The sequence below is a fragment of the Mirounga leonina genome, unplaced genomic scaffold (genome assembly GCF_011800145.1).
Source record: "Mirounga leonina isolate KUSES-001 unplaced genomic scaffold, KU_Mleo_1.0 Mir_174, whole genome shotgun sequence".
Lineage (NCBI taxonomy): Eukaryota > Metazoa > Chordata > Mammalia > Carnivora > Phocidae > Mirounga > Mirounga leonina.
The window spans coordinates 26,481,630-26,553,718 of record NW_023270451.1 but is presented as its reverse complement, the minus strand read 5'-3'; positions in this window follow the sequence as shown (position 1 = coordinate 26,553,718).

Sequence of the window (72,089 nt, the reverse complement as noted above, 5' to 3'; positions counted from 1 at the left end):
TTCTGGACAATGACACAGACTTTTAAGTATCTTAGTAAGAACCCTCCTTCCACAGACCTAAGAGAAAGCCTATTCTACAGTCAATGGTAAAAAGAATCATTTGGGATTTAGCTTTAAATATGATTTATAGGAAGGTTAATCCTGTGGGATGCTACCTTCGTTTCTACTAAATAATCTAATCCTCAACCAAAGTAAAGCATTATAATGATGATAATAGTAATACGAACAGTGGCAAAAACAGCAAATTAAAATAACTCTCCTTCAAGAATTAATACACAACACACACAAACCTGGACAATGCACACATTTCTGTCTTTGTTAATTGTCACAATTATTTTTCCCATTTTATAGACAAGAAAACTGAGGCTCCAGGAGATTAAAGAACTTGCAATTTAGCAAGTAAGAGACAGTTAAGGTTCAGTCTCTGTGAAGCCCAAATCCATGATCTTATCTGCTTCTCTGAGCATTCCTGGCTACAAAAGAAATGGACATCTTTACATGCCTAACTTAGTAACAGGGAGTAAGGCAGTAATATCACTAGGGAGATTCAGCCTCATTAACTTCTATCCCCTCTCTCCCCTCCTTCACCCATGCTGCCTGAGTGACTGGTTTCTCTACATTGTCAGACAAGGCAGTAACAAGCAGTCTGTCATGGAACTCCCTTCTTGAGTGAAAAGTAACCAAAACTGTGAGAACTTTCCTTTTCACTTCATTTTAAAGTGCACATTCATTTTAAGCTGTTGAACTTTTTTCCCTCACTAGCAATACTGGAAAAATACTAAGTAGCCCAGGAGTACCCAGATGAAAAGAATAATCCCCATCCTATTTTATTGCTTTATTTTATCCTCTTCTTTGATTTGTAATGCATTGCAATTTCATCTGCAATTTGCACTCTCGTTTTTACAGCAGATCAATTAAAGATAACTGGACAAATGCTTGATTATATTCTGAAAGCCAATTTTAATATTACCTCCTGATGAGACTAATCTTATCAAAGATACAATCTCTTTCATTTTCCTTTTACTTATTGGGATTTCCAAGTGTTGTAAATCAACCAAGTGGTATTTATAATATACACAGAATTCTGTTTATCAGTACTCTATCATGAAAACTAAATAAATAATAAAATAATAAAAAACAAAACTGGAAAAAATGAGTCACAGAACTAAAATTCTAGTAACTCCCTGACATTAAATCAAATCCGAATTTAATATTAGGCAAAAGCAAGCACATTAACCAAATGAATTTGGATAACTTAAACATCAAAGGAAAAAAAACGTCTTTCAAAGTTTCCAGAAATATCTCAAAAGCAGGAAGAATATCAGCTAGTTTAATTAAGAAAAATTTGGCACCATTTTATACACTTGTACTGATAACTCAAGACTTAACTGTTGTCTTGAGAAATAAGAGATTAGGACAGGGAAGTTAGGATAGTTGTATATAACTAAGATAGGCTTTGAAATGCTACTTACACATCATCAAGACCCCAAGTACATTTAGAAGTATGTACAAATTGATATATCTATCCTGAAAGACAATTTTGCAACATATTTTAAAACTCAATCTGTGCACACCTTTTATCTAGAATTCCACATTTAGGGGTTTCTTCTGAGGAAATTTGCAGCCTCACATAGCTAAAATTCCAGGATGATCATCTTTTTTTTACTCAAAATACATTGATGCTAAATGATAGGAGACTGGTTAAATAAATTATGATACATCCTTATAATAGAAAACAACTAGATTAAAATGATATTGCACATATATTAATAATATAAAATATATTAATATTATGCATTGCAAGTATTAACTTGTTGCTTACCACTTAGGTGCAGGAACCTTACATGGTTTTGTTTTTCTAAATCATGCAGGTGCAGATAGCATGCAATTCAGTAATTCTATCCTTAGTCATACTTACCAATGAGATAAAAACCTTACTTTAATCATTTGGTGGTGGGGCATCTCACTCCCTAACAATGTCTCCAAGAGCTTACAAGGTTGAAACCCCTGTTTCTCTTTCTGCTATACCTGGCTGCCCTAGGGTCTGCTCTTTGCAGCCTGTGAACCCTTGAGAACCTGGTAGTCTGAGAGGCCAAGCAGAGCAAACCCAGAATCAGCCTCTACTCTGCCCCTGAGGTGTGGATTCAGAGTAACCATGGCAACCTGAAGCCATCCCAGTCTCCACTCACCAACCTTTGGGCAAATAGGCCAGTCTCTGAAATCTCCACAGGAACCAACCTTCTCCTTTGCCCACTTACAGGGAAGATCTCTGGGCCATATACCATAAGGTTCCCCCCATTTCTCTCTCATTGTTCTCCAATGAACTTCTCTGCGCCTGAGGATTTTTTTTTTTTTCCTGGAACCAGAAAGAGCCTTTCTCCCAAATAACAGTCTGAACATTCCAGGAAATTAATGCTGTCCTCCCACTAGAACAGGCTTCATTCAGCTCACTGGAGGTGGTATGTAAATACTCCAGCTCCCTCACCCTCTGCAGAGGGTGATGAGATGACTTTGAGTCAGGTGTTTTGTACCATTTCATAGTTTCCTTACAGGGTTGAGCTCCAAGTGCCCTGTAGGAGTAGGCTGAGTAATGAACCTTGTATTGGTCTCCTTCCCTTCCCCTAATCACATCTCCTCTGTCTTATTGTTATTTTCTGCACTTCCCAAATGAATCTCTGGTACTCAATTCCTTTTCTCAGTGTCTGCTTCTAGGATAACCTAAACTACCACAATTTTCTTTTCCTTCCAGATCTAGGCACTTCAACCACTTCAACTCGAAGAACTACCTTTCTCAAAGGATGAATACAAAGCAAATTCTCCTTGTGATCACAAAATACCAAGGTCCCCAAAGATCATTGGATGCAAGAGAGCCTGCATTCAGGACACAAAAGGCTCAGCTACTTTTTTGGAATGGGAAAGGAAATATACTTCTCTTTTTACTTATTTTTCTGGTTTTCTCTAGCCACAGAGAAAATAACAAAAACAAACATCTTGCCCCATATGGGAAAAATATTATTCTATATTATTCTTCCACAGGAGTAATATGATCCTATTTTCACTGTGTTTATATTTATATAAATATTTATATATGACATAGACATGAGTGGGTATGTTAGTGAAACAAATCACTCCACACTTTGGTGGCCTGAAACCACATTTATTAATTCTCACAATTCTTCTGGTCTGGGTTAATTTGTGTGATAACTGCACTCAGATATCAGACAGATAATGAGAGGACCCATGGGTTGGACCCATTCATGTGTTGGTGGTTGGCAAGTTGTTTTTGAAATATTTTCTCTAGAAGTATGACTAAGGATAGAATTACTGAATTGCATGCTATCTGCACCCTCAATTATATTAGGTGTTGCTGAAGTGCTTTCTAATGAGGTTGTACCAATCTATATCTATAATGTGTAGGAGAGCTACTATTTCTTTGTTTTTAAAAAGGTAATTTATTTATTTTTTATTTAAATTCAATTAACCAAGGTATAGTACATCACTGGTTTTTGATATAATGTTCAATGATTCATTAGTTCAGTATAACACCCAGTGCTCATCATATCACGTGCCCTCTTCAATGCCCATCACCCAGTTACCCCAACCCCCCACCCACCTCCCTTTCTGCAACCCTCAGTTTGTTTCCCAGAGTCAAGAGTCTCATATGGCTTGTCTCCCTCTCTGATTTCTTCCCCTTCATAGCTATTATTTTTTCATATGCTCATCAACATTTGAAACTGTCAGACTTTTTTGCTGGAGCTGAAATAGTATCTCACTGATATCTTATTTTCATTTTCCTGTTTTTTATTGAGAATACATATATTTTCATGTTTATTGGACATATAGGTTTCCTTTTCTTTAGATTGTCTCTTTATATCTTTTGCCCATTTTTCTCTGGGCTTGATTCTTGCTGAATGCAAGAATCTTTATATATTCTGGGTCTTGCCATTTTGGGGGTCCCAAGCATTACACATTTCTTTTCCAGCCTCTGATTTATCCTTTAAATATGTGTACATGCCCTTTTTCTTGGGGCAGGGAGAGGGGAATGCTTAAATGTAAATTATTCAATTGGTAATAAATTACCAATTTTTCTTTTTGTTTATTTTTTGTTTCTTTGTTGCTTTGTATTTACTGAGGTTGGATAATCTGAGGCATTAATTCTCCAAATGTGGGCATAGAGTTTGAGTCATGCTAGCATCAAAAAGGTACTTAAAAATCATTCCACAATGTAACAAACACAAGAAAATAATCATTTTTTTTCAATTCTGTAATATAATTGTATATCTGTTTTATTTTTCTTTCTGTATATTATATAATCTTTGAAAATCACTTTTTTTCTGGGACAAGAGAGGATTTGGTTACACTAATGACAAGCTAATTTTAAATCAGGGAACTAAGTCAGAGAAAGAAAAATACCATGTGATTTCACTCATATGTGGAATTTAAGAAACAAAATAAATGAACAAAAAAAAGAAAGAGAAAGAGAGAAACAAAAAAATCAGACTCAAATACAGAGAAGAAACTAGAGGTTGCCAGAGGGGAGGTGAAATAGATAAAGGGGATTAAGAGTACACCTATCTTGAGCACTGAGCAATGTTGAATTGTTAAATCATTATATTGTACACACGAAACTAATATAACACTGTATGTTAATTATAGTTCAGTAAATAAATCATGAAAATACATTAAGAAATAAAAAAGGGACTTCTTCATTTTTCTATAGAATCTAATAAATCAGACCTGTGTATTGACTCAACTCTAGAAGTTATAGAGTCAACTACCAAAGCTGGTTCTAAAGAGAGATAAATAATTTCTTGCTAAATAACATTTGTAATTACAGACCTAAGATAATAATCAAATATCATGTGTCAAGATCTGTGCTGATTAGCAGCAACATCATAATTTAATTCCCTGTCTCACAGTACCCTGCTACCTGAGCTCAGTAGTGGAAAGGGAAAGTTTCCCCCTCTCAAAACACCTAGCATTACTCCCAAAAGCAGCAAACAAGGAGAAATAAATTTTTAAAAGGGCAAAGAAAATGTGAGTAAATGAAAAATTCTTTTTATTCCCCTACTCCAAATCATATATCTTTAACATATCAAAATCTAAGTGAAAATAATGAATGTGTAACAGCCTTAAAATGTTCATGCACTTATTTCTACCAGAAAGGTATTCCATGAGAAAAATATGGGTAATAACTTTGGTATAAACTTTTACATATAATAAATAATAGTTAAATTATCAAGTGATAATTTATATGTACTCTTAAAATGGCTACATGTATAGCTTAACTCTGGTTCTGGGCTTGAGATAACTCATACAGATCTCAGACTTCACACCCACATTTGAAGGTCAGTCCTTTTCTTTTCCATGTTGAGAGCATCCCATTTCACTCTGTGATTTTTCTGGTGCAAATGAACAAATGACACATATGAAAATAGTCCAAGAACCCAAAGGAAAACTAGCAACTGAGCAACTAGTGACAAAAACCAAACTGAAGAAAAAAAAATATGTAACCTATTTATTATGGGATGTTGGTTCTTATGATAATGGGAGGCAATAGTTAGAAATTATACAATATGGAAAAGGCCTTTTTCAGGGTGCACTTCCTTAATTATTTCTCAAAATTTTATTAAATGCCTACCACAAGGTAGACACTGCTCTCATACTCACGGTTCTTAAAGTCTGTTTGGGATATGGACAGCAAACATAAAAAAAAACAAAAAACAGAAAACTATGTAATAAGACACTAAAATGTGTTACGAGGGGAAGGAAGCCGAATAAGAGGGGTGGTTAGTGCTGAAATAAGGTGAAAGTTGGGAGGGTGTCTTAAATAGGAAAAGGATTTCTACTCAAATAAAATTTGAGCAGAGATATTTAAAATATGTTTAAGATGCTGAATATACTTAAGAGACTGATGACAGTTGGTAAAATATCCCAAGATTCTGTGAGCAAAGATATGACTACCATGGGTAGGCCCTGTTATCAGTGTCAGTTTGCAAAGTTTAACTTTAAGGGTTTTTTTTTTTAAATGTGTCACTATATTAGCAAACCAAAATAAAACTTAAATGGCATATCCTATAGCCATCAACTCTCTCCCATAACAGGTTGAAGGCCACTCCCAGTTTTATTAATTCTGCATTTTTGGTGTCCACTGAAGAGGTAAGAAGGAGAGAGGTGAATGGGGTATTGATCTATCCTTCTCCCGCTCTTCATTATAAATTCTCTGAAGGTTCTGTTTGTAAACATAGTAGAAATAGGGAATTAGGAAATTGATACGAAGAATGGGTTCAAAAATATACATCATTTTACAGATTTCTTTTTTTTTTTTTAAAGACTTATTTATTTTGAGAGAGAGAGAGAGAACACACACACAATGGGGAGAGGGGAGGGAGAGAGAAACTTAAGCAGACTCCATGCTGAGTACAGAGTTCAAAGTGGGGCTCCATCTCATGACCCTGAGATCAAGACTTGAGCCAAAACTGAGAGTTGGACCCTTAACCAACTGTGCCACCCAGGCGCCCCTTTATAAATTTCTTAAGATGAAGTTTATGCTTATGACAAACTTTGACATCTTGCCCTCCTACTGAGAAAAAAAATGTTTCCATTTGATCCTTGAATGATAAGCAGAAATTTACTAAGTGAGGTAGGAAGCAGAGAAAGTTTGGGGACAAGCATTTAAGCAGAGCAAAGTGAATACACAGAGGCAAGCCTCTATGAACATCAGGAAATGTTTGAAGAGTAGCCAATTGTCCTGCATTGCCAGAGCACTGGATGCCATGGGGAAGGTGGTGTGAAGAAGTAGCCAGGAAACATGTCCCATAGGCTTTCTTAGACCATTCTAAGGTATTAGCACTATTCTAAAGGTAATGGGAGACCACTAAAAGATGTAAGTCAGAATTTAAGCATATTGAAATACTAGAAATGATGATGGTTTTCATGGACAATAACAAAGAGAATAGATTAATATATTTGAAAGATAACAGGAAACAGAAAAGTGAGGAAGAAGACAAATTTTAGAAGAAAAAAAAACAAATATGTGCTTTCTAACATTGGATGAATAAAAGCACTTGGCAGAAGTGGTCAGGATGGAAATATCTTCTCTGGTCTGCAATAGACAATTCCTTATAGCTTATGTTACATATTATGGTATTTTATACACTAAATGTTTTAAATTATTATTTCTTTATTTAACTAAATTGAGGTATGTAATTCAATTATAAAATTGAAGGCAGGAGTGGGAAGGGGAATGAAATATTCATTAGGGAGTATTTCCCATCAACCACTTGTTCGTGGTTAGATCAAACAGATCTAATAATTTCTTGTTAAATTCATCAGTTTTCATTAGAAGAGTAATTGTAGCTGGTAAAAGGTAATGGTTACAGCGTGTTACACAATTAACACAGTGTGAAATGAACTAAAATATGTTCTCTTATAGCTGATTTTCTGAAAACACTAGATACTGGGTTTAGGATATATAAAGGTAAGATTTTTCCAAACACTATCATTTTGTTAAATCAAATCAAGTCTTATTTATATTTCAAATGAAAACTAATTCTGGCATTTAGACATTATAAAAATTGGTAATGTTTTCACAGATAACTCAGGGCTAAGGGAACAAAATCTAATTTTTGTAAATGATCATGATGTATACATAAAAGACCAGAGGAAATAGCTTAGATCCCTGTTGGTAAATCTGCCTAAGAAGTCAAAACCTAAAGTGTATATTTCAACCCTGGAAACTCAGGTCTTTGCTTTCTTTTTAATGTTATTTTTTGTTTATAAAGTCAATGTGAGCTCATTTGAAAAATATGTAAAATAATAATACTGAGAGGAAAACATAGTAATTATTATTGAAATATGGCTTTAAAGCTTTCTGGTATATTTTGCCATCTGCTGTATTATATTATGTGGTATTAAAAATGTTATATTGTCCATATAAGTACATGTATATATATACATATATATACATGTATGTTACATCAAGAGTATAATATCTTTATATTTTATTGTAACTTTTTGCATTCTAATATATTTTATTGCTATATAATTTAGATACAATATAATACACTGATTTTAAATGTACAATTTGATTATTTGGGCAATATATACACTAGTCTAAACACCACCACAATCAAGTTATAGATTTTCAACACTTCAAAACTTTATCCCAGTCATTACTCCCACCCAAACTCCAAGTTCTTGGCAACCTGATCTGCATTCAGTCACCAGAGATTCATTTATGCTAGATTTTCATATAAATGAAATCATGCAGCACAGACTTTGAGCCTGACTTCTTTTGCACACAATAATACTTGATATTCAGGGGCGCCTTGGTGGCTCAGTCGTTAAGTGTCTGACTTCGGCTCAGGTCATAATCCAGGGGTCCTGGGATCTAACCTCCCTTCAGGGTCCCTACTCAGCAGGAAGCCTGCTTCTCCCTCTCCTCCTCCCCCTGACTGTATTCCCTCTTTCGCTGTCTGTTGAATAAATAAATAAAATCTTTTAAAAAAATAATACTTGATATTCATCCATCTTGTTGTATATATCAATGGTCTTTTCCTTTGAGGAAAGGAAAATCCTCTTTCCTAAAGAGAATTTTATTGTATGGGTAGAAACAAATTTGTATATTCATTCATCTGTTGAAACTTCGGGGTTGTTTCCGAAGTTGTTGTTCCGAAGATATGTTGACATGTCTTTAATATTCTGGGTAAATAATCAGAAGTAGAATTGCCCCAGTTTTATATGTTCATGTTTAACTGTTTTTAACCATGCTAAATTAGTTTTCAAAGAGACTGAACTATTGTATATTCCTAAAAGCAATGTGTAAGAGTTATAGACACTACATGATCACCAAAATTTGGTGTTCTCTTTTACATTTTAGCCATTCTAATACGTATAGAGTGGGATTATGTACTGGCTTTAATTTGCATATGACTACTGGTGTTGAACATCTTTAATGTCATAAGTCTTCATATATTTGCTCGGGCAAAGTGTCTGTTCAAGTGTCTGTTTTTTATTGACATGTTTCTTGTCTTCAAGTTATAAGAGGTCTTTATATATTCTGGATAGAAGTCCTTTATCAAATAAATATATTAAAAATATTTTCTCTCAGGGGCACCTGGGTGCACAGTTAAGCGTCTGCCTTCGGCTCAGGTCATGATCCCGGGGTCCTGGGATCGAGCCCTGGAGGGAATCTACTTCTCCCTCTCCCTCTGCCCCTCCCCCAACTTGTGTGCTCGCTTTCTCTCTTTCTCCCAAATAAATGAAAAAAATAAAAGTTAAAAATAAAAATAAAAAATAAAAATATTGGAGGAGGAGCAAGATGGCGGAAGAGGAGATGTAAATTTCATCTGGTCCCAGGAATTCAGCTAGTTATCAAACCATTCAGAACACCTACAAACTCAATAGGAGAGCAAAGAAAAGAAGAGCGGCAACTCTGAACAGAAAAGCGACCACTTCCTGGAAGGTAGGACATGTGGAGAAGTAAATCCAAGGCAATATACAGGAAGAGAGACTGCAGGGGGAGGGAGCCTCCTCAGCCGGCTACCGGCAAGAGATAGAGAGGCGGAGCACAAAATCAGAACTTTTAGAAGTTGGCTCCGATGAGGGACGTCACTCCAGTGGCTAAGCAGGGGTAGAACCCTTACTGAGACAGTGTGGTCTCAGGACCCTCAGGGTCACAGGAAGACCGGGGGACTGAGTGAGGCAGAGCTCCCAGGTATCGGAGTGGGGAAGCCGGCTGCAAAGACGGAGTTGAGGAGCGGGCTCTCAGCTCGGGGTTGCCATAAACCGTGATCCGCGGCACAGTCAGGCCACTGCTCTTCCAGCAGGGACCCAACAAGCGGCAGATCCAGGGAGACTCCCTTTCCTTGCCCGGGGAGAGTGGCGCAGGAGCTCACCACAGGGATCTGCTGGGTTTGGAGACTCCAAACGGGGTCATGTGCCAGAGATAGAAATGCTCAGTCACAGGCCCAGTGAGCACGGAGTGTGGCCAGAGACCAGGGAGACAGGAGTGATTGACTGCTTTTCTCTGGGGGTGCACTGAGGACTGGGGCCCCAAGTTCTCAGCTCCTCCAGGGCAGAGATTGGGAGGCTGCCATTTTCACTCTTGTCCTCCAAAGCTGTACAGAAAGCTTGCAAGAAACAAAAGCTACTGAGAGCAAACCCAAGCAAATTATTTAGCCTGCCCCCCAGCAAGGATGGGGCAATTCCACCTTTGGCAAAGACATTTGAGAACCACTGCAACAGGCCCCTCCTCCAGAAGATCAGCAAGAACAGCCAGCCAAGACCAAGTTTGCCGATCAATGAGAACGGCAGAACTCCAGCACTAGGGGAATACAGCATATAGAATTCATGGCTTTTTTTCCCCTGATTTTTAGTCTTTCAAAGTTAATTTTTTTAATTTTCTTTTTCTATTTTTTTTTATTTTTCTTTTTCCCTTTTTCAACCAATATCTTATCAATCCCTTTTTTCAAAAATCTTTTTATTTTTCATTTTTAGAGTCATATTCTATCCCTTCATTGTAGTTAACCTTATTTTTAGTATATATATAAGTTGTTCTCTCTTTAAAATTTTGGGATACAGTTTCTTCTAACAAAATATACCCTAAATATCTAGTGTATGGCTTTGTTCTACTCTCCTGCCTGATCACATTCTCTCCCTTTTTATTTATTTATTTTTAATTTCTCTTCTTTCTTTTTCAACCAAATTTTATCTTATCAATTCCTTTTATAAAATCTTCTATAGGGGCACCTGGGTGGCTCAGTCATTAAGCGTCTGCCTCCGGCTCAGGTCATATTCCCAGGGTCCTGGGATCGAGCCCTGCATCGGGCTCCCTGCTCTGTGGGAAGCCTGATTCTCCCTCTCCCACTCCCCCTGCTTATGTTTCCTCTCTCACTGTGTCTCTCTCTGTCAAATAAATAAATAAAATCTTTTAAAAAAATCTTTTATAATTTTCATCTTTATAGCCATATTCCATCCCTTCATCGTATTAACCCTTATTTTTGTACATATATAAGTTTTTCTCTCCTTAAAACTTTGGGAAACACTTTCTTCTAACAGACCAAAATACACCCAAAATCTAGTGTGTGGCACTGATCTATGCACCAGCTTGATCACATTTGATCATATTCTGTTTTTTTGGTTGTTTGTTTTTAACTTTTTCTTTTTCCTTTCTTTCCCTTTCTTTTCCCCCAGTTTCAGGTCTTTTCTGATTTGTTTAGCATATGTTTTCTGGGGATGTTGTTACCCTGTTACTGTTTTGTTCTCTCATTCATCTATTATCCTCTGGACAAAATGACAAGACGGAAAAAATCACCTCAACAAAAAAGAACAAGAGGCAGTACCGACTGCCAGGGACCTAATCAATATGGACATTAGTAAGATGTCAGAACTAGAGTTCAGAATGATGATTTCAAAGATACTAGCTGGGCTTGAAAAAAGCATGGAAGTTATTAGAGAAACCCTTTCTGGAGAAATAAAAGACCTAAAATCTAACCAAGTCAAAATCAAAAAGGCTATTAATGAGGTGGAATAAAAAATGGAGGCCCTAACTGCTAGGATAAATGAGGCAGAAGAGAGAATCAGCGATATACAAGACCAAGTGATGGAAAATAAAGAAGCTGAGAAAAAGAGAGATGAACAACTACTGGATCATGAGGGCAGAATTCGAGAGATAAGCGATACCATAAGATGAAACAACATTAGAATAATTGGGATCCCAGAAGAAGAAAGAGAGAGAGGGGCACAAGGTATATTGGAGCAAATTATAGCAGAGAACTTCCCCAATTTGGGGAAGGAAACAGGCATCAAAATCCAGGAGGCACAGAGAACCCCTCTCAAAATCAATAAAAATAGGTCAACACCCCGACATCTAATAGTAAAACTTACGAGTCTCAGAGACAAAGAGAAAATCCTGAAAGCAGCTTGGGAGAAGAGATCTATAACCTACAATGGTAGAAACATTAGATTGGCAACAGACCTATCCACAGAGACCTGGCAGGCCAGAAAGGACTGGCATGATATATTCAGAGCATTAAATGACAAAAATATGCAGCCAAGAATACTATGTCCAGATAGGCTGTCATTGAAAATAGGAGAGATAAAAATCTTCCAGGAAAAACAAAAACTAAAGGAATCTGTGAACACCAAACTACATAGATAACATCCTGGGTCACAAATCAGGTCTCCACTGATACCAAAAGACTGGGATCATTCCCTGCATATTTTCGGACCACAATGCTTTGAAACTAGAACTCAATCGCAAGAGGAAAGTCAGAATGAACTCAAATACATGGAGGCTAAAGAGCAGCCAACTAAAGAATGAATGGGTCAACCAGGAAATTAAAGAAGAATTTTTAAAAATTCATGGAAACCAATGAAAATGAAAACACAACTATTCAAAATCTTTGGGATGCAGCAAAGGCAGTCCTAAGAGGAAAGTATATAGCAATACAAGCCTTTCTCAAGAAACAAGAAAGGTCTCAAGTACACAACGTAACCCTACACCTAAAGGAGCTGGAGAAAGAACAGCAAATAAAGCCTAAACCCAGCAGGAGAAGAGAAATAATAAAGATCAGAGCAGAAATCAATGAAATAGAAACCAAAAGAACAATAGAACAGACCAATGAAACTAGGAGCTCATTCTTTGAAAGAATTAACAAGATTGATAAACCCTTGGCCAGATTTATCAAAAAGAAGAGAAATGACCCAAATCAACAAAATCATGAATGCAAGAGGAGCGATCACAACCATCACCAAAGAAATACAATTATGAGAACGTACTATGAGCAACTATATGCCAGCAAATTAGATAATCTGGAAGAAAGGGATTCAGTCCTAGAGATGTATCAACTACCAAAACGGAAACAGGAAGAAATAGAAAACCTGAACAGACCCATAACCACTAAGGAAATTGAAGCAGTCATCAAAAAACTCCCCAAAAACAAAAGCCCAGGGCCAGATGGCTTCCCAGGGGAATTCTACCAAACATTTAAAGAAGAATTAATACCTACTCTTCTGAAGCTGTTTCAAAGAATAGAAATGGAAGGAAAACCTCCAAACTCATTTTATCAGGCCAGTATTACCTTGATCCCAAAACCAGACAAAGACCCTACAAAAAGGAGAACTACAGACCAATATCCCTGATGAACATGGATGCAAAAATTCTCACCAAAATACTAGCCAATAGGATCCAATAGTACATTAAAGGATTATTCACCACGACCAAGTGGGATTTATTCCTGGGCTGCAAGTTTGGTTCAACATCTGCAAATCAATCAGTGTGATACGATACACTGATAGAAAGAACAAGAACCATATGATCCTCTCATTAGATGCAGAAAAAGCATTTGACAAAGAACAGCATCTTTCTTGATTAAAACTCTTCACAGTGTAGGGATAGAGAGTACATACCTCAATATCATAAAAGCCATCTATGAAAAACCCACAGCAAATATCCTACTCAATGGGGAAAAAAAAAGAGTTCTTCCCATAAGGTCAGGAACAAGGCAGGGATGTCCACTATCACCACAGCTGTTCAACATAGTACTAGAAGTCCTAGCCTCAGCAATCAGACAACAAAAAGAAATAAAAGGCATCCAAATTGACAAAGAAGAAGTGAAACTCTCATTTTTTGCAGATAATATGATACTTTATGTGGAAAATCCAAAAGACTCTACCCCAAAACTGCTAGAACTCATGCAGGAATTCAGTAAAGTGGCAGGATATAAAATCAATGCACGGAAATCAGTTGCATTTCTATAGACCAATAAGATAGAATAAAGAGAAATTAAGGAGTTGATCCCATTTTTAATTGCACCCAAAACCATAAGATACCTAGGAATAAATCTAACCAAAGAGGCAAAGGATCTATACTCAGAAAATTATAGAATACTCATGAAAGAAATTGAGGAAGACACAAAGAAATGGAAAAACATTCCACGTTCATGACTGGAAGAATAAATATTGTGAAATGTCAATGCTACCTAGAGCAATCTACACATTTAATGCAATCCCTACCAAAATACCATCCACTTTTTTCAAAGAAATGGAACAAATAATCCTAAAATTTGTATGGAACCAGAAAAGACCCCGAATAGCCAGAGGAATGTTCAAAAAGATAAGCTAAGGTGGTGGTATCACAATTCCGGACTTCAAGCTCTATTACAAAGCTGTCATCATCAAGACAGTATGGTACTGGCACAAAAACAGACACATAGATCAATGGAACAGAATAGAGAGCCCAGAAATGGACCCTCAACCCTATGGTCAACTAATCTTCGATAAAGCAGGAAAGAATGTCCAATGGAAAAAAGACAGTCTCTTCAACAAATGGTGTTGGGAAAACTGGACAGACACGTGCAGAAGAATGAAACTGGACCATTTCCTTACACCACACACAAAAATAGACTCCAAATGGTTGAAAGACCTCAATGTGAGACAGGAGTCCATCAAAATGCTAGAGGAGAACACAGGCAGCAACCTCTTCGACACCACCCGCAGCAACTTCTTCCTAGAAACATCACCAAAGGCAAGGGAAGCAAGGGCTAAAATGAACTATTGGGACTTCATCAAGATAAAATGCTTTTCCACAGCTAAGGAAACAGTCAACAAAACCAAAAGACAACTGAGAGAATGGAAGAAGATATTTGCAAATGTCTTATCAGATAAAGGGCTAGTATCCAAAATCTATAAAGAACTCATCAAACTCAATACCCAAAGAACAAATAACCCAATCAAGAAATGGGCAGAAAACATGAACAGACATTTTCCCAAAGAAGACATCCAAATGGCCAACAGACACATGAAAAAGTGCTCAACATCGCTCAGCATCAGGGAAATACAAATCAAAATCTCAATGAGATACCACCTCACACCAGTCAGAATGGCTAAAATTAACAAGTCAGGAAATGACAGATGTTGGCGAGGATGCAGAGAAAGGGGAACCCTCCTACACTGTTGGTGGGAATGCAAGCTGGTGCAACCATTCTGGAAAACAGTATGGAGGTTCCTCAAAAAGTTGAACATAGCACTACCCTACAACCCAGGAATTGCACTGCTGGGTATTTACCCCAAGGATACAAATGTAGTGATCTGAAGGGGTATGTGCACCCCAATGTTTACAGCAGCATTGTCCACAATAGCCAAACTATGGAAAGAGCCAAAATGTCCATCAACAGATGAATGGATAAAGAAGGTGTGGTGTGTGTGTGTGTGTGTGTGTGTGTATACATACACACATATACAATGGAATATTATGCAGCCATCCAAAGGAACGAAATATTGCCATTTGCAACGACATGTATGGAAATAGAGGGTATTATGGTATTAGGGTATATTGGGTATATAATATTAGGGTATTATGCTAAGCGAAATAAGTCAATCAGAGAAACACAAGTATATAATCTCACTGATATGAGGAATTCTTAATCTCAGGAAACAAACTGAGGGTTGCTGGAGTGGTGAGGGGGTGGGAGGGATGGGGTGGTTGGGTGATAGACATTGGGGAGGGTATGTGCTATGGTGAGTGCTGTGAATTGTGTAAGACTGATGAATCACAGACCTGTACCTCTGAAACAAATAATATATTATATGTTTAAAAAAAAAAAGAAGAAGATAGCAGGAGGGGAAGAATGAAGGGGGGGAAAATCGGAGGGGGAGACGAACCATGAAAGACTATGGACTCTGAGAAACAAACTGAGGGTTCTAGAGGGGAGGGGGTTGGGGGGATGGGCTAGCCTAGTGATGGGTATTAAAGAGGACATGTATTGAATGGAGCAGTGGGTATTATATGCAAACAATGAATCATGGAACACTACATCAAAAACTAATGATGTTAATGTATGGTGATTAATATAATAAAATAAAATTTAAAAATTAATAAATAAATAAAAATATTTCCTCACAGTATGTTGCTTCTATTTCACTTTTTTTAATACTATCTATCAGTAATTAGGTGTTTTTTATTTTAATGGGGTACAATTTTACAATGTTCTTCTATTAAGATTGTGCTTGTGCCCTGCCTAAGAAACTGTTGCCTTCATTTTTTTCCTGTGTATTCTTCTGTAAGTTTTATAGTTACAGATTTAAAATTTAGTTCTATAATCCATTTTGAGTTAACATTTGTGTGGAGGGTTAAAGTTTTGATATCTCCTCAAATAAATATAAACTTGTTTCAGGGCCACTTTTAAAAATTAAAAAAAAATACTTCTAAATAGTAAGTGGTCAAAGAAAAAAGAAGGAAGAAGAAATGAGCTATCAAGCCATGAAAAGATATGAAGGAGTCTTAAATGCATATTGCTAAGTGAAAGATGCCAATCTGATAAAGTAATATGCTAAATGCTTTCCACTATATGCTATTGTGGAAAAAGAAAAACTACGGAGACATAAAAAGATCAGTGTCTTTTTTTTTTTTACAGATTTTATTTATTTGACAGAGAGAGACACAGCGAGAGAGGGAACACAAGCAGGGGGAGTGGCAGAGGGAGAAGCAGGCTTCCCGCGGAGCAGGAAGCCCGATGCGGGGCTCGATCCCAGGATCCTGGGATCATGACCTGAGCCGAAGGCAGCCGCCCAACTGACTGAGCCACCCAGACGCCCCAAAAAGATCAGTGTCTTAATGTTCACTGGTCTTTTATTCTGTAGTGTGTAATCTGCTATTAATCCAATTTAGTGAAATTTTAATTTTGGAGTGAAATTTTAATTTTGGACACTATTTTTCATCTCTAAGAAGTTCCATTTACTTCTTTTTTATATCTTCCTTTTTTAAATTTTTATACATCCTATGCATAACACCTTTTTAATATTTTTGTCTGACAAATTCCATCATCTTAGTAATTTCTTTAACTGCTTCTATTGATTTTTTCTTGATGATTTTGCATTATATTTCTTTCTTTATATATCTATTTTTAATTGGACAACTCCTTCTCTCCTTAAATCAGCAAGATTCGTAAAATCGGCATGGATTCTCCTTTCTTATGCTGCCACCCAGAAATTTCCCCCAGACAGTAAGCCTGGTCAAAAGGAAGGCCGAACATATTTCTCTTCTCTCAGGGAATCTCAGTTCTGTGCTACCCGGTGTTTGAAAACAGTGGTTTGGTTTGGTGTCCATTTTTTTTCTACATTTTTCTGTGGAGAGGGTAATTGCATACTAGTTATTCCCTTAGGGCCAGAAGCAAAAGTACACATTTCTTTCTTTATTCAATTCAACATTATAAATATTTTTTTCTATTATATGAGTTAGAATTGAACTTGGCTACAAGTAACAGAAAACCTAAGCTACAATGGTTTAACCATGAAAGGATTCTTTTTTAATAGGCAGAAGACACGAATAGACATTTTTACAAAGAAGACATACATATGATCAACAGACACATGAAAAGATGCTCAATGTTACTCATTATCAGGGAAATGCAAATCAAAACTACACTGAGATATCACCTAAAATCAAAAACACAAGAAACAAGTGTTGGTGAGGATGTGATGAAAAAGGAACCCTAGTGCATTGTTTGTCGGACTGCAAACTGGTGCAACCACTGTGGAAAACAATATGGAGTTTCCACAAAAAGTTAAAAATAGATCCACCTTATGTTCCATTATTTGCACTACTGGGTATTTACCCAAAAAATACAAAAACACTAAATCAAAGGGAGACTGGCATCTCTATGTTTATAGCAGCATTAGTCACAATAGCCAAATTATGGGAGCAGCCTAAGTGCCCATCAATAGATGAATGGCTAAAGAAGATGTGGTGGGGGCACCTGGGTGGCTCAGTTGGTTAAGCGACTGCTTTCGGCTCAGGTCATGATCCTGGAGTCCATGGATCGAGTCCCTCATCGGGCTCCCTGCTCGGCAGGGAGCCTGCTTCTCCCTCTGACCCCCCCCCATGTGCTCTCTCGCTCTCATTCTGTCTCAAATAAATAAATAAAATCTTTAAAAAAAAAAAATAAAGAAGATGTGGTGTGTGTGTGTGTGTGTGTGTATTATTTGGCTATTAAAAAAAAGAAATTAAATAATAATAAAATAGAAATAGAAAAAAGAAATAAAATAAGAATAAAATCTTGCCATTTGTAACAACATGGATGGAACTAGAGAATATAATGCTAAGCAAAAGAAGTCAAAGACAGACAAATACCATATGATTTCACTCATATATGGAATTTAAGAAAAAAATGAGCAAAGGAAAAGAAAAAGACAAACCAAGAAACAGACTCTTAATTATAGAGAAGAAACTGATGGTTATCAGAGGGGAGGTGAGTGGGGGGATGTGAAACAGGTGATAAGGATTAAAGAGTACACTTGTTACAATGGCACTGGGTGATGTATGGAATTGTTGAATTACTATATTGTACACCTGAAACTAATATAACACTATATGTTAACTATATTGCAATTAAAATTTTAAAAAAGAGCAAGGGTTCTTTTTTCACACAGCTATAAGATCAGAGACAGGTAAAATAATTCTGTTATGCCAGACCCACAATGCCAACACAAATATAAGCTCCTTAGAAAATACGACCACCCTCATTATTGCTGTCTTGTGAAGAAGGCAAAATGGTTGTTCTACCTTCATCTTTGTATCTGTGTTCCAGGAAATGAAGGGGAAAGACAGATGGTAAGTGCTAACTGAATGTGCTCCCACATAGAAACTTCTTCTCACGTCTCAATGACCAAAATTATTTCACATATCTACCCCTTGGGATAGGGAAAGCTAGGAGGTATAAATCTGTTGAAACCCAAAACATTGCCAACATTTCATATCAAACAGAACAATCTGGAAGCCACATTTCATTAAATATTCTACAACATTTGCAATATGTGGATTGCATTCTATAGTATAGAAATACTATAATCTTAACTGACTCCATACAATTCAACATTTAGATGTCACCTCAGGTCTCAAGCATTTTTTAAATTTTTTTTTTAAATTTTATTCTAATTTTTTACTTATTATTTCTTTGAGAGAGAGAGAGCACATGGATGCATGCGTGAGGTGGGGCGGGGACTAGGAGGGGCTAAGGGAGAGAGAATCTTAAGCAGCTACAACCCCAGCACGGAGCCCAACGGGGCTCGATCTCATGACCCTGAGATCATGACCTGAGCCAAAATCAAGAGTCAGACGCCTAACTGACTGAGCCACCCAGGAACTGCCCCCCCACCCTTTTTTTAACAGGGCAATAAGGTGGTTTATATATAAACTCATTAATTATCAGGAAATGAGAAGCCATAGAAGTGAGAGAAAAGACCTAGTTTTTCTGGGGTTTTTCCTCACTCCTTGTCTCCTCATGTCAATGAAATAAATTATCTGTCTTTCATAATGATTTCATTTTTAAAGGAGTATGATAACCATAAGAATGAAAATTAGTCAACACACTTAATTCTAAACAGGTGGATAAAGATATAAAAAATCGTATCACTTTAAAGGTCCCAGACAATCCAAGATAGAATAAAGTATATTTTCTACATATGTGCTAAACTGCACAAATATCAATCATAGTATCAGTGAACCACTGAAGCAAGCAGTTCATATAGAAGTAGATTATCAATGCAAGCAGTTACTGACCATCCAAATAAATAGAGATAGCAAACTCACTGGTACTTGTCGGATCTTCAAAGGTTCCATAATCTCTTTCTTGTTGACTACATTTCTTAGTATTTGTAATGAAAAATTTCAGTGGTGTACAAGTGCATAAAACCCCAGAGACTATAATTCTGCAATGAGAATGAACATCTTAAAATCACAAAAAATAGAAAGGAAATTAAATAATCAAGCCAATACAAACTCAGCTTTTCTTATCTGAGGCTAAGAAATCAAAGCCAGTTTAGAGAATTTAGGTACTACTATAAATGTTTTCTCTATTCTGCACAAATTTCCTATAGAAGTCTGAGGGATGAGCAAGTTGCAGCACTGCCTTATAGTGCCTGGTACATCTCCTGGCAGCTGAAATAAAATGAGTCAAATCTTGATGGAAGGACCCTGAAAAGGTTTCAGAGATGCTATTTGTAATACTCATGAATGATTAAATACAAAGAGAATACACTGAATGCTACTATACTTGCTCTTGCACGTTCAGACTCAGCATTAATGCTGTTGTAGGCCAAATGACATCACTTGCATATATTTTGAGGTATGCTCAGAGCCACATCATTTGGTCTGACAAAACTACTTCACTTAAAACTGCTGACCATGCATTGAGTATATTTTTTGGTCTTTGACCATCCATGATGGCTTAGTTTAGCTATTATTCCCGAGTAATAGAGTCTATCTTTTTTTCTTGTTTTCTTTATATTTCCTGCCATTTTTAAAAATAGTTTCAAGATGAAAGCATCTGTATGGCAATAGGTCATCATCTATTACATATATTTGCAAAGTTATAACCTGCTGTTTTAAGAAATGTGGTGGTATTTAATGGTGTTTAAGACTTGAGGGTTAAACTTTAGTTGAGATGAAGCCAAAAAGTGCCTTTTTATTCATTTACCATAGAGGGAGATGTTCATGAATCATACTGTTTTCACTGCTCAGGTTGTGAACATATATGTGTGCAATGACCATCTAATTTAGCATTTGAGAAGTAATTTCCATATCTAACTTATTTAATTGCATAGTTAGGTATTTTCCTATTACTAAGTCAATTCCTGCTTTGTAATGCCTTTGGTAACTATCTTTAGCATGACACTCATGCCCGCTCTGATCTGGCCTGTTTCTCTCTGTAGGCTCATTTCTTAACACTTCTTCTTCCCATGAAGTTGCTGTCAGTATAATGGTTCTCTCATATGTTTGAATCTTTGATCATATTGCATCTCCTTCCTAAAATACTTACCTTATATTGCCTGCCTAAGCCTTGTGAAGACCTACTTGTCTTTCTGTATTCTGGTGAAGTTTTACTCTTGGAATGAAGCCTTTTCTGGTTAGCCTATGGCCCATCTTAATAAAATGACCATGTCCTTCCTTGTGTTTTGCTTAACACTTAATAAATGCCCCTTGAGGGGTACCTGGCCGGCTCAGTCTATTAAGCATGTGACTCTTATTCTCAGGGTCATGAGTTCAAGCCCCACACTGGGCACAGAACTTACTTTAAAAATAATAATAGTAATAATAATAAAATAAAAAATACTTTTAAATAAAAATAATAAAATACTTTAAAAAATGAATGTCCCCTGAGTAAATGAATTAATATACAAAAAAGTCATATTTGGGAGATAGCACTATCTTAAAATAAGTCTGCAGTTCCAACTAGATTTTTTTAATGTAAATGTCTGCTTCCAGGAAATTTTCAACAATTTTTAAAGAATCTGAATATCTTTCATGTGATAGAACGATGATTTGCCCAGTGTAGATTCAAATTAAATATAAGACATGATGCTTACGCCTAAAAAATTCAAAATATAATTGAGAAGACTAGCCTACAACATGGTTATTGTTAACTGTTCCAAAATATCAACAGTATAATGGGGCTTTAAAATATCTAATTACTAACGTCTGAAATAATATATTCCAAAAGATTAAGGGACTTTCTGGGTCATATAATCATGGTAATTTTAATTTTATTTTTCTCTATAATTTTCCAATTTTACAGGTTTCCTTCATTAAGGATGAATTATTTTGTAATGTTCAAAAGATAAAAATACACTCTTTCTAATAAAAAAAAAGTAAAAGTTAAAAACATCACCATTTTAGTAATGCAGATTTGGAGCTAGAAAACACAAATTGATAAACAATATTTGGAAAGGCAATTTGGCAATATATCAAGGTACATAAAAATTGGATCATACTTTTTGACACATAATTCCCCACAAATACACTAAAAGTTATAAAAACAGAACAATGTCCATTATAATGTCATTATAATAACTTAAGAAACAGATGCAAGACTAATGCTCCAAAATAAGTGAATGATTTAGATTATATCATTTTGTTGAATTAATCTGCACTCATTAAAATAATAAAAACTATGGAAACACAGAAAAACATTAAACACTTAAAAACATCATAATATTTATTGTAAACTATGGCTACAAGAATATAAGGTAAATGTTGGTAAAGATGAAAAAATATGCAAAATAAAATATTTATAAAGTTATAGAAGGTGCTATATTTTTGTTCTTTTTAAAATTTTTAATGTCATGATTTTGTTGTTTTATAACTTGATTACTATAACAATAACTTTAAGTAGAAAGTGAAGGAAACTATGATGCAAATAAATCATTTTCTATTTTATTTTGTATTTTCAATGTAAATTTTAAATTCCTTATATATGAGCTGTGTTCATATTTAATGCATAAATCAATGTCACATATCCAATTTGTACTAAGTTTAATATTACCCTATATTATAATATTGCCATGCACATGGTATTATAATATTTAGAGCACTCCACTTTATTTTATGTTTATTCTAAGATCACCTATCAGACATTTCATGAGTATATTTTGTGTAACTGACATAAATATCTTCAAATAGAACCACCAAAAATTTCACTAGGATATTTTTAATGTTCTCTCTCAAAATCTTACTACATTATCTCCTATAACTTCATCTCACTTCCTGGTTTATTGAATCTTAATCCATTATCAAATTTGGGAGAAGTCCATTGTTAAAAATTCACTCATTCCTTATATTGTCTGGCCATTATTTTGGTTATCTCTTAAGAAAGTCAATTTATAGAAATAAATATTTAGCTGTTTTTGAACAAAGTGAGAAGAGTCACAGAATCACTTTCGTGAAAGCAGGAAAGCAGGACAACCCTGGAAACCTAAGACTGAGACTAAGAACCTGGGCCTCTCTAAGTGTCTCTTTGCAGAGCATGTACACATCTAACACCGGACAGATAAAACTGGACAGGATGGCAGATGAAGGGGAAATTCCCCAGTGGAAGAACTGTTTCCCCACTCTTACAGAGCAGGTGTACTGAAGGCAGAAGAGATCAGAACTTGTTAATAGGACAAGCCAAAAAATTCAGGAATTTGCAGACTGAACAGGTGAAAATGTAATTGGTGATAATTGAAAGCTAATTATCGTCAGCTAGCAATTGGCAACCAGGTGTTCTGAGTCACCTAAAAGGCAAAGCAGGGAGGACTGTGAAGAAATTTGCTTTTGGCACAGATGAGATAAATGAATTTCCTGACTTAAGTTTCTGTATAGGAAAATGGTTAGTCTGTTTGTTGCCGCTATGTTTTAGCGTGCCTAAGAGCTAACCACCAAAGAGCAAGAGTTGCAAAGCTAATTAATTATGGTTTGTGTATAAGAAGTGCCTTATATTTTTCTAAATTGCCTTTTTCCAATAAGTAAAGGCAGAAATATAGTAACCGCCAAAGCCACATCTGTTGGCTGTAGGCCATCCTGGGAGCATAGCTTTACTATTTAAGCAGTGCTAAATACAAAAAATCCTAGGAAACAAAGGCTCCAGGCCTATTGATACATTTTATATATTCCTCAGAGGCATTTTTTTTTAGAAGCTGAAGATTATTAGATAAAGTTACGTATTCAAAGTCATAAAGCTAGTAAACAGTAAATTTAGAATTTGTACTCAAAAATTCCTGACTCCAAAGTCCATGTCTTTTATTATACCGTCTTGCTTTTTGATGGAAAATTTCCCTTGCTTAAAGCACTAACAGGCTTGGGGAGCCTGGATGGTGGAGCTGGTTAAGCCCCTGCCTCTTGGTTTCGGCTCAGGTCATGATCTCAGAGTCATGAAATCGAGCCCCGCATCAGGCGCAGTGGGGAGTTGGCTGGAGATTCTCTTTCTCTCCCTCTGCCCCTACCCCCTGCTCTTTCACACACTCTCAAATAATCTTTTTTTTTTTAAAAAAGCAATAACAGACTTTCTTTTTTTTTTTTTTTAAAGATTTTATTTATTTATTTGAGATAGAGAGACTGAGAGAGAGAGCACATGAGAGCGGGGAGGGTCAGAGGGAGAAGCAGACTCCCTGCTGAGCAGGGAGCCCGATGCGGGACTCGATCCAGGGACTCCAGGATCATGACCTGAGCCGAAGGCAGTCGCTTAACCAACTGAGCCACCCAGGCGCCCACAGACTTTCTTTTCCACATTAACTCCCTGTAACTCCAAATATCCCAAATTATAGGGCATCCCAACAATTTTTAATATTTATGTTCAAGTACCACATTTACATAGGAAAGCACACACATCATAATTATATTGTTCAATGAATGTACATACATTCCATGAATGTTCAGTGAATGCATCCATCTAACTCTGCCCAGGCAAGAAGCAGAGTACTAGTAGCAGCTCAGACTCCTTTGTTCCCCTCTCAGACACCACCTTTCCCCTCAACAGTAATCAGTTTCTGGACCCTAAAACAAGAGATGTTTCCTTCGAGGAACTGAATTTTATACAAATGGAACAATACAATTTGTACACTTTGTTTCAGCCTTCTTTCACTGCACACTATGTTTGTGAGATTTGTCCTTGCTTTGGGGTTATAAATGTGTTCATATTCATTGCTATCTAGTATTCCATTATATTAATACATCACAACATATTTATCCATTCTACCTTTGGTGAACGTTGAGGTGGATTCCAGTTTTTTAGTCTATTACTATTAATGCTGTGAACACTTTCTTTAATGAACATATGTATGAATTTCTGACAGTTACGTACCCAGATATGTTACTATTGAGTCATAGGGTTTCGCTAGTTTCAGGTTTTCCAGTTTATCAGTTCTCCAAAATGGCTGTACCAATTTACACTTCTACCAGCAATGCATGAGAGTTTCAGTTACTCCATAACCTTGCCAATTCCAAGTACATGTCATTTAGTTTTAGCCATTCTGGGAGGCAGCTGGAGCTCATGGATTTCAACTGAGACCTAATGAGGTTAAGCCCCTTTTCATATCTTATTTTGGCCATTTGAATATCGTCTTTTATAATGTACCTGTTTGAGTATTTTGCCCAATTTTATGTTAGTTTTTCCATCATTCTCTCATTGACTTATAGAAGACCATTATATATTCTCAATAAGAGTTCCCTTTTGCCATATAATAATGACTTTTGGTGGGAAAAAAGTGTTTTAGTTTTATAAAAGTGTAATATAGCTTTTGGTAAAAAAAGCTTGGGGTTTTTTTTTAAGATTTTATTTATTTATTAGAGAGAGAGAGAGAGAGCACAAGCAGGTGGAGCAGCAGAGGGAGAGGGACAATCAGGCTCCCTGCTGAGGACAGAACCAGACTGGGGCTCAATCCCAGGACCCTGGGATCATGACCTGAGCTGAAGGCAGATGCTTAACCAACTGAGCCACCCAGGTGCCCTGGGGAAAAAAAAAAAAAAAAAAAGGTTTTAATTTTATAAAAGTATAATATAGCTTTCTTATTTTTAAAACTTAGATGAGAATTCTTTGTCTGCCCAAAGGCTGTAAGTAGGCTCCCTTATGATCATTTTTCTAAGAGTTTTCTCATTACTCCTACATTTTCCATTTTAACAGCACAAAAATTGTTCATAATCTCTTACATCTTGGGGCACTTGGGTGACTCAGTCGGTTAAGCATCCAACTCTTGGTTTCAGCTCAGGTCATGATCTTGGGGTCCTGAGATCAAGACCTCATCAGGTTCCACACTCAGTGTGGAGTCTGCTCGTCCTCTCCTTCCCCCTCTGCTCCTTCCCCCACTCACCCTCTCTCTCAAAACAAAAACAAAAACAACTTTATAATCTTACCATCTTTAGAAAATCTATAGAATCTCTATATCTCTTTTCTTATTATTGATATTGATATTGAAATTTTATAGCTCTTTCCTCTCTCCATTTGCCTTGCTAGAACTTTGTTAATTTTATTGATCATTATAAAGAATTAATTATTGGATTTCTTGACCTTCTCTATTTTAGGTCTGCTTATTATTTTATTGATCTTTGCTATGATCTTTATTATGGTCTTCCTTCTTTTTTTTTTAATTTGGTCCAGCTTTATTTTCTGTGCAGTTTGCACTATCAAAGCTTTCATGTTTTTCATTTTCTAGGGATAAAATCATATTTACATGAATTTCATTTTTCAAAATACATTCTATTTTTTCTGTATTAGATCTTTTTTTTTTACTTTTTTATTGTTGTTAATCACCATACATCATCAGTTTTTGATGTAGTGTTCCATGATTCATTGTTTGTGCATAACACCCAGTGCTCCATGCAGAACGTGCCCTCTTTAATACCCATCACCAGGCTAACCCATCCTCCCACCCCCCTCCCCTCTAGAACCCTCATTTTGTTTTTCAGAGTCCATCATCTCTCATGGTTCATCTTCCTTCTATCTTCTTTAGGTTTAACTTACTGTTCTTTTTCTGATGTATTGGGATCAATACTTATTTTTACTCTTATTTTTAATATATTTATTTAAGGCTATAAATTTTTCTCTTAGCCATCATTTGCTGCATTCTACAAGCTTTTAAATGGTATTTTTTCATGATCTTTCAATTAAAATCTTTTGTAAATTTCATTATGATTTATTTCTTTAACCAATAGCTATTTTAGACAAGTATTGCTTAACTTACAATTTTTAATTTATCTTTATTTCCCTCTTTATTATTAATTTCTAGCTTAATTTCAATGTCAGAAACCATAATCTATAATATTTCAATTCCTAGAGATTTATTAAAGCTTGCTATATAAATGCTATGGGGTCAATTTTGACAAAATTTTCAAATGGCCTTGAAAAGATGGTGTATTTTGCAATCGTTGGTTATATAACATACATATTTTTCTGTTTATGTGTGTATATATTTATCTAAAATATAATTATATGCTTGTATATAAGATATATGAGTAAACTTGTATATTATATAAGCTTGTATTAATATAATTATATACTTGTTCATTATATTCTTTTTTTTTTTAAAGATTTTATTTATTTGAGAGAGACAATGAGAGAGAGAAAGAGAGAGAGCATGAGGGGGGGAGGGTCAGAGGAAGAAGCAGACTCCCCACCAAGCAGGGAGCCTGATGTGAGACTCGATCCTGGGACTCCAGGATCATGACCTGAGCCAAAGGCAGTCACTTAACCAACTGAGCCACCCAGGTGCCCTGTTCATTACATTCTTGAATATTCAACATACTTATCTTTTATCTGCTTATTCTATCATTTATTAAAAGAAATACATTCAAATCTCAGACTATGATTATGGATTTGGTTAGTTCTTTATATGCTTCGAATACATGTTATTAGGACTACGTGAATAAAGAATAACGTGTCTTCCTGATATATTGACCTTATTTTACTTTAAATTATCCCTCCATCCCTAATGTGTCTTAGTTTAAAAATCTACTTTTTATGATATTAGGTAGCTGTACTAAATTGTCCATCTCTAGAATGTGTTTTAGTATAAAAATCTACTTTTTATGATATGAGGTAACTGTATTAGCCTTTTCTGGTATCTTTTATAGTTTTACTTTTAACCTTTCCACGACTTTAAATTTAAGCTTCCCCTCTTATAAGCAATATTTAAATAATTTTCATTTTTTTATTTAGTCTGGCAATATTTTTTTTAATTATACTATTTAGTCCGTTTATATTTAATGCAATTATTGATCATTTAATGCTTAAATATTATTATTTCATATACATACAAACACATCTGTATATATCCATATATAAATGCCACAATATATATATATGTGTGTTTTTTAAGATTTTATTTTATTTTGACAAAGAGACCCAGCAAGAGAGGGAACACAAGCATGGGGAGTGGGAGAGGGAGAAGCAGGCTTCCCGCGGAGCAGGGAGCCCGATGCAGGGCTCGATCCCAGCACTCTGGGATCATGACCTGAGCCGAAGGCAGACACTTAACGACTGAGCTACCCAGGCGCCCCAATGCCACAATGTATTATTTTTACTTTGATCATTCAATATTTATTTGACTTTACCCACACAGTTAATCTTTCCTAAGTCTTATACAATTTGTAAATCTCTCAATGGCTTCAGATTGTTTTTGAATTCAGTGTTACTAATTGTTCTTCCTAGGATATTTGGTCTGATACCTTATACTCTACCAAAGCTAGTAAACTGAAAAGTAATTTATGAACTGCAAGAGGCACCAGGAACTCACTATAGAAAGAAGAATCAGCAGTATCTTAAAAAAATAGAACTCATTTAAATATTGGAAAGATTTAACAGTCAAGCCATGGATTTTATATTATTTATTTTTTTAAAAGATTTTATTTATTTGAGAGAGCAAGTGAGTGAGAGAGCATGAGCAGGGGCAGAGGCAGAGGGAGAGGGAGAAGCAGACCCCCCATAGGGAGCCCAACATAGGGCTTGATCCCAGGACCCCCAGATCATGTCCTGAGCCAAATGCATACACAACCAACTGAGACACCCAGGCACCCAAGCAGAGGATTTTAAAGTAGAGTTTTGCCTGCAATTAAAATAACTGTGCAATTTCTGACCCAAATTAAAAGATCTCACAAAATAGAATGTATATAAAATTTGTGGACAGAATATTCACTATGAGGTTCTCTAGAACTTTTTTTTCTATTTTTAGAACATTTTTCTATTTTAATTTAAAAATACATTTGTCCTAATTTTTTCCAGCCTCAGTGAAAACTGTGTTATGCTTCCATTTTAAATTTTCAGGGGCACCTGGGTGGCTCAGTCGTTAAGCATCTGCCTTCGGCTCAGGTCATGAAAAAAAAATTTTTTTTTTCATTACTTATGAACATGGTTCTGTAGTCCCAGATATACACCTTCATATAGCATATCATATTGTGTTGATAATGTTGTTCACTTGCCAGTCTTTTGTGCTAGGCTATAAGCCTATCATAAGAGATAAAACCATGCTACATATTCTATATCCCCAACGCTTAGTACAATAGGACCTCCATAAACATTCAGCAGTTTTAAAACCTTTATGCATAAAATAAGATGAAATCAGAGAGGGAGACAAACCATAAGAGACTCTTAACAATAGGAACCAAACTGAGGGTTGCTGGAGGGAGGTGGGTGGAGGGATTGGGTAACTGGGTGATGGGCATGAAGGAAGGCATGATGTAACAAGCACTGGGTGTTATATGTAACAGATGAATAACAACTCTACCTCTGGAACTAATGATACACTATATGTTAACTAACTGAATTTAAATAAATAATTTTTTTAAAGAATAAATAAAACCTTTATGCAAGGATAATCATCAAAATAAAATATTTTGCTAAATTATTAAATATTTTTAAGTAATTTCTTCATTTATTCAAAACTACTTGTTGAGTATTGGGCACTGAGTATAGATAATTCCTTTGAGAAGATGCACCACAAAAGGTTGTTGTTATTTTTGGGGTTTTTTTTGTTGTTGTTTCAATGGTGGTGATCTGAACATGCTTAACTGTCACTGAGAATAATCCAGCAGAGAAGGAGAAATTGGGAGCAATTTAAAAAGAGTAGGAAAATAAGCAATAGCATACAGTTTCTGAAAAGACAGAAGGAGTTACTTTAGACTTAGCCAGGAGCACTTGAAGGGCCAGCTGTCCCATTGTATAGGAAGAGAGGATAATGGGTAGAAAAACAATTAAGTTTGAGAATTAGTTCTCTTTTGTCTATTCCTATCTCTTTTGTTCCCATGTATAGAAAGTAAGATAATATGCTGACACAAAGGAAGTCAAATTGGGAGTGGGATGGTGGACATTAGAGAATTGAGAAAAGTGGAGAAACTTTAAAATATCAATATGGAGGAGCGCCTGGGTGGCTCAGTTGGTTAAGCATCTGCCTTCAGCTCAGGTCTTGATCCTGGGGTCCCAGATCAAGCCCCGAGTCGGGCTCCCCACTCCGCAGGGGGGCTGCTGCTTCCTCTCCCTCTGCCTGCTGCTCTTCCTGCTTTTGCTCTCTGTCAAATAAATAAATAAAATCTTAAAAAAAAAAAAAAATCAATATGGAGGGTGGGAGGATTGGCCAGAGAAATGAACCAGGATTGAACAATACTAAAAGTTGAACCGAAGTTAAAGGTCATGAACTGAAAGAAGTAGCCCTCTGTTTTATTGTATATTTTCTCTAAAATCTTTGTGCTACCTGGGCACAGGCAGTTGGGCTCAATCAGAAATGGGATTTTGCCAGAGAGGTGTAGCAAAAGGAGAGGGAAAAGGGAATGATGATATTAGTGAGAGTTTTTGTTTGTTTGGTTTTGCTCTTGTTTTATGTAGTAGGCCTTGGGATTTAAACTGAGTATGAAGGTGGTAAAGAAAGATGGAAGCTGGTGAACTGGGAAATGAGGCAGGGGATGGAAAGAACTGAAAAGATCTAAGAACAGACATCATGAGAATTATTGAAGAAGTAAACTGGTAAGAGAGATTTGGGGCAGAAAGTTGAATTCTTGACTTAGCAATTAGAGGATGGAGAACTTACGGGACAAGATATGACTATGGAAGTAGGTTGTTGAGGTGCAGAGGAAAAGGCAGTAACTGGAAATGAAAAGGTCAATGGACTGACAAGTGAAAGTGGTCTACCTTCTATATAGATGTAAAACACTTGAGATTATGGAGCTCCTGTAGTTCAAAGAGAATGAGCCACTCACCTTTACTCCTGTACTCTCTAGTGCTTCAGATATAACCTCTGTGGAACCCCTAATATCAAGAGCTTGAAAAAAACATTTCAATTAGTAAATGATCTTTCAAGGTTTTTTAAAATTCTTTTCCCTTGTTTTTCTGTGAATGTCAAAGTAGACAACTGTTCATTGGAGAGGGTATCATTTAGGGAAGGTAGATCCTGAAATGAGACCACATGTCAAACCACAAATACATAAATCCAGTGAGAACCAGTTTGCCTATTTTCATTGTAGAGCAACTACTTCAGGATCAAAATGACAGTGCCTGTTCAGCACCTCTACTGTTACTTCACCCAAAGCTAAAAGTGGTGTGAGCAGAAGACCATTATCCTTCACCCCCAGGTATAACCCTGGATCACCTACAGGGGAAAGAAAACATTCCTGTACCTATAAATCCTCATCATTACATACGTACTAAAGGGAAGAAACTTCAGAAAGCTTTTGGCCACATGAAAGGGGATGTGTTAAATGGGTTGAAGTTTAGATGATTTGTTTTGGGGACATTTATTCTCATTATTAAGGAAGCAAAGTAATAGACTAAGGTTAGAGTTTGTGAAAAATGAAGAATAAAACAGCAGAAATAGAAACAAGACAAATAACCACTTCTGAATTGCTAGCAGAAGGTGAGGAAAGGTTAAGCACCAAGCAGTTTCCAGGAAAGATTCATAGAACTAATTCAGCTTGTTCTACTTTGGCAGAGGAAAATGCAGGTCTCTGTAACCACACCAACCGTTTGGGAAGAAGAGTGAGTCCTCTTGCCCTACAGACAGTAGGTCACAGATATGCCAGGTAATGCTGGATTATTTAAGGGTTCATTATCTTCTTCATGAGTTTCCCCTTAGACCTTTTCCTTATTCATGTCCATGGTTTGGTCATTTCACTGCTTATTAGCATCTAAATTAAAGAGTTAAAATTTAGGTTAAGTTGAGATTTGTTAGATGCTCTGAGAGAGAAAAAAAAAAAGGGTAGGGGAGTAGTAGCAGGTTCAGGAATAAGCTGGGCCAATTATTTTCTTCCTGCCCCATGCTCCCTTCTTAAAGAAACTCTCTATTCTCTCTTCTTAGACATCCTGCTCTATAGCCCCACTGAGTGAACACTGTCTCATGTGACCTAGCCCCCTGGCCTTAATAGTGGGCTAATAGTCGACTCAAGATGAACCAATTAGGATTTCTTTCCTGCAACTGTAGAATTGTGTTACACAGACATCAGCTATTTTTTTTTTATTTTATTTTATTATGTTAAGCACCATACACTGCATCATTAGTTTTTGATGTAGTGTTCCATGATTCATTGTTTGCATATAACACCCAGGGCTCCATGCAATATGTGCCCTCCTTAATACCCATCACCGGGCTAACCCATCCCCCCACCCCCTCCCCTCTAAAACCTTCAGTTTGTTTATCAGAGTCCATAGTCTCTCATGGTTCGTCTCCCCCTTCGATTCCCCCCCTTCAGTTTTCCCTTCCTACTATCTTTTTTTTTTTTTTTTTAACATATAATGTATTATTTGTTTCAGAGGTACAGGTCTATGATTCAACAGTCTTACACAATTCACAGTGCTCACCATAGCACATCAGCTATTTTTTACTGGGGACTTGACTGAAGAGATTGCATCCAGTCCAGACTAGGGTTTTCCATTCACACCTAAACAGAGCCAGTCTTTAGACACAGGATAATTGAAACAAGTACATGGAGAGGAGCAGGACTTAGAGACCATGCAGGCCTGGGGAAGAAATAGCAGAATGACTGACTTTTCAATTCCTCATTGTTATAGCTCACAATACCTGCTAATAACTCCTAAGTCTAACTCCTTTGCAAAAAACACTCTCACTTTATTTCTTTACTTTTTTTCAAGTATTTATTTACATTCTAGTTAGCTACCATACATGTACTATTAGTTTCAGGTGTACAATATAGTGATTCAACACTTCATACAACACCTGGTGCTCATCACGACAAGTGCACTCCTTAAACCCACATCACCTATTTCACCCATCCCCCACCCACCTCCCCCCTGGTAACCATCAGTTTGTTCTCTATCATTAAGAGTCTGTTTCTTGATTTGTCTCTTTTTTTCCCCCTTTGCTCATTTGTTTTGTTTCTTAAATTCCACACATGAGTGAAATCACATGGTATTTGTCTTTCTCTGACGGACTTATTTCGGTCAGCATACTACTCTCTAGCTCCATCCGTGTTATTTCTTTACTTTTTAAATAAGTTGAGTTTTATTCCTTGTACCTCAAGAAGCTTTATATAAACTTATGTATGTATGTATGCATGTGACTGGAGTACTAAGACAACTTGGGGCCCAATCAGTATTTGTGATAAAAATAAATTACTTCCATGTATCAGGAAATGATACTACATCATATATGAATTAGAGAGTCACCAAAGATTTTATTGTATATTTATTTTATTATACATTTATTATATATATTACTTATTTTATATATATATGAAAACTTGAAAAAAGTGTTTTAAGGGAAAGAATCTGACAGCTCTATGAAGGACGAATTGGAGGAAATGTCTGAACATTTGATTAATAACACTGATATACTCAGCACAAGGTGGCTTTAGATTTGACTTCATAATCAGCTGCATATTTCACTTTGGGAAAAATTTAAATTACATTACAGAGAGAAATAAAATTTGAAAGACATAAAAGATATAATTGAAGAGGTAAAACAAGTCTACCAAGGAAGACAGACATGAGCAGGAAAGGAGGTGTCTTTAACACTGAGACTATGACCTGAATCCCAGAGACATACACCTTCTTGCCTCACCGCAAGCAAGATCACCACTATTTGGATGAAAAAGCAGACAAAAATTCTGATATTTGGCTCCAATCATGAATTATTAATAGCAAAAAGAAATGCTACCTACATCAACTTCACTATTGCAGTATGCCCTTCACATCCTAATGTCCATTCTCCAACACCACCATTGCTCCAGTGCCAAGGCCCATAAATCCCATCAGAGTCGTAAAATCTCTCTCACACACTCATCACTACCACTACCAGCATTTGCACCACCACCACGTGATGTTGAATGCTACCCATCCTAACCATAACAACGTGCCTGGCAGGATTTGACCTATGAGGTCCTTGAATAAGATATATCAATGACCCTCACTGCCGACAGGATAAAATCTCAATTCTTTAACACAGCATGCAAGGTTCCTTGTGATCTGGCTCCTGCTCACTTCTCCAGCCTCATCCCACGCCAATCCCTTACACTATGGCCTTGTTCTAACTCATCTCCATTGTCAGAACTCAACATACTCCCTGTCACTCTGTCCCATTGCACATACTGTATATTCTACCTGGAATGTTCCACTGATTCAGCTCACCAGGTCTATTAGCTACCCTTAAAAACTCAATTCAGGGGGCACCTGGGTGGCTCAGTCGTTAAGCGTCTGCCTTCGGCTCAGGTCATGATTCCAGGGTCCTGGGATCGAGCCCCGCATCAGGCTCCCTGCTCGGCAGGGAGCCTGCTTCTCCCTCTCCCACTCCCCCTGCTTGTGTTCCCTCTCTCACTCTCTCTCTGTCAAATAAATAAATCTTTAAAAAAAAAAATTCAATTCAGACTCACTTCCTCTGGAAACATTCATAAATTGCCATTCCCTTCCTCCTCTTGGAGACTGGGCAAAGCATAATTGCCTATTTATTGTATTTTCTCCTCTACTTGACTGCAACTTTTTTACAAGAGGGACTTTGACTTTGTGCTCTATCCTTCCAGTATCTATTATGATGCCTAGCCCATACGATATACATGTCAGTTTGATAGATATTAATTTAATTAATTTCTGTTTGGTTTTGATAGCTAATATCTTTAACAAACTCACTTTGGGCCTTCTATTTAGTAGGATTACAATTTAGCTAAAAGCTGTTTGGGTCTTACTTTGAAGCTGACTTCTTTTATTGGATTATTTTTAGTCATAACAACATGTATTATTGATATTAATGTCCTTCATGATCCAGCCATTCATCTGAACTTTGCTCTAGAACAAACAGTCTCTCTGCACAAATGAAATATAAATAGTTTTTAAACATTAATGATATTTTAATAAGGAAAGATAACAATTCTATACAGGACAAGAAATCTACTCATTAGCTTTATAATTCTAACATTTTAATTAGCAGCAGAAGGAAAAAGACACAGCCTTTTTAATTTTGCCTGGTTTTATTTTGCCCATAGGATGGTGTTACTCTTTTGGAGAGGCAATTTTGTTTGTATTAGCATATCCTGTCAGGTGTCTAAAACCCAACTCATTACAGAGTTTTGCTAATCTTGGGAAATTCTGCTCCTCATCTTTATTAAGAAAAAGGAAAAAGACTCCCAAATAGAGAAATCCAACATTAGATGCAAAGCAGTGTAATTCCGCTCAAGATGGCCTTGAAGATGAAGCCCATTCATGGATTTTAGCATCCATGAAATTGGAGGAATAAACATACCTTGAAAATGGTTTTATTTTCTTTTAGCAAGCAGGATAGTACTTTCTTGCTTTGCTGCTTCTTGAAAGTTTTTGGATCTTCAAATGGCATTAAAAGCTAGAGAATGGAAAACAAAAACTGCAAGCAATTGCCCAGCTAATGTGTGCCTCGGCTGCAAAGTCGGGAAAAAGTAGAACATCTTCAAAGAATGTAATCAGCTTGAAATGAGTGATAAAAATTCGATTATCTACCAGTGCAAATTTGTACAACAAATTGCTATCAGCCATGTATGGCCTAGGAACGTACTGGCTATTTTCAAATCATTTTGACTTTCAATAGAAAAAATAATCACAAAGACCTCAAAAAATATTTTTTCAGGTTTTTCAATACCTAACATATATAGATTTATGCAACATTCATAAACTTCAAGTACATTCTCTTCTTAACATAGTTATCCTTTTAGTATAAAACTTAAATCAATTTAGAGTAGCATTTTCAAAGTATACTCGTGGGATAAGTGAGGTTTCTCAAAACAAGAAAATATTAAAATAAAGATCTGAATAAACTAGATTCTATGTTCAACAATATTCAGAAAACTGAGTAAGCAAAGCTAAAGAGTTTTCTTTATTGTTGAATGCCTTGCAGACATTACTGGATCAACATGCATTGTGAACCCACATGAAGGAAATGGTTTTCCAAACTCATTTGACCAGTAAATCCAGAAGTACCACAAGAGATTACTCTTCTGCAACATTTCCCTAATAGAAGCCATATTAAATTATTTATGACTAAATGGTAATTAAAACTACACAATCTTCATTGAATTTTCCTTCTGTGTTTATTTCACATAAGTTGCTATTAAAGTGTACTGAATGATTCAGGGAGAGCCAATCCTCAATATGATGTCAAGAGACTTCTTAACATATGGTCTGACCCATTGGCTTAGAAATAAATAATATCACTAATGTTGGAAGAAAATAGAAAATTTCCATGAGGTCCATTCTGACCAGCATTTTCACTATTTAACTCCACAGTTCATCTCTTACCCAAATCTACTTCCATTTTTTCCAACCAGATAGTGGAGTAAATTCCTTCTAGATAATTATTCTCAATCCAACTCTATTTTGGCCCTAAAACTCTAGAACTCTCAATCTTAAACCATTCATTTAGTAACAAGATCCCCACATTACTCAAAGATACATAATGTTCTCATCTCTCCAGATCTACTAAAGTCCTTGTAATGTCCCTGTAATGTCACCACAGAATAACCACTCTCTTCTAGAATATGACTAGATGGACACTTAAACACAGTTCACTTGTCTGTCTGTATCTCACTGGTTTTGTTGTTGATTTTTTCTTTCTCTGAGATTTTAACTTTAGAATAATGTAAGTCCTAAGAGGGTGGGGCTTTTTTGTATGTTATACAAATCAATGTATCCATAGTGCCTAAAACACTGCCTAGAATATATTAGATAGTATAAAATATTGTTGGGTTAATGAATTAATTTTAGAAAATAAATTCCCTTATCTCTGTGATGTTAGAAACCTCTTGTATTACAAATAAAAGAAAAATTGGCAGAGGCAAGAGTGATTGCCATTCTGATTTTACTCAACATCAGTTGGATCATTATTGAGTTCCCAGGCTTATATATAAATTCTGCCCTTTACAACTATAAATCTTATGCCAACTGGTGTCACCTTGCCCTTTGAAATACAAATAAAATTGGCTTTTGTCAACCAAATGTGAAAGAGTATCTCAACTTTTCTTAAAATTTTGGGGGGTTTATATCCCTCCTAGTCATCACTGGTGTCAGGTTCTTTCCTCTTAATTGGTTCAGTTTGTCTTGCTGTCCAATATATATTGTTCCTTTTCTTCACTCAATCACTCCATAGTGGAAAGCATCTTGATTCTTTCAGTCTCCAAAACAGCCATTGATATAAGGCTATGTGTGCAACTGACTCTTACTGGAGATTAAAGTCAATGAATGAGATTTACATCACAGCAGAATAATGAACAAGAATTGAAGACTCTATCTCAACTCTTAAAATTCCTTTGTGCACCCCACTACAAGAAATGTGCAACTGGACATTCTTTTTACAGATTCCTGTGTTCACATCAAGTCACCCTTCCCTGTCTTGCTACTTATTTCTTATGCAGAGATTTGAATGCAGGGATTAGTGTGATTTTATCCCATTGCTTTCCAAGAATTTAAATGAAAAATTCTCAACCAAACTCATTTTCAAACATAATTTTTCATTGTTGAACATGGTCTAATTCCACCTCTCCTCATACCATCTTCAGATAAATGCGCATCCAGGGCTCTAGCATAAAATTTGGAAATGGACTACTGGGAGCATGAGACTTGTTTGGAGATGGATTTTTACTTGCCTCAAGACTGATGGAAGTGGAGCCATGAAGAGAATTGAGTCATAGTCAAGGTGGAACTTATCAGAATATTCTTTAAATGTCCCATTTCTTTGGGAATTAATCCATTATAAAATCATGCAAACATTTTCTAACAGCATCTTTTTTTTAGCTAAGTTTATTTTGCCTTATGAAAGGATAGAAAAGAAAATTTGGAGTATGGAGAAAAATAAAAGAAAAAAATCACCCTGTTAGCCTACCTTCAAATAGGACCACATTAATCATTTTGGTATATTTTATTCCATTCTTTTTTCCATAAAGGTCTCCTTTATGCAAAGTTATTAAACCTTTTATGAGGTTCACTGACATATTCTACTTTTTCGGTTATCTTAAGCATTTTCATAACTTTTGTATTTTTAACATCTACACGATAGTTCAACAAGTAAATATATTATAATTGACTTAATGATTCTCCAAGAACAGATTTATGTCCCATATTTTTCCACTGAAAATAACACTTCACTAAACATATCTGTACATAAAATTTGTTCAACATTTACGATTGTTTTCTTAGGACTCATCCTCAGAACTGAAATTAGTAAGTCTAAAAATAACATTTTTAAGGCTTGTGATACTTATTGCCAATTGCTTCTGAAAAGGTTTTATTATTTTTTCACATTATTGTGTTTAAAACTTTACTACTTCAGCTTTTTTTTATTGATCTGAACCAAATATTTGCTGCTACCAAGGCTGTTGAACTTGAGAATACCAGAGCTGAAACAAAGCCTTTGAGTGTGGCATGAGGTCAGTGGAGGCATCTTTCCTCTCCCTCTCTTTGACTGGGATGACCCCTCTCTTCATTACAGAACAGTCACCTTGCAGGCTGTTTCCCAGTTACTAACAAAACATTGTATTTTTAAATGATCGTCTTTGGGGTCCATTGTTTATCTTTGCTGGGATATACAATGATACAGTTTTCTTTTGTAACTTATTTCTAACAGCAAAATTATATATATTTACTGTGAAAAACTGGAAAAAAATATAGAAAAGTATAAGGAAGAAATTCTTAATTACTTGTAGTGCCACCAATTAGCAGTAATCTCTCTTAACACTCAATACATGTCCTTCTGAATGTACTGAAACACACAATGCTACATTCACAGCACTGCTAACAACACATCACAATAACCAGGACCCTATTACACAAAGAGCCTGCAATTCTGAGTTGTTCAGGTAACATTCTAGTATGAGCCTTTCTCATGCCATTACATACCCTTTGAAAATATGAATTTAAAAGCATATAGTATTCCACAGTATTGATATACCATAATTTATTTAACAGTTCTGTTATTAGACATTTAACCTTTTTTCCTTTTCATTTTACATGGTCTTCTTGCATGTTAAAAGATGTAATAAAGGTCCTTGTACATTAATCTTTATATGGAATCCTGATTATTACCTAAGGATAAATTCTTAGTGAAGAATTTTTGAGCCAAAGTTTATGAGCATTTTAAAGCAAATTTCTGAGCCAAAGTTTATGAGCATTTCAGCACAGACTTTCAAACTGTCCTTCAAAAGGTTTATACCAGTCTATGTTATGTGTTCTGTTACAAGAAGGAAACAGATGGCAAAAATATAAAATGTGAGTACAAATTAATGAAAATTAACTAATATTTAATAACACCCCACTATGAGAATTTGGGGAAGTACTTCATAAAAGCTAAAAAAAGCAAATCCATAAAAATACTTACATGAGTCTGAAAAAAAATTTTTAAAGAAAGCAATAAGAATTTCTTTAATTTTATTTTTAAAAATAAAACTAAACCAAGAGATGCTTTCTTTTTTTTTTTAAAGATTTTTTTATTTATTTATTTGAGACAGAGAGAATGAGAGAGAGAGAGCACATGAGAGGGGGGAGGGTCAGAGGCAGAAGCAGGCTCCCTGCCGAGCAGGGAGCCCGATGCGGGACTTGATCCAGGGACTCCAGGATCATGACCTGAGCCGAAGGCAGTCGCTCAACCAACTGAGCCACCCAGGCGCCCCAAGAGATGCTTTCTTATACACATATTTTTGTTTTCTTTTGAAATTCATTCAATTCAAATTCAATATGTAGTACTTTTCTTCCATGTCATTTTTAATATTTTTTCCTAAAATTATTCTCAAAAAAAATTATATAATAAAACTAAGGAATCTTGATCTTTGTGGATAAAATTATACTGCTTAATCCATTAAAATAAGCAAAGTGAGTATAGCTTCAAAATGTATGAAATACTTTTAACATCTCAAGAATACAATTTATATACAAGAATGTATATTTTAACAAAACACTCTTTCCAAGGAAGGGAGAAGGAAAGTTTTCACAAAGCAAGAGGTGCATATATCATCTGATACCACCTACATCTCTTCACTCCTACCTGTTGCTAATCTCTCCATGCCCCTTGCCCCCTGGCCACCACAATATACTTCCTGGTATACCAAGAGCTATTCCTAGGACACCATAAAGAATGATGTCAGCTAGGAGCACAAAGTATCAGAGCTTTTCAGTGCTTAAACACTAAGAGTTCTCATTCTTTAAGAAACGCTTAATGGAGAGATACACAGTGTTCTCAACCTTCCTGTGAAGAATGCACAATAAGAAACTATTCAGCAGCAAATACGAACTATTCTTATGGAAAAGGAAAGATGACTCAGGACAGGAAGCTAAGAGTCCAGAGGAAGGAGCCAAAAGCCTAGAAACCCACTCCCAGGAAGCAGAATTGGACCCTAGATAGAGCTGTCAGCATGCACCCAGCTTTCAGAATTGCTTGGAACTGAGGAGGAACAAGATGGTGGGGGAATAGGAGACTTAAATTTCATCTGGTCCTGGGAATTCAGCTGGAGAGGGATCAAACCATTCAGAACACCTACAAACTCAACAGGAGAGTGAAGAAAAGAATAGCAGCAACTCTCTCAACAGAAAAGTGACCACTTTCTGGAAGGTAGGACGTGTAGAGAAGTGAATCTGAGGTGATATTCGGGAAGACAGATGGCGGGGGTAGGGAGCCTCTGTCAGCCAGCTACCGGAAAGTGACAGAGAAGCGGAGCACAAAATCAGAACTTTTAGAAGTTGGCTCCACTGAGGGACGTCGCTCCAGTGGCTAAGCGGGGGGTAGAAACCTCGGTGGGATAGTGTGGTCTCAGGACCCTCGGGGTCACAGAAAGACTGGGTGTGCCTGAGTGCTGCAGGGCTCCCAGGTATCGGAGCAGGGAAGCCGGCCACAAAGACGGAGCCAAGGAGTGGGCTCTCAGCTCAGGGTTGCCATAAACCGTGATCCGCAGCACAGTCAGGCCACTGCTCTTCCAACAGGGACCCAACAAGCGGCAGATCCGGGGAGACTCCCCTTCCTCCCCCAGTAGGAGCGGCACGGGAGCGCACCGCAGGAATCTGCTGGGTTTGGAGACGGCAGAGATTGACTGCTTTTCTCTGGGGGCTCACTGAGGAGTGGGGCCCCGAGTTCTCAGCTCCTCTGGGGCAGAGGTTGGGAGGCCACCATTTTCACTCTTGTCCTCCAAAGCAGTACAGAAAGCTTGCAGGGAACAAAAACTCCTGAGAGCACACCCCAGCAGATTACTTAGCCCGGACCTGGTAAGGGTGGGGCAATTCTGCCTTTGGCAAAGACATTTGACAACCACTGCAACAGGCCCCTCCCCCAGGAGATCAGCAAGAACAGCCAGCCAAGACCAAGTTTACCAATCAATGAGAACGGTAGAACTCCAGCAATAGGGGAATACAGCACATAGAATTCATGGCTTTTTTACCATGATTCTTTAGTCTTTCAAAGTTAATTTTTTTAATTTTCTTTTTTTTCCTTTTTCTTTTTTTTTTGAATTTTTCTTTTTCCCTTTTTCAACCAACATCTTATCAATCCCTTTTTTAAAAAGTCTTTTTTTATTTTTCATTTTTAGAGTCCTATTCTATCCCTTCATTGTAGTTAACCTTATTTTTAGTATATATATAAGTTGTCCTCTCTTTAAAATTTTGGGATACAGTTTCTTCTAACAAAACATACCCTAAATCTCTAGTGTATGGCTTTGTTCTAATCTCCTGCCTGATCACATTCTCTCCCTTTTTTTTTCTTTAAATTTCTCTTCTTTCTTTTTTCAACCAACTTCTTAGCAATTCCTTTTATAAAATCTTTTAAAATTTTCATCTTTACACTCTTATTCCATCCCTTCATCATATTTACCCTTTTTTTTTACATATATAAGTTTTTTGTTCTTTAAAATTTTGGGAGGCAGGGGCACCTGGGTGGCTCAGTTGTTAAGCATCTGCCTTCAGTTCAGGTCATGATCCCAGGGCCCTGGGATTGAGCCCCACATCGGGCTCCTTGTTTGATGGGAAGCCTGCTTTACCCTCTCCCACTCCCTCTGCTTGTGTTCCTGCTCTCGCGCTCTTTCTCTCTCTGTCAAATAAATAAATAAAATCTTTAAAAATAAATAAATTAAATAAAAAAATAAAATAAAATTTTGGGAGGCAGTTTCTTCTAACAGACCAAAATACGCCCAAAATCTAGTGTGTGGCACTGATCTATTCACAAGCCTGATCCTATTTGATCATATTCTTTTTTTTTTTTCTTTTTCTTTTTTCTCTTTCCCTTTCTTTTCCCCCGGTTTCGGGTCTCTTCTGATTTGTTTAGTGTATATTTTTCTGGGGTTGCTGTTACCCTGTTAGCATTTTGTTCTCTCATTCATCTATTCTCCTCTGGACAAAATGACAAGACAGAAAAACTCACCGCAACAAAAAAGAACAAGCGGCAGTACCGACTGCCAGGGATCTAATCAGTATGGACATTAGTAAGATGTGAGAACTAGAGTTCAGAACGACGATTATAAAGATACTAGCTGGGCTTGAAAACAGCAAGGAAGACACTAGAGAAACCCTTTCTGGAGAAATAAAATAACTAAAATCTAACCAAGTCAAAATCAAAAAGGCTATTAATGAGGTATAATAAAAAATGGAGGCTCTAACTGCTAGGATAAATGAGGCAGAAGAGAGAATTAGTGATATAGAAGACCAAATGATGGAAAATAAAGATGCTGAAAAAAAGAGAGATAAACTACTGGATCAGGAAGGGAGAATTTGAGAGATAAGTAATACCATAAAGTGAAACATTAGAATAATTGGAATCCCAGAAAAGAAGAAAGAGAGAGAAGGGCACAAGGTATATTGGAGCAAATTGTAACAGAGAACTTCCCTAATTTGGGAAAGGAAACAGGCATCAAAATCCAGGAGGCACAGAGAACCCCCCTCAAAATCAATAAAAATAGGTCAACACCCCAACATGTAATAGTAAAACAAGTCTCTGTGACAAAGAGAAAATCCTGAAAGCAGCTCGGGACAAGAAGTCTGTAACCTCCAACAGTAGAAACATTAGATTGGCAGCAGACCTATCCACAGAGACCTGGCAGGCCAGAAAGGACTGGCATGATATATTCAGGGCACTAAATGAGAAAAATATGCAGCCAAAAATACTATATCCAGCCAGGCTGTCATTGAAAATAGAAGAAGAGATAAAAAGCTTCCAGGAAAAACAAAAACTAAAAGAATTTGTGAACACCAAACTACCAAAGAGAGAGCCTAAAAGTAACATAGACCAGAAAGGAACACAGACAATATACAGTAACAGTCACCTTACAGGCAATACAATGGCACTAAATTCATATCTTTCAATAGTTACCATGAATGTAAATGGGGTAAATGCCCCAAGCAAAAGATACAGGGTATCACTAGATAAAAAAAAAAAAAAACAAGACCCATTGATATGCTGTCTGCAAAAGACTCATTTTAGATGCAAATACACCTCCAGGTTTAAAGTGAGAGGGTGAAAAACCATTTAACATACTAATGGACATCAAAGAAAGCTGGGGTGGCAATCCTTATATCAGACAAATTAGATTTTAAACCAAAGACTGTAATAAGAGATGAGGAAGGACACTACATCATACTTAAAGTGTCTATCCAACAAGAAGATCTAACAATTTTAATATCTATGCCCCTAACACAGGGGCAGCCAATTATATAAGCCACTTAATAACAAAATCAAAGAAACACATTGGCAACAATACAACAATTATGGGGACTTTAACACACCCCTCACTCAAATGGACAAATCATCTAAGCAAAATATCCACAAGGAAATAAAGGCTTTATATGACACACTGGACCAGATGCACTTCACAGATATATTCAGAATATTCCATCCCAAAGCAACAGAATACACATTCTTCTCTAGTGCACATGGAATATTCTCCAGAGTAGATAACATCCTGGGTCACAAATCAGATCTCAACTGGTACCAAAAGATTGGGATCATTCCCTACATATTTTCGGACCACAGTGCTTTGAAACTAGAACGCAATCACAAGAGGAAAGTCAAAAAGAACTCAAATACATGGAGGCTAAAAAGCATCCTACTAAAGAATGAATGGGTCAACCAGGATATTAAAGAAAAATTAAAAAATTCATGGAAACAAATGAAAATGAAAACACAACTATTCAAAATCTTTGGGATGCAGCAAAGGCAGTCCGAAGAGGAAAGTATATAGCAATACAAGCCTTTCTCAAGAAACAAGAAAGGTCTCAAATACACAACCTAACCCTACACCTAAAGGAGCTGGAGAAAGAACAGCAAATAAAGCCTAAACCCAGCAGGAGAAGAGAAATAATAAAGATCAGAGCAGAAATCAATGAAATAGAAACCAAAAGAACAGTAGAACAGATCAAAAAACTAGAAGCTGGTTCTTTGAAAGAATTAATAAGATTATTAATAAACCCTTGGCCAGACTTATCAAAAAGAAAAGAGAAAGGACCCAAATAAATAAAATCATGAATGAAAGAGGAGAGATCACAACCAACACCAAAGAAATACAAACAATTATAAGAACATATTACGAGCAACTATATGACAGCAAATTAGATAATCTGGAAGAAATGGATGCATTCCTAGAGATGAACAAACTACCAACACTGAACCAGGAAGAAACAGAAAACCTGTACAGACCCATAACCACTAAGAAAATTGAAGCAGTCATCAAAAATCTCCCAACAAACAAGAGCCCAGGGCCAGACGGCTTCCCAGGGGAATTCCACCAAACATTTAAAGAAGACTTAATACCTATTCTTCTGAAGCTGTTTCAAAGAATAGAAATGGAAGGAAACTCATTTTATGAGGCCAGCATTACCTTGATCCCCAAACCAGACAAAGACCCAATAAAAAAGGAGAACTACAGACCAATATCCCTGATGAACATGGATGCAAAAATTCTCACCAAAATACTAGCCAATAGGATCCAACAGAACATTAAAAGGATTATTCACCACGACCAAGTGGGATTTATTCCTGGGCTGCAAGGTTGGTTCAACATCCGCAAATGAATCAATGTGATACAATACATTGATAAAAGAAAGAACAAGAACCATATGATCCTCTCAATAGATGCAGAAAAAGCATTTGACAAAGTACAGCATCCTTTCTTGATTAAAACTCTTCACAGTGTAGGGATAGAGGGTACATACCTCAATATCATAAAAGTCATCTATGAGAAACCCACAGCAAATATCATAGTCAATGGGGAAAAACAGAGTTTTAAGGTCAGGAACACAGCAGGGATGTCCACTATCATCACTGCTGTTCAACATAGTACTAGAAGTCCTAGCCTCAGCAATCAGACAACAAAAAGAAATAAAAGGCATCCAAATTGACAAAGAAGAAGTGAAACTCTCACTTTTTGCAGATAATATGATACTTTATGTGGGAAACCCAAAAGACTCCACCCCAAAACTGCTAAAACTCATACAGGAATTCAGTAATATGGCAGGATATAAAATCAATGCACAGAAATCAGCTGCATTTCTATAACCAACAAGACAGAAGAAAGAGAAATTAAGGAGTCTGTCCCATTTACAATTGCACTCAAAACCATAAGATACCTAGGAATAAATCTAACCAAAGAGGCAAAGAATCTATACTCAGAAAATTATAGAATACTCATGAAAGAAATTGAGGAAGACACAAAGAAATGGAAAAACATTCTATGCTCATGGATTGGAAGAACAAATACTGTGAAGATGTCTATGCTACCTAGAGCAATCTACACATTCAATGCAATCCCCATCAAAATACCATCCACTCTTTTCAAAGAAATGGAACAAATAATCCTAAAATTTGTATGGAACCAGAAAAGACCCCCAAAAGCCAGAGGAATGTTGAAAAAGAAAAGCAAAGCTGGTGGCATCACAATTCCGGACTGCAAGCTCTATTACAAAGCTGTCATCGTCAAGACAGTGTGGTACTGGCACAAAAACAGACACATAGATCAATGGAACAGAATAGAGAGCCCAGAAATAGACCCTCAACTCTATGGTCAACTAATCTTTGACAAAGCAGGAAAGAATGTCCAATGGAAAAAAGACAGTCTCTTCATCAAATGATGTTGGGAAAACTGGACAGACACGTGCAGAAGAATGAAACTGGACCATTTCCTTACACCACACACAAAAATAGACTCAAAACGGTTGAAAGACCTCAATGTGAGACAAGAGTCCATCAAAATCCTAAAGGAGAACACAGGCAGGAACCTCCTCGACCTCAGCCGCAGCAACTTCTTCCTAGAAACATCGCCAAAGGCAAGGGAAGCAAGGGCAAAAATGAACTATTGGGACTTCATCAAGATAAAAAGCTTTTGCACAACAAAGGAAACAGTCAACAAAACCAAAAGACAACTGACAGAATGGGAGAAGATATTTGCAAATGACATATCACATAAAGGACTAGTATCCAAAATCTATAAAGAACTTATCTAACTCAAGACCCAAAGAACAAATAATCCAACAAGAAATGGGCAGAAGACATGAACAGACATTTCTGCAAAGAAGACATCCAAATGGCCAACAGACACATGAAAAAGTGCTCAACATCACTGGGCATCAGGGAAATCCACATCAAAACCTCAATGAGATACCACCTCACACCAGTCAGAATGGCTAAAATTAACACGTTAGGAAACAACAGATGTTAGCAGGGATGCGGAGACATGGGAACCCTCCTACACTGTTGGTGGGAAAGCAAGCTGGTGCAACCACTCCGGAAAACAGTATGGAGATTCCTCAAAAAGTAGAAAATAGAGCTACCCTATGACCCAGCAAATGCACTACTGGGTTTTACCCCAAGAATACAAATGTAGTGATCTGAAGGGGTACATGCACCCCAATGCTTACAGCAGCAATGTCCACAATAGCCAAACTATGGAAAGAGCCAAGATGTCCATCAACAGATGAATGGATAAAGAAGATGTGGTATGTGTGTATACATATATATATAATGGAATATTATGGAGCCATCAAAAAAATGAAATCTTGTCATTTGCAACGACACAGCTGGAACTCGAGGGTATTATGCTAAGCAAAATAAGTCAATCAGAGAAATACAAGTATCATATGATCTCACTGATATGAGGAATTTGAGAAACAAAACAGAGGCTCATAGGGGAAGGGAGGGAAAAATGAAACAAGACGAAACCGGAGAGGAAGGCAAACCATAAGAGACTCTTAATCTCAGGAAACAAACTGAGGATTGCTGGAGTGGAGGGGGGTAGGAGGAATGGAGTGGCTGGGTGATGGACACTGGGGAGGGTAGGTACTATGGTGAGCACTGTGAATTGTGTAAGACTGATGAATCATAGACCTGTACCCCTGAAACAAATAATATGTTATATGTTAATTTAAAAAATTTTTTTTAAAAAGAAAAAGGAAAAAATCTTCCTTTTTGGAGAAATTAGTAGCAAGGAAACTACTATTTACCTAGAGCAACATAAAATGGTATAATTTGATAGAATCCAAGTTCATTAGCATGGAAGATACATTCTCAATATTGCACTAGGTTCTACTGGCTTATAGTAAGCCATTAGAGAAGTATGCATTCTGGTTAAACAAGACTGCACAAATAACAAAGAGTCCCACAATATAAAATCATATGCCAAAAGAAATGGCTCAAATATAAAGGGAAGAAGAAACTGGGTAAGTTGCATATTTTTTAGTTCAAGATAGACAGTCAATTGAAATTATCCAGGAGTGAAGAATTTTTGAGTACTGTGCTTTGTAACTTTAGAAAACATTTCCATGTGTATGTTTAACATTCCCCTCAGAGTAGTCCACGTATCAATCTAGCTACTAATCCAGATGACAACACATTATTCCTTTAGGCACTAACACCTTCATTTCACACTGGAAAAAAAAATATGGATTAATATAAGTAATTCTTGGACAGACTCCAGTGAAGCAAATAGGTGTGGTTTTCTTACTCAATCTGTAGATAATTTATAGCAAAAGATATCTTTACTAATACTGTGGCCAATGTATGGTCTATTGCAGAGAGAATAGGAAGCTATAGTATTAACTGTAGCTTAAGTTTTAGAAACAGATAGATGCATACTATCATTAAATGCCATCCAGATATGTCTGTGTGCACATTTACTATAATACATTGGGACCTACAAAGAGAAATGTGTTCTTCTAGTCATCAAGGATATACCCATTTTATACAAAATGACAGCTATCTAAATCATATGGGACTAAAAAACCACTTATTACCCACACTGAAATTACTGTTGCAAAAGGCCTATGAATGTTCAGATATACAACTTCAACATGGGCAGAAAGATGGATATACTAAATGAATACCACTAGCTGACTGCCTAGGGGATGTTAATATGATCTAGGATCACAAACACTGATTAAATCCAGGATTTCAGAGTAAAAGCAAATTTAGGCTACACCACCCAAGTTAGGCATCTAGTCAATGCATAATTGATCTGATAATGGAACATGCCTTTTCCTTTCTCACTCTGGCTAAGGAGATCAAACCCATTATCAGTCTCCAGGCAGGTGGTTTATATAAAAGAAAGTAGCCAGCTGCTCATTCTCACCTGCTAAAATTTGCTGAGTTCAGTTAAGAGTTGATCATGGTTTTTTGTTGTTGCCATTGTTTTTTGGGTTTGTTTTTTTGTTTGCAAATAATAATAAAATGGAGGTCTTATCAGTAATCAATAACCTACCATTTTCAGTGTTTCTCCAATTGAAAATGCTCTTGTCTACTTATTATTTTTGCAATTCCTAACAGCCTATTAAGCAGATTCTTTTAAACATGACTTTACTGCAAATTTCTAATCTTGCTCATAACCTAGGCAATAAAGGCTTAGGGAATGGATTAGGCATTACAGCCTAACATGCCACTTATATCCTTAACCTATATAGATTGTCTTATTGCAGATAATTTATGCAAATATCAGTCTGGGGCCAAATGGACAGTAGGCCAAAGGTTTTCATGTATGGCTGCACTTCACTTGAACAGCTGTTAAGAACTACTTGATGCACAGGTTCTACCCTCAAGATACTCATTTAAGTGATGTGAGGTGGGGGTCTGAGTATCCCTATATAATTTTTAAAATTCCTCTGTCAAATCTAATATGTAGGTGGTTGAGAACTGCTGGTTTAGACTAAAGGTGCATTTATGGACGTATAAACATAAGTAGTGAAAAAACAATTATTTATGAATAACTTCAGCTCAAGCACCACTGAACAAATTTTGTGTATCAACTGATAGTAAAGGATTCTACTGTCTTGGGTTCTTTCATTTTTTTTTTTTAAACAAGTGTTTTTGCTCAGGGTTGCTATTTATTAGTAGCTGAAAATTGTATGGAAATGCATGGGGATTCAGTCTGTTTCTGAGGTGATTTATGTGCAAGTAAATCCTATTTACTTGCCTATTTGCTTGCTTCTGTGAACTTTAAATAAACAGTATGTGTTGTAATTGACATTACATTTGTATTCTTACGGGTTAAAAGATACCCTGTACTAAAATCAATCAGAACAGTTAGTGTTCACAGAGTATCCACTTCATGTAAAGCACCACGTGAGGTTACTCTATAAACTCTATTGTACTCAATCCTTATAACCCTCAGAAGTAAATTTTATTACATCTGTTTCACAGATTAGGAATCTGAGACTCAAGAGAGGTAAAACAATTTGCACTAAGTGAAACCAAAAGAACTTAAAAAGCAAATCCATACAGAACATCTTTCCCAACATCCCTTTCCTTTACAATTCTACCTCTAGTATCACAAACAAAAACTAATTTGGCTTCATATCTACACATTGTGGACTCAAGTCAACACAGGTCGGAGTGTGGGAACTGTCCTTCTCAACAAATTAATATAAAGAATTAAATGCTGACCAGATTGTCTGTATTCCAGCTTTAAAAAGATGTCAATAATGGAAGCAAACTTTAAGAAAATATCCTCAAAACCTTATATTAACTACTTTCTCTCCCTCTTGGAAGACTTGAATCCAAAATGAGATGCTTCCTGCCTGCTAAAGAGCAGTAGAAACAGAAAGATATTTAAAGCCATAAATATGCTTTGGGGTGATGGTTTACAGGATTTACTTGCACATAAATCACCTCAGAAACAGACTGAATCCCCATGCATTTCCATACAATTTTCAGCTACTAATAAATAGCAACCCTGAGCAAAAACACTCGTTAAAAAAAAAAAAAAAAAAGTGAAAGAACCCAAGACAGTAGAATCCTTTACTATCAGTTGATACACAAAATCTGTTCAGATATAAAAATCTTTGCTCCAGACAGAATGTTTCACCAGCCTAGCTTCAGCTAAAGGGGATGTTTCACCCATAAAATGTCATGCAAATGAGTAGAAGATGAACCTCTTATGAGTAAAGCCCTTAGCACTGAAGTTATCAAATCACTTTTAGAGAGACTGCATTATCAAGTTATCTCATTCCTGTTTCACAAAAAAAATACCTTTTCAGAAATCAGGATCAGGTTCATGTTTATTTTCTTCACAATCTCCAATAAAGAACCTCTTACAGAGTCGTTTTTAATATACTGGTTAGTGAAAAAATATGTCAATGAACTCTTTATCTTCAAATACCAAGTGAAAGAGAAAATTTTCTAGTATTTATGGAAGAGTGATATTCTTCTACTCATACCATGCCAGAATTTTTCTAGAAAATTAATACACCTCAGCACCTTATCTCAAAGTCAAAGAAATGAACTGGATTCAGGTTCCCAAGGAAAGCATCTGGCACAAACACACCGTACTTCCATCCTTTTTTTTGCATGAATCATTAAGTCATCAATCCAGTAAGAGAAAATATGCCTAAAACATTTATTCTCAAGAATGTAAATTTCCTCATATTATTATTATGAAAATGCTTAAGTTAGTTTTGTTTGTTTTTTTCTTTTCACTTTTCAATTGACTGCATTCACCCATGTACATGGACTCTGCATTGTACTTAATGAGAAATAACACCACAGTGGAAAGACTAACAGAGGAGGGGTCAGAAGTCTCATGTTCAACTCCCACATTTCTTGAGACCTGTACCTTGATCCAATGATGTAACCCAATACCTCAATTTCCTCATCTCTCATATTCTGATATTAGGGCCAACCTGAGAAGACAACTCTGATAACAAAATAAAATAACATACAGGAAAGAATTTTAGAAATTGAAAACACTATTTTCCAAAGCATGATCCAAAGAAAATTGGTCCCATGAAGTAGTCTGTGAAAGAAATGACAAAGGTCAAGTAAGTTTTGAAAATGTTGTAAGATTAACAATTTATATTGAAATTTTAAATATTTTAAGAACTTCTATAGTCGTAGTGAGGAAACCTTTTAGCAAAACTTTTAGCCCAGTATTTCCCCAACTAATATGACCATGCTATCTTTTGACTGTGAGTGTTTTCCTTTACAGGTGCAGCTATAGAGTATAACTTGGAAAATGATGTAGAGTACATTATAAAAAATACTGTGATACTTTTAAATTAGGATTAATCTGGAGCAAAGTTAAATTTCAGTTAAATATATTATTAAAATTGTTTTACATTCACTGATTAGAACAAAGGTGACACCCAAAATGTAATAACCAAATTTTAAACACATAAAAAATTCTCAGTTTAAGAGATGTTTTGATATGTGATTTCCCCCATATCATCATTACTATGAGCGGTTATAAATTACTTTCTTCATTTTGTTCTAAACAATAATAACCCCCAAATGTTTCTTTTAATGGGGAAAATATTAGATCAACTTATTCACGAATCTCTCCAATCTTTTTTTTTTTAATATAATCCCTATAAAAGAGAGAACAACTCTCCCCTGCCACCACTCCAATACAAATCCACAGGGAAAAAATCTATTCTACTTCTAGCCTTTTTCTGCTCCCTCCTTATGTCCACTCCTGAGGAACAGAATGGTATACCCAACAAGTAATGGAAGAATCACTGGGCACACTCAGCTCAGCTCTACCCTGCTTCTATTTGAGAACAGCCTTGCCATTTAAGAGCAGGAATTCTTCTCAGCTTACTCAGTCTTTCCTAGACAGGCTGTCTGTGTGGAGAAATGTACTGCCCTGACTACTAGATACATCAGCTTAATTCTGGGGTGTGAACATCACATGGATTTGGCTCTAACAATAAATCGCATCCTTACAGAGAGTCACTATCAAAGAGAGTTCATTTTTTGACCTCCAAATTCATTTTTTAATTTCTCAAGTTGTATAAAATCTGAGTAGACAAAAAGTATGCTATTTTGGCAGGCTCTCTTATCAACCCCAACAATCTGTCTCACAAATTCTCATCAAATCCTAAGCTAAAAAGAACAATAAAAGTTATCTACTGGCTGCACAAAACATGCCCAGAAATGAGATACTCTTGGAAGAGAACTTCAGCTTCATACTAGTCTGATATTTTTTTTATTTTATTTTATTATGTTATGTTAATCACCATACATTACATCATTAGTGTTTGATGTAGTGTTCCATGATTCATTGTTTGAATATAACACCCAGTGCTCCATTCAATACATGCCCTCTTTAATCCCCATCACTGGGCTAACCCATCCCCTCCGCCCAGAACCCTCAGTTTGTTTCTCAGAGTCCATAGTCTATGGTTCGTCTCCCCCTCCAATTTCCCCTTCATTTTTCCCTTCCTGCTATTTTTTTTTCTTTTTTAACATATAATTTATTACTTTCAAGTTGAACCTTCAAAGTACTTTGGACTGATTAGGAAAATTCTTTAAAAAAAATCTATATATCTACATATTTAGTGAAGAGGTTCAGGACAGCCTCCTCCCCCGCCGAATGTGCCATTTTGGCACACGGATTATTTTCATTTGAAGGCAATCCAGACCCTGGGCGCTCAAGAGAAACTTTTGCCCCTCTCTTAACTATACAGAAGAATCTCAATTGGAAGTCTTTTCCAGAAAAAGTGTTATTAGTAAAGATAAATTTTATCTGAGTGAACATCTGTATGGCAGAGCAAGCACCTAATTACCAAACATCTGTTCTTCTTATTGTCCTGTGAATTACAGTCCTTTCTTCTGAAGTTCCAGACCCCTACACCCTTCTCCTTAGTTCAGGAGGACATATATACCTTACTTTGCTTGCCTGTTTTTGGAATTTCCATGTCTTTGTGGATTCCCTATACATATGCTATTAAATTTGATTTTTCTCCCATTAATCTGTCTTATGTCAATTTGATTCTTAGTCCAGCTAGAAGGACCTTTGAGGGGACAGAAATTCTTGCCCCCTGACACTAGATATCTAAATATATTGATATGGAAATACAGAGAAAGAGAAAGAGCTCAGTAAGTTCACTTTTTTTCCTACAGGAATATCTTAAGTCTGAGATTCTGCAAAATCTTTTGTTCTTTGTCCTAGAACCAAGGTTGAATGCCTAAATTAAGGTTTCCAGTTAGTGTTATATCTTTCAGAGTATGCTCAGTTTATTTTTATGCCGTTTCTAGTCCCGTATGAAACAATTACATCTGCTCACCTATAAGCCGATTGGCTTCCTTCTTTCCTAATCTCATTTTTCTACTTCCCAAATAAATACTCAAACCCTTGTTGCAGGATCTGCTGGAGGGCGAACATACACTAGAGTGCCTTCCCATGCTATCTACAGGCAAAATATCTTATTTCTTTGCCAGGGTTAGCAAAGCAATATACCTTACATATTATATCATGCTTATATCATGCTTATATTATATATTGTATTATACTATAAAATATTATAGTACCAATCATAGGATATAAGTTACTTTTACCCATCTACAATGTGTCACCTCTTGTTTTTCTTTTTTTGGAGAAATAGAGAGGGCATGCACAGGCATGCAAAGAGGGAGGGGAAAGGGGCAAAGGGACAGAGAGACTCTCAAGCAGACTTCACCCTCAGTGCAGAGCTCGATATGGGGTTCAATTTCATGACAGTGAGATCATGACCTCATGACCTAAGCTGAAATCAAGAGTCCAATGCTTAACTAAGCTACCCAGGTGCCCCTACAATGTGTCACCTCTTAAAAACATCCATCTTGGTGCTTTTAGAACCTAGTAAGATACCTGGAATATTGTGTATGCTCAATAATTATTTGTTAAATGAAATTTTAAAAATATAAGGGCAAAAAGGCAAAACTATGGAGATAGTAGAAATTATCAGTGGTTGGCAAGCATTAAAGAAGTGGGAGGAATAAATAGGCAGAATAAAGAAGATTGTTAAGGCAGTAAAAATACTCTGTGATACCATAATAATAGATGTATTATCTTTATAACATTTGTCCAAAACCATAATATGTATAACACCAAGAGTAAATCTTAATGTACACTATGGACTTTGGGTGATTATAATGTATCAGTGTACGTTCATCAGTTATAACAAATGCACCACTCCAAAAAGGAAGAGATGTTATGTATGTGTGGGGACAGGGGAATATGGGAAATCTCTGTACTTTTCCTTCAATTTTGCTGTGAACCTTTAATTACTATAAAAAAAAGCATTCATAAAAAGAATTTAAATACACCTGCAATAAATAAAGAGCTTAGTATTTGAATTACTATTTGATCTCTTCAATACTTTTTTTTTTTTTGAGAGGGAGAGAAAAGGCAGGGAGGGGGAGAGAGAGAGAGAGAGAGAGAGAGAGAGAGAGAGAGAGAGAGAGAGAATCTTAAGCAGTCCCCATGCCTAGTGTGGAGCCCTACACAGGGCTCAATCTCACAATCCTGAAATCATGACCTGAGTCAAAAATCAAGAGTCAGACACTTAACCAACTGAGCCACTCAGGCACCCCATGATCTCTTCAAATAGTTTTAATAAAGTGAGGAATTATTTACATGTAAGAAAAAATATATATATTCTGGGTAAAGCTAAGCAGTGGCTAAAAAACAGAATACTATGCCAAAATTAAAATGCCTTCCCAGTTAAATCTATGGTATTTCACAAACTATTTTTATGTGAAAATCCATATGTTTCAGGCACCTGGGTGGCTCAGTTGGTTAAGCAACTGCCTTCAGCTCAGGTCATGATCCTGGAGTCCCGGGATCGAGTCCCGCATCGGGCTCCCTGCTCGGCGGGGAGTCTGCTTCTCCCTCTGATCCTCCCCCTCTCATGCTTTCTGTCTCCCATTCTCTCTCAGATAAATAAATAAAATCTTAAAAAAAAAAAAAATCCATATGTTTCTTAAAATAGGTCTTTCCATGCAATCTCTGCATTTAAGGTGAAAAAAACACTAAAAAATAATAGTTTATCTAATTTTCATAGCATTAAAGATTTTTATTTTGCACATTATGCCCTAGTACTGCTAAAGTAGGCTATGTACAGGTTCCTATTCTAATATAGGCAAATGCTAGAGTAAATAATCACCTTGAAGGAGAAAGCCACAACCTAGTTGTGTCAAACCTCTGCCATTGTTAGTGGGGATTTAGTATAAATGTTATATCATGGCACCTTGATTCAGAATAAGGGTATAATAAAATGCAAGTGCATTTTTAAATGCTAGTAATTCAGATACTACTGTATAACATTACGTATCTAGGTCATCACAATTAAATATTTCATGTACACATTATTTGGGATAAACTGCTTATATCACCTTCTTCAAGTACAAACTCAGAGGTTCTCTATAAATTTAGTTTTCAACTTTTTTCAAATTTATTCTGCTTTAACATATTTATTATTATTATTTCTTAGTATAGTTGACACACAATGTTACATTAGTTCCAGGTGTACAACTTAATGATTCAACTTCTCTATATCCTATGCTGTGCTCCCCACATGTGTAACTACCATCTGTCCCCATGCAATGCTATTAAAATATCATTGACTATATTCTCTATGCTGTGCCTTTTATTCCCATGACTTATTCGTTCCTATAGAATTTAATGTGAAGTGTAAAGGTGATTCAGAAGAAAGCAAATTCTACAAGGAACGAAAATCTTCAAACTAGCTTTTGCTTCTCCAGTTCTCTCAAAAGATATGATGAGGTAACCTTCTGCAACAGAGGTAATACATGAAGGATCTGAAGCATGAAGCCTATCTGTGGACAACACTCTCAAAAGCTGGGGGTAGAAGTTTTTTATTGAAGGAGAATATGAGTAACACATCACAGTACTAACTGTATGGCTATCTTTAAGGAACAGTGTAAAAATAAAGCCATAGGTAAGTCAATTATAAAGGGATAAAAAAAAGTACACTATAAAAATGCTAATCAAAGGAAAGATGGAGTGGCTATATTAATTTTTTAAGTGTACTTAAGATTCCAGAATATTACTAAAACTATAGAAGGATATTTCATATTGAAAAAGTTTTAATTTTTCAGGAAGACACAACATCCTAAATGTGTATGTACCTAATAATTGAAATTCAAAATAGATGCAGCAAAAAAATGGTAGAAATGAGAGACAAAATAGATAAAATTAAAATTAATAGTTTCAGTCTTCAATACTCTTCTATCAGCAATGGAAATAAGTATACACAAAATTGGTAAGAATACAGAATACTTAAATAGTATCAACCAATTTGACAGAACTGACATTACACAACACTGTAACAAACAATAGCAGAACACATATTCTTGTCAAGTACATGTGAATCATACACTAAAATAGACCATACGTTGACTCATAAAATAAATCTCTGTAAATCTACAGAGATTGAAATTATGTAGGATATATTCTCTGACTGCAATTGGATTAAAGTAAATATGAATAACAAAAAAAGTCTGAAAAATCCACAAATATTTGGAAATTGAACTACGTATTTCTAAATATACCGTGGGCTCAAAAAAGTAACGGGGAAACCCAGAAAATATATTGAAATAAGAAAAAAATGAATTCAAAACACATCGAAATATACAGACATATAGATCAATGGAACAAAATAATGTCTAATAGTAGACCCCATGTATACTTTCAATTAATTTTGGTAAAGTTATCAAAATAATTTGACAGGGAAAAGGTAGTCATTTCAAAAAATGTTGCTGAAAAAACTATGTTCATTTGGAAAAAATATTTCAACTCTTTACCTCACACCACAAACAAATGCTAACTTCAGGGGCACCTGGGTGGCTCAGTCAGTTAAGCGTCTGCCTTCAGCTCAGGTCATGATCCCAGGGTCCTGGGATCGAGCCCCACATCAGGCTCCCTGCTCAGCGGGAAGCCTGCTTCTCCCTCTCCCACTCCCCCTGCTTGTGTTCCCTCTCTCGATGTCTCCCTCTCTGTCGAATAAATAAATAAAATCTTTAAAAAAAACAAAATAAACTTTATAAAAAACAAACAAACAAACAAACAAAAAACAAATGCTAACTTCAAATGCATTATAGATCAAAACCAAAAAAGCTAACACTATAACACCTCTGGAAGAAAATAAAGAGTAGACAAAAATTTCTTAGGCAAGATACCAAAATTCATTCACCATAAAAAAATGACAAATTGGATTCTGCTCTTCTAAAGACACTACTAAGAAAATGAAAGGCAAGCTAAGACTGAGAGATATTTGCAGTACATATATCTGACAAAGGCTTATAGTCAGAATAAATAACTTCTACAACTTAATCATTTAAAAATGGGCAAATGTTAGCAGACACTTCACAAAATGAAGATATATATAAGTAGCAATAAGCATCTGAAAAGATACCCAGCATCAAGAGGGATCCTGAGGGAAATGCAAAATGAAATTAAAATCATACCCGCTAGAATTTCTAAGATTAAAAAGAATGACAATACCTAGTGTTGGGGAAGACAACTGCAACTCTTATAGACTATTGGTGGGAATGTGAGATGTATAAAACCACTTTGTAAACCAGTTTGTTCTTTTTTTCTTAGTAAACGTATCTTTATCATACAACCCAGCCATTTTACTCTAAGGTATTTACCCAGAAGAAATGGAAATGTAGGTCCACACAAAGGCGGTTCATAAGCATTCAAAGCAGCTTTATTCAAAATAGCCAAAAACTGGAACCAACTGAAATTTCCATCAACAGGTGAGTGGATAAGCAACTTGTATTATCTCTACACAATGGATTACTACTTGGAAATTAAAAAAAAAAAAAAAACAAAAAAAAACTATTGCATCATAGAACACACCATTAATGAATCTCAAAAAAACATAATGCAGAGCAAAGGAAGCCAGGCAAAAAGACTACATGCTGTATGATTCCTTCTATATCAAATTATAAAATATGAAAAACTACTGTCTAGTGAGAGAGCAGATTAAGTGGTGGGGAAGTGAATAAAGGCATGAGGGGATGTTTTAAGAGTGAACTATACACCTAAAATTATTGCACTTCACTCTATGCAAATTATACATAAAAAATGTGATTCTTAAAATATATATTCATAAAATATATAATTTTATATTTGTGACTGAGAGCAAGCATCATGACCAAATAAAAGTTTTGCCATTTCAATTTGTCTTAATGTGAATTTTGCAGAAGCGTTTCCTGAGACATAGATTTGAATGAAAGTAGTTTATACTGGAGGTGATTATAGGAGGCATCAGAAATGGAGTGAAGAAGTGAGGGAGGGAAGGGAAGAAATTCAATAAAATGTGCTCCATTAAGCAAATTATTACTGAGGGGTTTGGCAAACAAGTGTACAACTCACACATATGAAAGTTATCCCACCTGAAGATCAGTGGTTGAGGGCTCCTCTGGTCATTGCTGGAAGCCTGTGCCTGGGTCCCTGCAGAGCATTATTTCCTGGGCACTTCTTGCCTGCTGTACAGGTAGCATAGCAGAGGCCAGTAAACAGAGAGCCTTCTGGAAAAGAAATGCAAGGGCTGGCAGCTGGAAGTTGAACTAATATAGGCTGAAGTGCTGAGGGGAGTAGGGATTTGGATGAGACCCTGTCAGTGCCGGCTACATTACTAGAAAAGAACAGCCAACAACTCAAAGCACATTGCTGATTCAGAAATTTTAGCCATATAGATAACTAGAGTTAAAGACAACTTTGGATCCTTCATTGTTTTATTTCCACTTTGTTTTCAAGACCAACACATTTTTTACAATAATAAAGATGTAAGCCACAGGAACTGACCACAAATTTGAAATTCAGGTTTATGCCATTCGAATATGACGGAAAATGTGGAACATCATCAAATTTAGTCATCACCAAATTAAATACACATCAGTGTAAAGAGAAGATGAAATAGGAACACAATTTAGAAATATTCTAATTATTCTAATTATTCTTTCCTGCCGTGGTCTTTATTTGGCAAAGAACTACATCTTCCCCCATGATCAATCACTAACAGCAATATATTTAGGGGTAAATATAGTATTTAAGATACTTAACTGAACTACCAAACTATTATTATGCAACAGAAGAACACTAAATGTTATCTGAGAATCCTAAGAGAATTTAAATTCCCACATAATGAAGTGGAGCAATTAGACTTGTTATTGCTTTGTTTTGTTTTTTAACAACTTGAGGAAATTTAGCATCAACCATTAGAGCCATAACTGTCTATTCAAACTCCACATATATTTAAATTTCTAGATGAATATGAATTCTACATATTTAATCTCCAGGCACAATACTTTTGAATCAGTTGTCCCACTACAGTATATCTAAATGGATTAAATACATTAGCCAGTGCACAATGACACACCCAACTACACAATCAATCCATTTTTTTTTCTAGCCATATGAATTATTATAGCATTTCCATTTTGTGATTTGTAGAGTCCATCTCAGTTTTCAAAGTTTTGATTGCACATTTCTAAAAATTCTGAGCTCTGGTCTAATGTTAGTACTCAAAGATTTTGAAGTTTTTTTGTAGATTAACAGATAATTCCGGTGCCAACACCTGATTTTCAAGTATGTCTCAAATATGTTTGCAGACATTTTAGGATGAGGTAAATACTTTCGAAATTTAAATTATTGTTTTATTTGTTCAATTTTTTCCAAAGGCTTACGATACATTAAAAATGGTCTTTCTTTTCTAGCTACATTAGTTGCAGATAGTTAAATATAAAATAGATACACTTTTAAAGTAAACCTACATAACATCTTCCTAAATTTCCTTTTATTGATTGATAGCTTTGGCTCCGCCCATCAGATCACAATTCTTGGTCATCCAATTTTGTTGCTCTTGAACTTATTTACTTTAAAAACTCCTTTTTAAATATGATGGAGAATAGAATCTCTCGTCCAAGAAAGAGGAACATACATATAATTTGGGGAGTTTCTAAGCCTCCATAAAAGCTAGCTCTGGAACCCCTGCCCTATTTGCGGATTATATGTAGGTCTACTTTGACATGAATTGGGTATCATGGGTTTAAAATTGAACATGAAGAGATTTATATGTTATACTTTTCTATTCACTTACTCCTTCCAATTTACATAAAAGCAATTTTTCTCTCAGATTTTCAACAATGGATTATATGAAGTCTTATACTATGTGAAAGAGTTCTTTGTACATTAAAAAAAAAAAACCACCTAAAGAAACTATGCAAATCTCACAATGCTTCTAAGAACAATAAAAGTAACTGTCAGAATGGACTAAAACCAGATATACAGATTTTAAAATATAATATCAATTCTTTCCCTTCCATGAGTTCCAAAGAAATAGAGCAAACTTATTAGTTAATAGAGGTCAGAAGGTGCATGCATATCTGTAACTTCTAGTGAATTGGAGATGTTGTAAAATATGTTTGTTTTTATGGACAAAAAAATAGGGCATCATTGACTCCTCTCTTTCACACATCACAACCAGTCCAACAGTCAATCCTGGGCTCTACCTTTGGAATATATCCAGAATCTAATGATTTCTACCATTATGGCCTAAATCTGAGCCTTCATTGCCTCCTACCTGCATAATTACAGCAGCTTCATGCCCGGTATCCCTGCTTCCACTCTTCCCCCAAATATTCCATTCTCCACAGTTTGGTCAGAGTGGTCCATTTAGAACATAAGTCACATCTTATCACTCATCTGCTCTAAAGGCTCTGAAGGTTCCTTTCACATTTATTCATAGGTAAAGTTGAACTCCTGCTTCCTTTCTTAGCTCATCTTCTAAGATTCTCTCCAGTGCTCACTCTGCTCCAGCCACTCTAGCTGGTTTACCTTTGCTTAAAAGAATACCAAAAAAAACAAACAAACAAACAAAAAAAAACTACCAAACGAGCCTGTGATTCAGGTATTTATGAGTGCTTTTCCCTATCCACGGAATGCTCTTGCCATTAAATACCCATATGACTAGCTCCCTCACTTTCTTCAAATGTCATGCAGAAGAGCCACTTTTCTAAAACAGCAATACAAAAAATAAAAATTAAATTTGAAAAACCAATAAACCTCTGTACCCTCTCTCTGCTTTGTCTTCATAGCACCCATTATACCAGACATGCGATGTATCTGTTAGGTGAGTGCTATCTTCTCCCACTAGATTCTAAGATACACAGGGCATGGACCTTGTCTTTATTGTTCCCTGCTGTATTCTTAGGACCTATACTCGTGTATGATACATAGTAGGCAGCCCACAGATATGAGTCAAAGGATAAGTGAGCACTTGTGTGAGAAGTTACACAGACCACGCTGTACCACTGCCTCTTGGCCTCCTTCATGTCCCACTCCAGAGGCCCTGGAACCACCTCCTTGAAAATTTAGGGATTCTTGGGACATATTTGCAAATCATGACTCTAGTCTAGAAACACTATTTTGCAGACACATAAGTAGGAGCTCCCAGGGAGAATGGGGAAAGCATAATTGGAATGTGATGAAAAGAGCATTAGACTTGAAGCCTGATGAATTAGGTTCAGTCCTATTCTCGCTGCAGGGCATTTCCCTTGGCAGGGCCCTATAAGATATCCTAAACATTCTATTCCTTTTAGTGTGTCAGTGTTTGAAATCAATTTCTACATTTAGCCATAAACTGTAAAAATGTGAATGAAAAAGAGAGGAAAAACGATGATTAAAGGTGTAAGTTGAGAGGTGCGTGGGTGGCTCAGTCAGTTAAGCGTCTGCCTTCGGCTCAGGTCATGATCCCAGGGTCCTGGGATCGAGCCCCACATTGGGCTCCTGGCTCAGCAGGGAACCTGCTTCTCCCTCTCCCTCTACCTGCTGCTCCCCCAGCTTGTGCACACTCTCTCTCTCTCTCTCTGTGCCAAATAAAATAAATAAAATCTTTTAAAAAATAAAATAAAAAATAAAAAAAGATGTGAGTTGAAAACATTATCTTCTACCTATCCCCTTCTTGTTTCTATAATTATCCCTTTAATCCAAAACCATAAATAAAGATTATTTAAACCAACATAAAGGTAAGGATGATACTGGATGGAAAACATCATAAAGGTCACAAATCCTCTTTGTTTTAATATATTCCTTTGTCCTTAATGTAGGTATCTCCATATTAAAACTTCTCTGTTTCAGAATGAGTATACTAACATTGCATCTTTTATATACTATATATCAAGAAATTCTATTAAGTGAGCGAAATCATATCTAGCAGATAATCAACTGTGGAATAAATGTAATTTTACCTTTCTATAACTTAATTTTTATCTTATGCCCAAATTCTACCATATGGAGAACACTAAAATCTCAACCAATTGAGGACAATTTCAATCTATCTAGGGGTTCTCCCAACCTGTTCCCAAGGTTGCATAAAACTCATGGGGCATGTATAATGCCACGGTGTTGGCAGGAGATGGTACCTGATTCCCAATCATTATCAGTCCACACTGGCCTCCCCTGAGACACCCATCCCATCTGGGCTCCAGCAGCAAGGTCTGGGTAGATTGTTCCTGCATACTATACTCCTCTCCACCTCAAGGCCTTGTGGTTACACTGGGGTCTGCCAAGTTTATGACACTGTTGTATATAAGAGAAAACTTTCTGCTGTTCTCATGACACTTTTTATACCCCATTCCTGATGGCCTAGATATCCCATACAGCCATCTCAACTCTGAAGCAAGTTTTGCTGCTTCCCCAGATTCCATCCCAAAATGAGAACCTTCTGCTCTCAGATCCTCAAGCCCTGAGAGCACAAGGCTTTTTCCCATGATATAATATAACTCGAGCCAAAAGAAAACAAAGCAAGAAACAAAGAAACTCTTTTGGTCAAACCCAGTAGCCCCGCTAAATTTTTGAAAATAAATTTGTAGGAGCTGCAAAGGCCTGAATGTGGGAAGCTATAGTTGCCTAAGTCAAGGAAAGCCCACATGGTCCAGAGAAGTAAAGAAAAAATTTGCACCTGCACTCCAATGTTCATAGCAGCAATGTCCACATTAGCCAAACTATCAAAGAAGCCGAGATGTCCTTCAACAGAAGAATGGATAAAGAAGATGTGGTTCATATATACAATGGAATATTACTCAGCCATCAGAAAGGATGAATATTGGAGCGCCTGGGTGGCTCAGTCGTTAAGCGTCTGCCTTCAGCTCAGGTCATGATCCCAGGGTCCTGGGATCGAGCCCCACATGGGGCTCCCTGCTCGGCGGGAAGTCTGCTTCTCCCTCTCCCACTCCCCCTGCTTGTGTTCCCTCTCTTGCTGTGTCTCTCTCTGTCAAATAAATAAAATCTTTAAAAAAAAAAGGGGGGGGGCACCTGGGTGGCTCAGTTGGTTAAGCGACTGCCTTCAGCTCAGGTCATGATCCTGGAGTCCCGGGATCGAGTCCCGCATCGGGCTCCCTGCTCAGCGGGGAGTCTGCTTCTCCCTCTGACCCTCCCCCCTCTCATGTGCTCTCTCTCTCTCTCTCTCTCATTCTCTCTCTCAAATAAATAAAATCTTTAAAAAAATAAAAAAATAAAAAAATAAAAAAACATTTAAAAAAAAGGATGAATATTTACCATTTGCATCAACATGGATGGAACTGGAGGGTATTACGCTAAGTGAAATAAGTCAATCAGAGAAAGACAATTATCATATGGTTTCACTCATACGTGGAATATAAGAAACAGCACAGAGGATCATAAGGGAAGGGAGGGAAAACTGAATGCGAAGAAATCAGAGAGGGACACAAACCACGAGAGACTCTTGACTAGAAGAAACAAACTGAGAGTTGCGGAAGGGGAGGTGAGTGATGGGTATTAAGGAGGACACATGATGTCATGAGCACTGGGTGTTATATGCAACTAATGAATCATTGAACACTACACCAAAAACTAATGATATACTATATGTTGGATAACTGAATTTAAATTGAAAAAAAAGAGAGAAAAAATGTGTATGGAGGCTTGAAAGCACGTACTTAAAAAGGTCCTGCATGAGTAATATCTAACAGATATCAGGGAAAGAAAAAAAGAGAAAAATCTATGAACTAAAGAAAATAAAGAACTCCATTTGTAAATGCAACTACTCCCTTAGTTTTTTAAAACTTATGTAGAGTAAAATATTAGACATATTTTAGACTTGAACACAAGTTTTATTTTAATGATAAATTCAATTTTCCCTAAAATTTGGGGAAAAATAAAAAAGTAGCTATCAGGGTCAGTTAACAATGAAGGAAGAGCTCATAAATTATTTATAACATGATAAAATTTGAGGAGGACTCTAGTTAAACCAATGGAACATAACTTGCCTTTATACTGTACTTTCTCTTAAAGAATATATTAATTTTGAACATGAGCAAAACATGAGTAAGAGAAAAAATCGGAACAAGTATCACTGTTAATAGAGGGCCGGGGTACAACAGGCAAAAATATTAAGATTACTCCAATTCCTGTTTTGTGTATAAAGCTGGGTCTCTAAACAACTTGAGGAAGTAAAGCAAGAAAATGGCTATAATCTGTTGGTGCCTTTGTTCTAAGAGTAAGATATGACAAAGAAATAATGAAACATGTCTGAAAAGAGGATTGAGCAATCCTTCCAAATCCTCCTAACCAATTAAACTTTATGTAGAAAATACCATCAAGTGTTTTTGTTTTCCCTTTGTGAAAAAAACCTAATTCAAAGCCTATAATAGCAGAAGTGCAGAAAGACAAATGATGAAAAGGCACAGAGTTGACTGAAAATCATATTAAAAGTACCTGACTTATTTTTGAGAAAAAAAACTAAAGCCATGTTGCTGAAAATTTCCTAAACATACAGTAGGATTTCCCTGAAAGGAGATTCCTACGAAGAGGCTAGGTAATTCAAAATTAGATTATAGCACTATTCATCCCTGACCATCAGATTTCATACTCATCAAGCTCAAAGACACTTCTGCCCTCAAAACAAGAATGATTTCACAAAAAGCGACTTCGGAAACCACACTGGCTACCACAGTAGATTGGCATAGACAAGCCATTGCAGAGCTGGTTTCTGCCCAAGCCAGGGCCAGGGCTGAATTTGCCACAGGATTCCGAGGCATCATTAAGCTTTTGTTGAAGAAGAACAAATGGATTAAATGAATTATTCATGTCTTTTCCATATAATATACTCTGCCTGTGTTCATATTAAATGCGCTAATTTTGCATATTTTTGTTCCGCAAGTTGAAAAAGAACAAAAAAATGGGAGTTATAAGATTAACAGTTTAAGAGGTCAGGCTCAGGGCGCCTGGGTGGCTCAGTCGTTAAGCGTCTGCCTTCGGCTCAGGTCATGATCCCAGGGTCCTGGGATCGAGCCCCGTATCGGGCTCCCTGCTCCTCAGGGAAGCCTGCTTCTCCCTCTCCCACTGCCCCTGCTTGTGTTCCTTCTCTTGCTGTGTCTCTCTCTGTCAAATAATCTTTAAAATAAAATAAATAAAAAGTCAGGCTCTGGAGCCCCAGAGATGGGATCGCACTCCTAGATCTTATCACTTAAGAGCTATGCCACTTTGGAGACGCCTGCGTGGCTCAGTCAGTTAAGTGTCTGACTCTTGGTTTCAGCTCAGGTCCTGATCTCAGGGTTGTGAGACTGAGCCCCGTGTGGGGCTCTGGGCTCCGCATGGAGTCCGCTTGAGTTTCTCTCTCCCTCTCCCTCTGCCCCTCCAGCTCATGCTCTCTCTCTCTCAAATGAATAAATAAGTCGAAAGAAAAGAAAAGAGAAAAGAGTTGTGCCACGGGACTGGTTAATTCATGCCTGGGGGCATCAGATTCCTCATTGCAACCGGGGCCGTGACTAGAGGGCTGTAGAGCATAAATGATGGAGGGAGCACATTGAAACTTCTCAGCACAGTAAACGGCTCATCTTTAAGTGTTCAATAAATATTAGCCATTACAAGGGACTTGCATGCCGATCTCTTTGGGGTGAAGGGAGCAGTAAAAGAAAATAACATTTGCTTACCTCTCTGGAAAAGTTCCCGGGCAGGGTCGGGTTCAAATGGTGACCAGGAAGCTCCTGAACTCTCCTCCTCCCACAGACACTGAATTACAGCTGCCTGTGGAACAATTTCCTCTGAAAAAACCCCTCAAAACTAGCAAACTAGCAGAGCCACTCCTTCACACTGAGAAAGGAGAGGGAAGCCACACACTGAAGAGCGCAGGAGAGGCTCACACACAATCTCACCGTAAAGCCCACCCCCGCACGGCGAGCCACAAACCGGAAGGAAGGCAAAAGCTGGAGCTTCTCTCTAAGGAGCTAAGTTTTGAACCTCAGGGCGGGCACCCCAACTTTTTAGGAACTGCACTGAGACAGGAGCCGCCAAGACATCTAACTGCGAAAACCACCGGGCTTGCCTCTGTGAGACCCACAAGGCTGTGCGAACCGAGGAGCGGCTCTTAAAGGGCCCGTGCCCAGCCTCGCCTGCTCCAGGGCCCAGCCCAGTGGGAGCCACGTGAAAAGCTCCCAGACTCTGTGTGAAAGAGGCTCATTGGCTAGTTTTTTTTTTTTTTTTTTAAGATTTCATTTATTTATCTGACGGAGAGAGACACAGCAAGAGAAGGAACACAAGCGGGGGGAGCGCGGGAGAGGGAGAAGCAGGCCTCCCGCTGAGCAGGGAGCCCGACGTGGGGCTCGATCCTAGGACCCTGGGATCCTGAGATCGTGACCCGAGCCGAAGGCAGACGCTTAACTGACTGAGCCACCCAGGCGCCCCGCTCATTGGCTAATTTTAAAGCACTGGCCTGAGAGGCGGAGATACTGTCTGGGACGGAGGGTGGTGGAAGCCATCTACACTCTCCCCCTGCCTTGTTGAAGCTGGCGGGCTCCATCTTTTCTTTTCTTTCTTTCTTTCTTTCTCTCTCCCTTTTTTTTTTTAACTTGTGAAACTCAAAAACAAATGGAGACCAGCCTTAAAAAGTCCCTGAAGACCTCCAATTATGGAATGAATAAGTCACAGGGACAAAAGGAACAGCATAGGAAATACATTGTAACAGCACCGTATGGTGACTAATAGTAACTACACCAGTGGCAAGCCTAGCGTGACTATAGACGTGTCAGGTCACTGTGTTGTACATCTGAAACTAATGTAACATTGTGTATCAGCTATATGTCAATTAAAAAAAAAAAAAAATTCCCTGAGCGGACAAAAGCAGTATAGTCCTACAAACACAGCTTACTTTAGCTTATTTTGCAAGACTAACCTATCCTGAGTCATTTCTTGCTTATGCCTCTGAAAATCATAAGCAAAATTTAAACTGCTTCCCAAAATTGATATGAGGCAACCGTTAACTAATTCCCTATCATTTAAGAAAATCTGAATACCAGTCTGTGAAGAGTAAGTGGTCACTGCCTTCTCACTACATAAGCTGCTTTATAACAATATACCCCTGAGCCTCACTCCACATTTTGGTTTAAGTGTTCCTGGTTTGCAAACTTTTTGGTGTGTGTGTAATAAACTTACTAATTAATACTTCAGTAATTCATTGTTTTTACTTCTGTTATTTCTGAACTTTTGACAGTTCAAGGCATCAGAAATGGGATCCAAAGAGGACCCTTCAATGACTCTGAGGCCAGTGAGCAAAAAGGTGCTGGTATCCACAGAGGCCATTGAGTTCACTGCTTTCTTCCTGACCCTGGAGTTTGAGGGTAAGTCTCTTTGACCCATGCTCTGCTCTCTTTGCATTTTGAGCTCTCCAACTTTATTATGCATGACTGTATTTTGTTTGTTGAATTTTCTCGATAAGTCACCTTATTCTGTTCAAAAGTGGGGAAAATACATGATTTGGAATAGCTGTGTTTTAGAATAGCTATTAAGGAATAGGTCACCTCATATTTAAGACATCTTAGGGAATCTAAAGGCAAAGATGGACTCCACCTAGTATAAAACACTTTCTTCACCTCTGTCAAATTCCTGCTTCCACAGTGTATACCCACTATGAACCAGGATTTTGTACCTTTTTAGAAAATTAGGGAACTTTGGATAATTTGGAATTGTAGTGGAGAAACTTTAACTTATGTAAGTCTGTCTTAAAGGACGTCCTTGACAAGAGAGGGTGTCAAACCTCTCAGAGAAAATCGAATGCATTCTTTGATTGGTATCCAGAAGCTTCTAAAAAGATGAAATGACTCCAAAAATAGCTCTAAAAGGATTCTTACACCATGCAAATAAAAATCTTTAGTAATCAAATTTAGCCATCTGAGCAGGTGACCTTAACTTCTTTGTTCATCTTCTAGAAACACAATTTGGATCCAAATGTTCTTTTATAAACTAGTAAGTTATGTTATAGCTAAAATTTTAGAATGAAAACTGTAAGGTCTCTACATCTGTCTGTAGGTTTATGTATGTCTATGTGTATATATATACATATATATATATATTATAGATAGGTGATGTTTTTCTACCTCAGATGGTATTGCTAAAATTAATCTGTAAAGAGATCTATTTAATTGGCTTTGAGAAAAATAAGAGTTTATATAAAGTATTTCTAAAACTATCAGAAATATACTAACTAACCCAAATGTTTTTCAAGTTCACATGATCTGAGACAAACTTTGATAGATAAAAGCTAGCTTAAGTTTGTTGATTTAATAAAAACAATAATGTCTTCAGAATTGTCAACATTAATGCAAACATACAACATTTTCTACCTGGGTTTAACTAGGTAAATAAGCTCATGCTGTCTTTATATTACAAAATTTGTCAACAACAAAAATAAGTTAAGATGAGCTATTTGATAAGTCAAACAGAGAAAGACATGTATCATGTGATCTCACTGATATGAGGAATTCTTAATCGCAGGAAACAAACTGAGGGTTGCTGGAGTGGGGGGTGGGGTGGGAGGGATGGGGTGGCTGGGTGAGAGACATTGGGGAGGGTATGTGCTATGGTGAGCACTATGAATTGTGTAAGACTGTTGAATCTCAGATCTGTACCTCTGAAACAAATAATGCAATATATGTTAAAAAAAAAAAAAAAAGAAGAAGGTAGCAGGAGGGGAAGAATGAAGCGGGGGAAATCGGAGGGGTAGACGAACCACGAGAGACGATGGACTCTGAAAAACAAACTGAGGGTTCTAGAGGGGAGGGGGGTGGGAGGATTGGTTAGCCTGGTAATGGGTATTGAGGAGGGCACATTCTGCATGGAGCACTGGGTGTTATGCACAAACAATGAATCATGGAACACTACATCTAAAACTAATGATGTAATGTATGGGGATTAACATAAGAATTAAAAAAAAAAAAAAGAATAGCAGAATTTAAAACCAAAAAAAAGATGAGCTATTTGATGTCTAATCCAAACATAATTGTTAAAAGCAACTAATTTAAATAAATGCAAATAAAATTTTATGCTGTTAAAATAAATAGTATTGATTTGATATTCATTGATTATCAAGATTATTTCCAAATAAAAAACATTAAAATGTTAAACATAAGTTTATCTTCTTTTGTCTTTTTTAAAATTTTTACAGAAAGAAGATATTTGGATCTATTAGTAAACATGATCTATGTCACATTGAAAAATTTACTAGGAGAAAGAATATACTTCAGAAATTAGTAAATATATTTATAAATTTGCCAGTCCACAATTGCTACCTAGCAATTAAGGATTCTAAGATTAAGAATTAAAATATGTAATAAAACTATTAGAAATAATAAGGGTAAAAGAAACAATGGTGTATGAAAAGTAGGTAAGGAAAATAGTATGTGTTTTTTTGGGTAAGGAAAGGTATGAAAAACATGGGGGGTTTTCTGGGGGGAAGGAGAGGAAAAAAGAAAAGAACTTTGTCTTAAAATAGAATGATTGTTCCAGAATGAAAAAGGGGGGTGGGGCAAAAGATGAATGGACATTAAAAAGTTGTAGGTTTGTGGAAAAGGAATCTTGAGAGAGAAATTTTATGTGTGGTCAAGCTAAGATTGGTCAAGCTAAGATTGGAATGGATTTATTTAAATTTTTTGGAAAAGGAGTTTTAATATCAAAAGTGTACTGGTATAAAATTAGAATTTGGTTTTCTCTCTGTTAAAAGAACAAATTTTTCTTAGATTATTGGTCTGCTCTTAATAAGAAATTTATAAACAAAGATTTTTCTTTAATGTAATCTACCTAGGAAACAACGATTCTGTGTCTTTTCAAAACAGTTTGTGTTCAATGTTATCTTTATCAGGTTTTTGACTACTTAAACAAACAAAAAATGAGTCTTCTCTATTAAAAGAGCTAAGGTGTTTGTTTTTTTTTTACAACAATGTAACTTTCTCTATTTGACTTAGAATCTTCTGACACTTTGGCTAAATGGATAACTAAGTATTGTTTCACAGTGACCTATGATCCTGTTTGATCAAATGTTTTGAATCTTTTGACATTTTTAGCAAACTTCCCCAAATCAACTTCTAAATGAAGTCTTTTTGCCCTTGAGTGAACTTGGGATTTTCTAGAGGGTTCCTAGAAGATATCAAAAGAGTTGCTCTCTGTCCTTATAAAAAGAGAAATGTTAATTTCTTTAGGCTTATTTGTTAAATTTCATGGGAAATGTCAAATAAAAAGTAATCTTAGATCATATTTATATGGGAGATTTGGGTAATTAAAATAAGTCATTCAGAAATTAAATAAAATTCCTAAAATCCTGATGTGTTCTGGGTATAATGTTATCAGTTATAATTTTACTTATTGCTTTACAATGTATGTCACAGAAATAACCAAATTTCCTTATCAATCACATTATAATAAGCTCACACCAGATCTTCAACCATGGTCATTTTTAAGTCTTTTATCATTTATATACAGTTATTGTTTTATTCTGATCCTTTTGCAAAAGTGTTCCTGCAAAGTATTTATACCTTCAAGGAGATTCTTAGAAAAGACTCTGACAAGCACAGGATTCTGATAACTTTAAGATCATAACACTGAAACTGGGTTAGAATTTCTAAAATTCTAATGGAAAACTGATTGATTCATAAAGCTGCTAACCCAAGATGAAGCAAAATAAGAATTAATTATAGGAGACTGAATCAACTGATGGAGGTGATTGTAATTTTTATGACTTCATTTACAACATTGCTGGTTCTTTAATGCTTTGTTTTCCAGATTTAAAGACTGACTCATGGAGAAATAGAAAATCTAACAGACTGATTGCTACTAGTAGGGGATTGAATCAGCAATCAAAAACCTCCCCAAAACAACAGTCCAGGACCAGATGGCTTCACTGGTGAATTCTACCAAATATATAAAGAAGAATTAATACCAGTCCTTCACCAGTTCTTCCAAAAAATAGAAGAGAAGGAAACACTTCCAAACTCCTTTTATGAGGCCAGCGTTCCCCTGATACCAAAACCAGGCAGGATACCACAAGAAAAGAAAATTACAGGCCAGTATCCTTGATAAACATAGGTGCAAAATCCTCAGCCAAATATTAGCAAACTGAATTCAACAATATATTAAGAGGATCATACACTATAATCAAGTGGGACTTAATTCCAGGGATGGGAGAATGTTTCAACATCTGTAAATCAGTCAAAATTATATACCACACTAAAAAAATGAAGGATAAAAATATGACCATCTGAATAAATGCAGCAAAAGCATTTGATAAAATTCAACATCCAATGATACAAACTCTCAACAAAGTGGGTATAAAGGGAACATACCTGAACACAATAAAGGCTATATATGACAAGCCCACAGCTAATACTCAATATTTCCTCTAAGCTCAGGAACAAGATAAGGATGCACATTCGCCCCAATTTTATTCAACATTGGAGGTCCTAGGCAAGAAAAAGAAATAAAAGGCATCCAAGTTGGAAAGGAAGAAGTAAAACTGTCACTATTTGCAGATGACCTGATATTATATATAGAAAACCCTAAAGATTCCACCAAATAACTGTTACAGCTAGTAAGCAAATTCAGTAAAGTAGCAGGATACAAAATCAACATACAAATATATATTACATTTCTATACACTAAGAACAAAATATCAGAAAGAGAAATTAAAAACACGCCATTTACAATTACATTTAAAAAATACTTAGGAATAAATTTAACCAAGGAGATGAATATTCTGTACACTGAAAGCTATAAACTATAAGACATTGGATGAAAAAAACTGAAGAATCAAAAAATTGAAAGATACTCTATTCTCATGGATTGGAAGAATTAATATTATTAAAAC